Here is a 72,089-nt window from a genome sequence, read left to right on the forward strand (position 1 = left end):
TTTTGTTGTTTAAGAAATCAATTCTGCAATCTAGGATTTTAAAATTATGTTTAATTTCATCCGACTATATCTCGTATCAAATGTATTGGAACTTGCAACAGGTCAACTGGAACATGCTTATTGTAGAGTAATTGTTCCACATAATTAGGTATTTGCCATTTTTACTTCAATTCTTCAATTGATGATATTTTTTCTCCTTAATTGTTTGCATTAATCTGCTAAAACGGATGATTATTAGGTAATTTGCATGATTTGTGGAGTCATACTTTGATATTTGATTTTCAGTAAGTTTTTTTTTATGTTTGTTTTCTCTGTTAGGTGATTTTTGCCTAATTTTTGTGTACTAATCTGCAGAAATAGGATAATTCTTATACCAGTTCGATAGATTTCGAGGTATGTTGTTATGTCCTTCATTATGTTAGGTTTTATTGTTTGCATTACACCTCTCTCAAATTGATTTTCAAGCTATGTTGAATAGTGTGCAGTTTCTATTTTTCAGTTTGTCTTTTCTTTTTAATAGTCATGAATTGTTGTTGTTGCATTTCAACATTCTAAGATCTTTCCTTTTCAAATTTTAATTTTTAGAAGTTGCTCAGATTTTGCGTATTTGTATGATTTCATAAGCTATGAGACCGACTCATCTTAGTCATATAGAGCATCAGTTGAAATATGTTGGTGATTATACTTGCAATGTCTTTTTTTTCTTCTGCTTGTCAGGTATTGCCTTGCATAATGACGATATCATCTCATTCGAGGTCGATTCCATTCTTAGACAATGGAGAAACGACAAAGTTGTCGAATCATGAAAAGCTTAAAGTGTTGCAATGCATGCTCTTATTAAGCTACAATCAGGTGAGCTTGAGTAATTCCACCTCTGAGATGTTAGTGTAACCTGTTACAATAGCGGTTTAACCTTGTTACGATAACGGTTTGACAATGTTACTATAATTTTAATCTTATGAATGCGTTTCTCTATTGTCATAGTTTATGCTTAACTGGTTGGCTTTGGGTCAATATTCATAAAAGAGAAGACCTGCTTTTGAAATTTAAGCAACTCTCCAAGTGGTTGGTATATAAATCCTAAGTTTTGGTGTCATATGTTTTTGTATTGTTGAAGGTGCTGATCTAGTGAATCAGGTTTACTCATTTTGGTTTTACCTGAAAATTTTAGATAAGTTGTATATATTCGTTTTGCTTTGTGTTCATATTATTTTGATTATCATAATTTTGGCCTAATTTTTGTGTTATACTAATGGTGTACATGTGTTACAATAATTGTGCAGCTGTGTTACAGTGATAAAACCTTCTATTATGATAATGCTTTTAACTATTTTAAATTCTGAAACTATTTAAAGAATTTCTGAATAGATTATGATAATAAGATTAAAGTAACATGAGTACGCCATTAGAGTAACATGAGTGCGCCATTAGAGTAACATACGTATCTTGTGTACTGAGATGACGTTTAATGGTCTACCTCGCCTAGTTTATAACTATGTTACTCTAATAGTATTACTGTGTTACTTTAATGGTGTAGTTGTGTTATTATAACGGTATAAGTGTGTTCTTTGTGAATCTGCATAATTTGTGCTTCTCCAAGTCGGTTTTTAATTTTGTAACTATGTTATAGCAACGATGTCATAGAGACAGAGTAATGGCGTACTTGTGGTGTCATAGAGACAGGGAGTTTAATTTTAAGAGCTGATCTATTAAGCTCCTTAGGTAAAGTTGTGAAGTAATTGTTGGATATGGAAAATAATGTTAGTTAGGTGACGGCATACTGCATAGTAAATTATTGTTTTATATTAGTGTTTGTATTGATAATGCTAGTATTCAATTTGGACTAGTTTATCCTTGTGTGAGTCTTTTGTATTCATGATGCCAGTATTCATAATAAGACTAGTAATACTCTTTATCATTGCATACCACATTATCCTTGTGAATCTTTTCACGATGATAGCATTCTAAGTAGACATGAAAGGTATGTTTTAAAGGCACATAGCACCTCATTTACTCTTTCGTTGCCATATTTTAAAGGCTATTAGCTCAAATGGAAGAGCAGTGTGCAAATTATGCATAGAGGTATGGGTTCGAATCCCATATAGCCTACTTAATTTGTGAATTGACAACTTATCATGACACAAGCAATACAGTAGCAATAAGGATGCCATAATCAGACTGAGGCCTGCACTATTAAGGGCGAGTAGGTCATGATCAGGCGTAGGTGTGCAGCAACGATGTCAATGAATCAGTGTCATAGCAATACAACGAGCTAAAGTTTAGTGGCGGGCATTACTTGGTAACCTTAAAGTCAAGGCTTATCGAATTAGGCGCAACCAGACACGACACAAGAGGCTATTAGTAATACTAGTTTTGCAAAGTAACACCAATATTTTAACAGCCAACATGGGAGTTGAACCCACATCTTGTGCATTGCACAATGCTCTACCATTTGAGCTAATTGGCTTTCAGAGAGGTTAAAACATAAATACTTGTGACGTACATATTAATATACGAGTTTTGTTAAAACACTGGCCCCTATAAAAGTGAACAACTTAGATACCAAGTGTATCATTTACCCCATAATAAATTGCATATTAGAATAAGAACAGAAAAGATGTAATTACACAATTGAGCTAATAGACTTCCATCTTTATACACACACACAATTGACATTAGAATATATACAAATGATTTGATCTTATGTTAAGATCAACAGATCCTTTGTTAAGATCAACAAAGGTTTTCTATCTTGTACAAAAATATACAAGCATCATCAAAGAAATAACTAAGCTATCAAGGTATACAAAATAATGTTCCAATGCTTGTTAGATAAAACAAAGTGAACCACCATACACATCCTTCTGTTCCATTATCCACCAAAAATTTCGTTCCAAAGAATTTGAGATTTGAGAACATCTAATAAATGAACTCTCTAACTTCGGCATAGAAGTAAGATGTATTCTGAAGCTATCGAGTTTCATGAACGTGTAAAGTTGAGCAAGAACACAAAGTTCACTTCAGTATAATCTAAGAGGACACTGGTCGATTACGGATGAAAGAACGGTCACTCAATCTAATGTTACTGGATTATTTGTATTGCAGGATAATGTGGACTCTGGCTATTAGGTGTTACAATAACAGTAAATATGGTTTATAATAACAAATATTGCTTGTTACAATAACTGTAAATCTGTGTATTGTAACAAGGATTACCTGTTACAGTAACGGTAAATATATATTACAGTAACAATTAATCTGTGTTATAATAACAACTAATTAATACTTCGTATGTGTTACAATAAGAAACAAATAAGTGTTACATTGACAAATGTATGTGTTATAATAGCAAGTATACACTGACATACATGTTAAACTCTCTGAAGAAGGCAACATTTATTGCATAAATTTCAGGACACAGATGACAATTGTTCATGTTCAGTTTAAAATAATCTGTACTACAATAACACAGTTTACTCATTATAATAACACAGTTATACATCTATAGTAACATTGTTTTCGCCATTACTAGATCATAGTATTATTGTTAAAGGATAATACAATAATCAATCAAAGAGTTATACAGAAAAGTATTGAAACATCGAGTTACTAATAGTCAATTTAGGTTTTTTTGAGATAATTATACATCGATCACAATCAAATCTCGTCTTAAGAACATCAACCTAATATCATGAAAAAAATGTGGTAATCAAACTGTCAATTGTAGAAAAGAACTTCAAAGTTTGTGAACAAATTGTTGACGGCCAAACACATGGACAAATTTTATAATAATCAATAGAGATAAAATAATCAAATAAGCAATTGCAATAAATTCAAAACTAGCATTGAAATAAACAAACGTTTCAAAAGAGAAGACACATACTTTTACCACCACGGAGGAATTTGTGAACAAATTGTTGACAATCAATGGTACGATAAACCCCGGATTTGAACGAAAAATCGTAAGGTTTGTAATCATCAAAATCGAAATCAGAAGAGCATGAAGAATAACGATCGTAAATTTTCTCATCGATCTTCCCGATAAATTATTTTTTAGATAATTGGGGATATTACTGAGGGAGAGAGAGACTAGAAGAAAGAAAGAAAGGACGGGGTGGTTGAGAGTTTTTGTGTTAATTATTTAGAGGGTGACGTGGCTCGATCTGACGCGTCAATTGGTATTAGATCTAATGGTGTACAATGATAGGACAGACTCATTTAAAACCCTGGACTCACCGGATCCCTGCTGTATATATATATATATATATATATATAGAGAGAGAGAGAGAGAGAGAGAGAGAGAGAGAGTGGTTCTTCTAAGGTCCTTACATCCATTGAGTCCCTAAGTCCTTATAAGGGCCTTTGGATGGAAGGGATGGAGGGATGAGATTACATCTCATTCAAGGGTCACAAATGAACCTCCCTAATCTCCCTCCCTAATTGTGTATAACTCTACCTAATTGTGTATAACTCTACCACCATTCTAATCTCCCAACTCACTTCCTCATTCACTCATCCTCTCTCATTTCTCACATTCACTCTTTCTCTCTCATTCTCTCAAAAAAAAAAAACCAAAAACCTAAATAAATCAAAATCTAAACAAACCAAAAAAAAAAAAAGAACAACTTCATTCATCTTCTTCCCTCCAGCCGCACAACCGCCAGCCGCACCCCCTCCCCAGCCGCACTACCGCCACTCCTCCTCTGAACCGTCCCTCCGTCACCAACCGTTCCAGATCTACTTTTCTTTTTTTTTTTCAATTTTTTTTTCCTTATTTCAATTGTTGTTGGTTGTTGCGGCTGGTGGTGGTGTTTGTGGCGGTTGGTGTCAATGTTGTTGTGGTTGTTATTGTTGTAGCTCCGTTGTGGCGGTTGTTAGTGTTGTTGTTGGTGTCAAATTTTTTTTTTAAAAGATGCAGTGCATCACCTTTCTCCCTTCCCTGTTGTTTCGTCTTTTTTTTTTTTTTTTTTTTTTTTAAAATTTGTTTATGGAAATCCCTGTCTTATTATATGTTTGATTTAATCTCGTCTTAGTACTTATTTTTTCAAACTTCGTCTTGTAAATTCGTCTTGTTATTATGTTTAGTTATTTTTATTATTGTTATTATTGTTATTTGGTTTTTATTTTTTTTAGTTTAGTTATTTTTATTATTATTTGAGATTTGGTATTAATTTTGTGTGGTGGTGTTTTTTTTAGATCTATAGGTTTTTTTGTGTTTTTGTCATATTTACTTTATTTTGTAATTGTTATTTGGTTTTTAATTTTTGTTGGTTATTAATTTCTTTGTTGGTTATACACTTAAAACATTAAAGTTATACTATTTATGGCTAAAGTTATACACTTAAAACATTAGAGTTATACACACGATATTTAAATTTGGTTTTTTTTTATTGTTATTTGGTTTATTTTACATTTCGGGTTTGGTTGGGTTGTTGGTTTTTTGGTTTTATTATTGTTATTTGGTTTTTTATTTTTGTTATTATGAGTTTTTTTGGTTTTTGTTATTAATTTTAGATTTTAAAATATTTCATATTTATTGTTTGATTTTTTTACTATTTACGACTAAAGTTATACATTTTATGACTAAAGTTATACATTTTATGACCAAAGTTATACAAAAAAAGACTAAAGTTATACAAAAATTGGACTAAAGTTATACAAAAAATTGGACTAAAGTTATACAAAAAATTGGACTAAAGTAATACCAAAAATTGGACTAAAGTTATACAAAAATGAACCAGAGTTATACAACAATGTACCAGAGTTATTCAAAAAACGACCAGAGTTATACAAAAATTGGACTAAAGTTATACAAAAATGAACCAAAGTTATACAAAAATGAACCAAAGTTATTCAAAAAACGACCAGAGTTATACAAAAATGCACCAAAGTAATACAAAAATTGGACTAAAGTTATACAAAAAATTGGACTAAAGTTATACCAAAAATTGGACTAAAGTTATACAAAAATGAACCAGAGTTATACAACAATGTACCAGAGTTATTCAAAAAACGACCAGAGTTATACAAAAATTGGACTAAAGTTATACAAAAATGAACCAAAGTTATACAAAAATGAACCAAAGTTATTCAAAAAACGAGCAGAGTTATACAAAAATACACCAAAGTTATACAAAAATTGGACTAAAGTCATACAACAATGGACTAAAGTTATACAAAAAATTGGACTAAAGTTATACAAAAATGAACCAAAGTTATACAAAAATGGACCAGAGTTATACAAAAATGCACCAGAGTTATACCAAAAATGGTCCAATTTTTTGTATGACTCTGGTGCATTTTTGTATAACTGTGGTCCATTTTTGTATAACTTTGGTTCATTTTTGTATAACTTTAGTCCAATTTTTTGTATAACTTTAGTCCATTGTTGTATGACTTTAGTCCAATTTTTGTATAACTTTGGTGCATTTTTGTATAACTCTGGTCGTTTTTTGAATAACTTTGGTTCATTTTTGTATAACTTTGGTTCATTTTTGTATAACTTTAGTCCAATTTTTGTATAACTCTGGTCGTTTTTTGAATAACTCTGGTACATTGTTGTATAACTCTGGTTCATTTTTGTATAACTTTGGTTCATTTTTTGTATAACTTTAGTCCAATTTTTTGTATAACTTTAGTCCAATTTTTGTATAACTTTAGTCTTTTTTTTGTATAACTTTGGTCTATTTTTGTATAACTTTGGTTCATTTTTGTATAACTTTAGTCCATTATTGTCTTAGATGAAAAAAAGTATCTCACAAAAAAAAACGAGATTTACAACACGAAATCGAAAAAAAAAAAAAAAAATAAAAAAAAAAATGACGAAATAAACCGAGACGCAAAATCTGGAAAAAAAAAAAAAAAAAAAAAAACGAGTTTATATAATTACGGCGGTGGTGGAGGTGGCGGTGGATGTGGGCGGTGGGTGGTGTCGGTTGGGATAGTGGTGGGTGGTGGTGAATGAGGAAGAGAGAAATGAATGATTTATTTGGTTTTTTGATTTATTTGGATTTTTTGATTTATTTGGATTTTTTGGGTTTTTTTATTTATTTGGATTTTTTGGGTTTTTTTTATTTATTTGGATTTTTTGGGTTTTTTATTTATTTGGATTTTTTGGGTTTTTTTTTTAGAGAAGAGAAGAGTGAAATGTGTGAGATGAGAGAGAAATAGGTGGGTAGAAAACAAATATATAGAAAATTAGTGGTTAATTAGGGTGGATTAGTAAAGTGTGTTAATTTGCTTGTATAATGACTTTTGGTGGGTTCATCTCATCCCTCCATCTCCCTCCATCCAATGGCTCACAAAAGACCTTATGGACTCAAATATATAATGGACCTTAGTTGATCCTTCCTATATATATATATATATATATATATATATATATATATATATATATATATATATATATAGAGAGAGAGAGAGAGAGAGAGAGATTGAATCATGTGAGGCACCCTTCTTAGGGTGAGGCGGCTGGACACATTCTAAATCATTAGATTTAAAATTACAGACGCACAAGATGTTGACACGTGTCCCTTAATAATTCCTAAGTAACCGCACCTTTCCTCTCAAACAAAATCATTTACTCACCCTCACTTCCTCTCTCTTCATCTCGTCTTATCTAAGCTCCGTTTTCGCCATTATTCTTCCGAGCTCCGTCTTCGCCATTCACTCAAATTTCGACGCCATTTTCTCGTTGAGCTTTCGTCCGCCATTATCACTAAGCTTTTTTACCTCCATTAACATCCGGAAGTTAAGTAATTTCAATCACTCATTTCAATTCATCCTAATTTTATTCCCCATTCTTCACAAAAATTTCCGATCAACTTATTTACTTTGTTAAATTCTCTATCAACTAGTACAATTACTGATTTTCTTTCTTGTTTATGCAGGTTTCGATCAATTTGAGAGGAAATCTTTGTTCATTCCGTCTTTTTCGATTAATCTCGTCTTCGCCATTACCACTGACCTTTCATTCTGTATTTTTCATACTAACTTTCAATCGACTTAATTAATTCTTAAAATTCAACTAGTTTATTTACTTATTAATTTGTTTTTTTGCAGGTTTTAATCATTTATTGAGCTCAAGCGTGCACAATAGGAATGCATACAATTAATTGAAGATGATTTCTTCTCTTCTTCGTAAGATCCTTCCCCTTTCTTACCTATTTACTACACCGATTTCAATTTTTGATTGGTTAATCTGTTATGTTTTGGTGTAAATCTTATTAAATTACTTTAATTGCTGAGTTTTGATCTTGTTTTGATCTTTCTCTTTACTTTTAGCAGCTTATTGTAAAACTATATTCAAACTTTGTTTTCCTGTTTTTGTGAATCTTATATCTTATTTTGTGTAGCTGGGATGTGAATTTGTGAAACTAGAATCTGCTACTGTAAACCTTGGACTGAATCCTTGCTCTTGTATCTGATTGTGGCTAAATCTTATGTAGTTAGTTTAATTACCGAGTTTTGCTCTTGTTTTACTATTTTCCTTTACTCGACTTCATCGGTTTTCTGTGAGTTTTCTTTGCATTCCTACTCTGCTCGATTATGCTCACAGTTTATGTTTCATTGTTATTGTTCACGTTTAGTTTTGATCATTACGTTTTACCATCCTTAGATTGTTGGCTAGATGAATTACGAGGAAGTCAACTTATATTGTTTTAAGAGATTTTGATCATTATATTTTGCCATCCTTATCTTAGGCAGGAGCCTTTAAGACAATGTGGCAGTGTAGTGCTCGTTGTAATTGAGTTTTATACCATTTCTATATATGTTTGTGGTATTTTCTTGTGATTCAACCTCATCTTGGAAATTTAATTGGCGCTTGTCTTCAGGGGCTTGAGCTTATACCATCTGAGAACTTCACCTTTGTTTCGATAATGCAAGCAGTTTGGTCTGTTATGACTAAAAAATACAGTGAAGGGATATCCTGGTGATATAAGTTTAATGTGAAATGTCCATATAAGTTTCGATTTATTTGCTTTGCTTCCCTTAGGTTAAGCACCACGATTGATGAAGTCATTGTTTACCCCATTCCAGCAATTCTTTATCTTGTCAAGAATCTACTTCAGGTTTGTTTATGGCTTCGGGGATTAATGTACATGTATATTTACAAACAAGTAGTCAACTTGGACTGTTGTCGTTTACTTCTCATTTTACCCTTTTCCTTGAGCAGTATTATATCTTCGCATATGTGGTTGCTCCAGGCTATCAGATATTGAAAAACTTGAATATCATCAGCACGGGTGTTCTATATCGTATCATTCTTAAGAAACGGTGAGCCGTGGTTTGTGTTGAGTCATGCTATTAAGTTCTTTCTACTAATCAAGTCAAGAAAAAAATATGGAGTAATAATTTTTTTTGCTGTGCACGTAATTTAGTTCACATCAATGTGATCTGGAAGTGATAACATGACAAATCATAGTGCCTAATATGGTAATTCACTCCCGAACATATAATATCTTGCACATAGGCTTTTATCTTACAATACGAACATGGCATCAAGAGTGTATTTGATTCACAAAATGAATTATTCTATTACTTTATTTCCAGGTTGAGTGAAGTCCAGTGGGCAGCTTTTATTCTACTTTGTGCAGGGTGCACCACAGCGCAGCTTAAGTCAAAGTAAGAGTGGTTATATACTTATATGTCTCATTATATTTCTTAATTGGGTTTCTGTGTGATTTTATCTATATATACTGAGGGGCAGTTTAATTACTTTGGTATGGAGGTAAAAGAACCGTTATCCTATCATTTCATCTTTACCACAATAATTAGTTCATTTGTCTTGCATATCAGCAGTACACACTACTTTATTAATTCCGTTTCCATCTCCTGATCCCCTGCCTTTACAGCCTGTCGCCGGTTATATGGTCACCTATGTTGCTCCGACTTTTCATAGTTCCTCGTGTACCCATGTCCTTCACTCAACACTCTGACAAGGGTGCAACACTTGGACACCCATTTTTTAGCCAAAACGTGCATGTTTTTCATTAAAATACACTTGGACAAGCACCCATGTCAGATACTTCGAAATGTGTCCGAGTAACATAGATGGTCATTCTCCTGTCCTTCACCTTTTCCATTCCAGCATCACCCACGCTCTACCCAATAACTCAAAGGCAAAATATTCAGCTAAATCACAAAAAGAAGAGAGAATTTGAGGCGACAAATTAAAAAGCGGCCGGATAGACCACACAAAGTTAGTCGCTTAAGTTTCATATTTGAGACCTTCGCAAACCCTTACCACTCTACATTTGATTCACTGTGGCATGATAGTAGATGGGTCGTGTTGAGAAATAGTGACATATTGGTGAGGCCAGACACTGTGGGTCTTTGAGTCTTGTGATTTTAATATATGGTGGGTGGATTAGAAGGCGATCAAAGGATGTGAAGTATTTTGTGAGATGCGGTGTCTCTTTATTTTGCTGAAGTTAATTAGAATTAATAATGTCCTCGAAATATTCAATGGGAATTCAGAAATTATTTATTTATTTTATTTAGCTCTATTAGAAGGTCGTGAAGATGGTGACTGTGGGTAGACTGGGGTCCCATTCTATAATGCAATCTCAGCTGTATCAAAGTCATTGGGCAGGGCCATAGGGGTTCCTTCTTTTTGTTCTTTCTATTATCTCTGTTGTGGAGTTGGTTTTGGCCATGGATTCGATTCAATACTTACTGATAATGAAATTTTGCTTTGAATATGTAATTGATAGTTTTGGTCTTTGAGCATTGCTTCTAATAATCTGCACTTGGATTTACAGTAATGTTGATAAGCAAGGGTAATGTTGATAATCAAGGGTCAAGCTGCATTACAAAGGGTAGAAAAGTGTGTGATTTACTCTGGTGACAACATGTATGTCGAGACGCTTCACAAAACAAAAGAGCACTAATTTACTCACTTGGTGGTGTGTTGATGAATGAGTAGTAAATTTTAGCAGCATAGCTATTGTTTAAAATTATTATTTTAATTGTATTTTCAATTTTATTATTTGTACTTATTCATTTTGGATTGGGATGTGTACCTGAAGTTTATGTATATATAATTGGTTTATGTAGGTTGAATTTATGGTTTGACAATACGAAGAGATCGACTTGACGTTGAATCTGACAAAACAACCTCTAAGATTGATGAACAAGGTCCGAGATTCACAAAACAAAGTCCGAGATTCACCAAATAAGGAAAGAGCAAAAAACGTGATTTTAACCACTTATGATGACCAAGTTTCACAAAACAAGCTCTACGATTCATCGAACAAGGTCCGAGATTCACAAAACAAAGTCTCGATTCACCTAATAAAGAAAAGAGCAAAATAGATGATTTTAACCACTTATGATGATCAAGTTTCACAAAACAAGCCTTAAGATTCACTAAATAAGGTATGAGATTCACAAAATAAGGCTTGAGATTCACCAAATAAGGAAAAGAGCAAGAAACGTGATTTTAACCACTTATGATGACCAAGTTTCACAAAACAAGCTCTAAGATTCTTTGAACAAGGTCCGAGATTCACAAAACAAAGTCCGAGATTCACCTAATAAAGAAAAGAGCAAAATAGGTGATTTTAACCACTTATGATGATCAAGTTTCACAAAACAAACCTTAAGATTCACTTAATAAAGTATGAGATTCACAAAATAAGGTCTGAGATTCACCAAATAAGGAAAAGAGCAAAAAAGTGATTTTAACCACTTATGATGACCAAGTTTCACAAAATAAGCTCTAAGATTCATAGAACAAGGCTTGAGATTCACAAAACAAAGTCCGAGATTCACCTAATAAAGAAAAGGGCAAAATAGGTGATTTTTAACCACTTATGATGATCAAGTTTCACAAAACAAGTCTTGAGATTCACTGACTAAGGTATGAGATTCACAAAATAAGGAAAAGAGGAAAAAACGTGATTTTAACCACTTATGATGACCAAGTTTCACAAAACAAGTTCTAAGATTCACTGAACAAGGTCTGAGATTCACAAAACAAAGTCTGAGATTCACCTAATAAAGAAAAGAGCGAAATAGGTGATTTTAACCAATTATGATGATCAAGTTTCACAAAACAAGCCTTAAAGATTCATTTGAATAAGGTATGAGATTCACAAAATAGGTATGAGATTCACAAAAAAAAAAAAAAAAAAAAAAAAAAAATTCGGAAAAAAAAATTTCAAAAAAAAAAATTTGAAAAAAAAAATTTGAAAAAAAAAATTGAAAAAAAAAATTCGAAAAAAAAAATTTGAAAAAAAAAAACTTCGAAAAAAAAAATTGTGATATTGTATTGTATAGTGCGTGATATTGTTTTATGGACTCATGGACTCAAATATATAGGTGGACTCACCGGATCTTGCCTCGCCATAATGAGGAATTTGGTGAGACCGGCCGCCTCGCCATAATGAGGTGCCTCACCGGATCCGGCCTCTATATATATATATATATATATATATATATATATATATATATATATATATATATATATATATATAGAGTGAAGTTCAAATGAGTCCACCTAAATATTTGAGTCCCTAAGTCCTAATCTAAGCCATTGATCTTCTAAGATTGATGGTTGAGATTTGAACCTTCTAAGCAATTTCTAAATTGAATCTCTAATGTTTTAAAAGTAAAACTTTAATCTGTAAATGTAACTTTAATTCTTTACATTTGTAACTTTAATTTTTTAAAATCATTTTATATACATTTTATATATAAAATTTTAAATTTTTGTATTTTTGAATATAACTTTAATGTTCTACGACTGAAACTTTAATGCAAAAAAATGTAACTTTAATTTTTTTAGCCCATTTTTTAATATAAAAAATTTATTTTATGAAATAAAGTAATTGTGACTTGTGTTTACTTAATTTTTGTATTTTTGTATATAACTTTAATGTTCTACGACTGAAACTTTAATGCAAAAAAATGAAACTTTATTTTTTTTAGCCCATTTTTTAATAAAAATTTTTGATTTTATGAAATCATGTAACTAAGACTTGTATTTATTTAATTTAACTAATTTTTGACGGTAACTTTAATAGTATACGAGTGAAACTTTAATGTTTTAAAGTGAAACTTTAATGACTAATATTTATTTAATTTCATAAATTTATAATTGTAACTTTAATCTTATACGAGTGAAACTTTAATGCTAAAAATTGAAACTTTATTTTTTTTGGCCATTTGTAATTTTAATGGATTAACTTTAGTCCTTGTTCATGAAATGTTATTCTTTTAGGAATGAAACTTTAACCCTTGACACCACCGCGATCTGACACCACCGGAATCGGCCACCACCAGAATCAGCCACCACCGCAAATGAAGAAAAAACAGAGAAAAAAAATTACAAGATAAAACTAAATCTGAAAAAACCGACCACCACCCATAACCAACACCTACACCCACGATCACCACCACCACGGTCCATTACCCACCAAGTCTGAAATTTTAAAAAAAAAATGAGACAACAACTCCACCACGACCGCCAACACGGCCTCAAATGAAGAGAAATCGAAAAAAAAAAGTAAAACGAAATCTGAACTAATATAAAAAAAGACGACAACCTATCTTACGCCAACGGCCACAACAACCACAACCACCACCAACAACCCCGAAAAAAAAAGCATATCTGAAAAAAAAAAAAAAAAAAGACAACAACTCCACCACGACCCCATTAACCACCACCCACCACGACACCATTAACCAACACCTAGCAAATCTGAAAAAAAGAAAGAAAAAAAAGAAAGAAGAAACAAGAGGAGGCGGCTGGAACTTTCACAAACCCAACAAGCCCCCACACCAACAACAACAATCACTTCTTTTCTCAGATCTTAAAAAAAAAAAAAAAAAATTGATAGGCGGCAGAATGGGGAAGAAGAGGAGCAGTGGTGTCGGGTGGAGTCCGAGTGAGGCAGAAGAGGAGAGAGGTGAGGCGGCGGGATGAAAGGCAGAGAACGGTGGTGGCGGTGCCGGCAGGAGAAGAGGCAGAAAGCGGTGGTTCAAGTTTAGGGTTTAGAGAGAGATAGAGAGTGTTTAGAGAGGAAATGAAGAGAGGAAATGAAATGAGAGGTAGTGTTTGATTAGGGTTTGTTTGTTTTTATAGCTCATCTTTTTTTGTGTTTTAATCTTAGCCATTCATTTTTTTTGATCCAAAGGTCTAGAAGAGGACTCATGGACTCACCTAAGTAAGGTGGACTCATTTGATCTCAATTCTATATATATATATATATATATATATATAAACTGGGTTGGGAAGTTGTAGATATGACACGTGGCATATTCATCCTTAAATACGCCTATTAATGACAATTTAGTTATTAATTACATGCATTATTAATGTAACATCAACATCGATATCACAATAATTTAATAATGTTATTTATTAGATTAAATTAAATAATTTTTGAATTTGCGTTCAATGAGATTCATTTTATTTTATTTTGAAAATGGCACTTAATAAATGCTTACTATTTGTTCATTGTTGGTTTATGTTCAACAAATAATAAATTAGCAGTGGTTAACACACCCTTTGTTTACCATAAATAGGATTATACAACTAGTTGTATCATAAGCATTGTACAACCAAGGTATAAGAATTCGAGCTTATATGTATTCTTTCTGAGCTTATTCAAAGTTCATGTTTTTAATGTGTAAATGGATGAATTTAACACTTTCTAATAAAGCTCATATTCCTTAACATAAAGCTCGGATACTTTATCACAAATCTCAGATTCAACACCGTACAACATATACAACTGGTTGTATAGTCCATAAATTGTTTGTTTAGTGAACAAAGGCGATTATATTGGACATTCAGTTCAATATATGAACAAAGGTAGTTTAGTGTTCAACCACTACTACACATACCTTGCATTGGTGACGCTTTTTCAGGCGTTTTTCGACGCTTTAAAGCGTCAATTTTTTTTTTATCGACGCTTTATAAAAGCATCAATTTTTGGGCCGTCGGTATTTTTTGACGCTTTTTTTAGTCAATAATTATGACGCTTTTTAGCGTCTTCATGGACTATTGACGCTTTTAATTGTCAACAAATTTGACGCTTTTAAGCGTCTTCTGTGATTACTGACGGTTTTTATTGTCAACATATGTGACGCTTTTAAACGTCTTCATGGACTATTGACGGTTTTAATTGTCAACAAATTTGACGCTTTTAACCGTCGTCAGTGACCATTGATGGTTTTTTTTGTCAACAAATTTGACGCTTTTAAGCGTCTCCAGCGACTATTGATGCTTTTATGTGTCACTCGATGAGACAGAATTAGGCATCAACTATTTATATATTGACATTTTTTATTGTCACAATATAATTTCAGCTTATAGATTTTTAGATTTTAATTTCATGATAAAATCGTAGAGATTACTTAAATAGACCTATAAGTACGTAATGGTACTACTAGCTATTACTAAATCATGAAAAAACATAATGCAATATATATATATAGAATGATGTAGTGAGTACGTACGTACCCACGTACTTTTATAAATAATCATATGTTTGATACATATATCGTCTCCGTCGTCACAAATACTGCTAGCATTGACAATTAAACTAATATAAGCTAGTACGTACTTTATAGCACGATAAAATCAAAAATACCAAAAGGGGTCCGTATGATAGTAAAATCCAACATAAAATTATCCAAAAAAATCATAAATAATGCTAAGTAACTAGCTAGACAGGGACACTTGGTAGTTTGAACGTGGTAGGAGCTTCAATCATATAGGCGCAATGTCAAAGGGGCTTCAATCAACATATGAAGGCGCATCTTCACCATATGACAAATCTGAAACCTATAACGGGTATTTTAGTTGAAGGCGTATCTTCAAACCGCCACTGTCCAAGTACTACTAATAAATTCAATTTAAAGCATCAAAGCCAAGCAAATCCCGTTAAATACACAAGGAGAATCAACTATATTGATTAAGAAAGACAAATAAGAAGACCTATTTTAAATTATACCCAATTGAATATACAAAAGAACAAACCATGGAACCTTAAATTTTACTCCCTCCGCCAGTCATTTTTTTACCTTTTTTATTCTTTGTGGCGGGTATTTTAGTTGAAGGTAAAAAAATGATTTGAGACGAAGGGAAGGAGTAGTATTGTACCTGAAAGAAGTTGTCAATTGGTCGCGGGTTGTCAGTTGGCTGCTAACTTGTGTTGTGGTTTTATTTTGGAGGGAGGCTGCTAAACCTTGGCCAATGTAATTATGGCAAGAGACAGCGGATGTGTCAAACTGTAGAAATTCGTCATCACTGACATTAATTTCCGGCTGATCACTTGAAGAACTAGCGTCAGTGGTAATTACTTGACCCATGGCACTCCTGTACCGCTCAGAGCTGTCTGCAGAAACACAGAAGTTCAATCCGTAAGCAGATGCTCCATTTAGCTCTAATACTTAACTAGATGTGACAATAGTGTTGGGATTAGTTTCACAGTGACAGCTGCCTTGGATTGGGTACACTGTATAATAATTCTAGTAACCTACCATACATCTAAATAGTGAAAACCTTAGGTCTCATAATGTGGAAAAGACAGACTGACAAAAAAGAGTTAGTTATCGACGTGAACCAAATCGGTATTACATCACTGTAGGAGTAGGATGCGAGGATAGCGGTTTGAGAAACAGGACAAATTTTGAAATTAAATCACCTAAGGCGTTTTACAATTACTATAACCATTTCTACACAAAGCCCCTAAAACATGGTCGAAATGATAAAAGGCTTCGTCTAAAATAAGAGATGTAAAGTGTAAGAAATCGAAATGTCAAAATCCAACAGAGGGTGGCAGAATCCAGTGCACAGTAAAAAGGCAAGTGAATAATACCTTGATACCTACACCTAAGGCAAACAAATGATTGTGACGAAGGGAGGGAGTATACATAGCCTGAAATTGAACAAAGTTAATGAACATTAGTTGATGAAAATTCAATTAAAATTGCAAATCAAGAGCAAATTAAGCAATTAATAGACAAAACCCAGGTAAACCCACATCTAAATTAAACTGAAATTGAGACAAAGAGATCAATAAATCAAAATAAACCGTAGAAAAAATTAAGCATGCCTGTGTACTGGCCATGTATAGTATAGTGTCCTATTGTAGAAAAAATATTTACTAATGTCCTAGATATGAATTGTAGGATTTGTCTTTCTAACCTAACATCCAGTAGAGTACAAGTGAATAAAACGACTAATCATGAATATATAGACATTAAACAAGAATAACTACATTGATCAAAAACATAAAATATTCAACGGAGAGAATTATTTGATTTATTGTTACTTGATATCCCAAGGATCGGAAACTTTGAAATGAAACCAACAATTTAAGTTAGCAGCAATAGTACCACAACAGCAATAGTACTAAAGTAGCCTTGTCATTCAAACTGGAAAAAAGGAAAAAATTTATCACTGAACAAATTGTTAGACAAAAAATTATCACTAAACAAAATTAATAATAAATGCGGGACTGAATTAGGAGGAAGGCATTGTATCCTTCTCGAGCGTGATAAAAAATTATCACTAAACGCAGCTCAAGCAAAATCTAAAGCATTAGATTAGTATATAATAGACCTGGCAGCTTTTTGTCTACTTAGCGTGGACATGGAATGGACACTGAACAAGTGACATTTCAAAAGGCATTTCGCCACCTTCCGATAATTCGAACAACAAATGAGGTTAATTTGCTCAAACTCTTGGGTTCATACTATAAAAACAATAGTTATTTTGCATCTTATAACTTGCAGAACATAGAAAAACCCTGCAACAAGAAAATGGATACAACAAAATATTATAAGGTTCACGACCCCATATTTTTTAGTAACTATAAACAATCTTGAAGTACTGAAGCTGTAAAAAGTATACAACAGTTCAAAGATATCTGCATCCATAGAACACAATTACTCTTAAAAATAAAACTCTACGCCTTAGCATGTAAACAAATTTTGGACTGCAAGAATGAACTTAATTTGAGTTTCTTTCTAGGAACGTGAACCTCCCATGAGATCGAAGCAAACAACTCACATGGCTTTATGTGTTTGGCGGTAACCACCAAACAATCAATTATCAGAGAACAATTAGTCATATTCCAAAAACAATTACATAGTTAATATAGTACGTCTTCAAAAAAAAATATAGTATGTCTTCATTCTTATAATTTAAGAATCATTCAGAAGAAATAAATACCTTACGCCCTTACCTGCTTAATTCCAGGGCAGATGGATTACTATAAGGAAAATCAATCCTCGCAATTGAAGAAATAGAAGAATCCAACATCATTCAACCGTCTCATCAGAAATTTACCAAATTCAGGACGTTTATAAGACACTATCATTTGATAAAAGGAAGAGCAAATTTAACCGTCACATTCAGAAGGATGTTCAATGCAAAATGTTATAAAGCAATTAAGGGATTTGTAGTGACAGCTTTATTCCATCTGAGTCTATTAGTTCTTTTGTGTGTGTGTGTGTGTTAAGTATGTTAATTAAAAGTAAACTAATAACTGAAACCTGAAGACTGAAGAGTATATATTAACGTGTTTGTAAGCTTTTTTCTCTAAAAGAACCGTCTATACAGGAAATGGGAAAAAAGAACCGCCCATCCAGAATTTTTTTCTTCTGGGTTTCCCATGGAAAATATGGTATCTACATAAAGAAACAAATTTACGCTATTTTTACCTAAGGATTTGACCAAAATACTTCGAAAAATATTCGTTTGTGGTGACTCCGGACCCCAGAAAGAGGCCCTTGGTCCCTGCATTGGGTACAAATAACTAGTGGCTCTAGCTCAGAAAAGCTACACAATCACCTTAGTAATGTTATAGTGGACTACCAACTCAAGAATGTAGAGTAATATGCTATCAAAATATAGTCAATTCAACAAAATATGCTATCAGCTTAAGATATTTTAACTATTAACTCAAGAAAGAATACCAGTAGCTGAAGGAAATTGTACTATACTCTTTTATATACTATTTTCTTAAGAAAATTATAAATACTACAGTTTCGAGAGAAATCTTAATTGGTTTTAATTGTTCAATGGAATGATCCATTAACTCAACATGGGTCAACCATGACCGGTCTGCTTATTGCGTGATATTAAAATATAACGTATACGTATAAACTAAACTTTAATAGTTTGATACTAGGGAAAAAATAAACTGTTAGGGAGTACAATTCTAACAATATAATAACACATAAGATCAATGTTGGATTGAAATGTACCCGCAAGCTAGGTCCCTTGCTTGAATTCCTGTTAGCTTGAAAGTTAGAATGAGTCATGAAAAATGAAGGGTCGGTTAGTCAGGTCAAATGACTTGTCATTTTCCACAAGTAATGCCCAAACAAGCAGCTAAACTTGGTCTCAGATTAACAAATAATTCATTACTTTGGTCTAGAGTTAATAAAAGCAAATAGAAAGGCCTACGATGAAGTTCTAAAATAGATTAGTGTAGATTATATGCCCATTTCAGTACATGGAATTTCAAGCAAGCTTTATTTAATACTCGATAACTAAAATACAGTAGCAAATCACATGAACATGTTAAACAACATAACATTTGAGCAATCAAAATATAATGGATGGTTAATTACACTCCTGAGACATCCCAAGACCCAAGTGATTGGACTCAGATGCAAACATACACATACTGACCCGAGCTGAAAAACTTGGGTGGCAGGTCAATTCTATAATACTAACATAAAGTTGACCATTTCATTTATAATGAAAACATTATCATCATGTCTCATATGATTTCCACGCGATACAACTCGAGCAGCTGAATCGGTCACCATTATTATAAATTAGATAGCCAGTTAAAAACTAATAGCACAACAAAACAAATATAGTATGATTGTTTTATAGTCATGACCTTTAGTTGTTTTTTGTTCTTTTGACTGTAAATTTGATGTTTACATCGTTTGTATACCATGTACTCCCTCAAAAACTAATACAACAAGAGCTATTGATCAAAGAATACACCACCACCCAATTCCCACCATCTGCCCATCCTGCCTCACGTCAGTCCACAACCGTCACTATCAGCGTCCTGCCACTACCACTCATAACAACCCCCACCTCGCTACACCAACAACCACAACACCAACCATAAATATGGAATCGGAACATAATTAAAAAAGAAACTCAAATTAACAACTTTAATTTGAATCTTAAAACTTCAAACCAAAACCCTAAATTTCGTAATTGAACTTAAAATCAAACGAAAAATAAGAATCAGAATTAAACAAAGAACGATATCAAGTTCATATAGCACCGAACTATCTTAATATGTCCCGAAGAGCAATAACTTAATCATCTTTGTTGATGATCGGAATTATGAAGCACCCCCATAATCCGATTAAAGCAATTAAAATTACTATCAATAACATACAAGTAATTGAAAATGAATGATAAAACCGTACCTATGATATGTAATAAGCAGATTGTATCTTTGTGAGTTGAATAATTAGAATTGATTGGTAGATTGAACGAAATATTGATGATTGAATCGTCTTTGCTGATGATTGAACGGAAAATTGATGACTATTGAATGGGAATTTTGAAGGTTAGGGTTTTTTTAATTGAAGAAATGAGAGTAAGGAGTGGCGTTGATAGAAAGTGGACGATGGGTTAGCGAGGGATTTTGGATTAAATTTAGAAATTGCGCTATAATTTTTAGTATATCGAGCGGTTTCCCAAAAATATAGAATTGGAGGGTTATTTACGGTTGACGCTTTATAAAAGCATCAATACGAAAGTGTCATCAATGTAAGGGATTTGTAGTAGTGAACGTACCTTTAATTTCACATAAAAATCTGTCATTGAAAAAGAAAAAGAATAATAATGATTCGTAAACATTGTTGATTATTTGGTCAAAGCAAGTGCATGTGCATAGCATTATATAATGGAATTTTTTTCAAAACTAGGGCTTAAAACCAAAGTAATTAACAAAATGAGGCTTTGTTGAAAGTTATTACTCTAAATGGGTCCACGTCACACCCGAAGCTAGACTTGTATTGAAGTCGCTTTCCCGCTAAGCGACTACATTTTGGGTGACAAGGAATTACGGTTAATTTTAAGGGCCAACTATTTTAACCAAAGTCGCTTAGGGGCGCAGCGACTGAGGCCCAAGTCGCTTAGGGGCCCAGCGACTATAGCATTTTTTAAAACAAAAAAAAAATGAAAACTGACCTCGTCCAGAATCGAACTTGAGATCAACAACATTGATAGTAAACTTCTTACCACTAGACCAAGCGGCCATTTATGCTCTACTTAAGGCTCAACTTTAATTTATCTAAAGTTATAACTGCTGCATCTTGTTTCATATACTATATTTGTTAAGAAGCTTTAAGTGCATTAAATTTTTTCCAAAAATACTACAAGTCGCTCAGCAGGGGAGCGATTTTACCTCAAGTCGTCCTCCGCCTAAGCGACTATAATCCGGAACCTAGCTTCACCAAAACCGAACCTACGTGGACCCATTTTTAGTAATTACTTTCAAAGTTACCCCATTTCGTTAATTTATTTGTTATTAAACCTCATTTTGGAAAAAAACTCTATATAATGTAGCCATATTTTGATTGCCATGGTAAAATGTAAATTGGTATAACAGTTTTCCTTACTACTCCGTATATACTATTTCATAATAGCATGTGAAGAATAGTCAATTATCAAGTCGTCCAAAATTAGGTAATACTTCAACATACTCAATGGTAGATTGTTGTAGCTTTATCCACTATATACATTTTTTCCCGTAAATATGAAAGAGATAATTAGCTAGGTAAATAAAAGAAAGGGTATTTGTGTTCTTAGATGGACAGTCATTTATTGTGAACTCAAATGGCATATATTCCTCATTTATCTTAGTTATTTGCTTACCTTATAATAAATATTCCAAAAAAAAAAATTATAAAAGGTGGACAAATGATTGAGATATGAAAAAAAAAGAAGAAGAGAAGAAAACAATGATTTCCTCCTTATATATAAATTCCGTTTTCTAACGTGATCTTAGGGCACACTTTAATACGCTCATAAAGGAAAGATTTATATTATTCTCATAAAAAATGCAAGTATACGAGTATGTATATGTATCAACAGTGCGGCGTTTTTTTTTGCGGTGGTTTTGTAAGTATTTATTTTATGGCATTTTCTTTTCACGGTAAACATGAAATACATATCACGATCTATGTATTTATTAGGAGAAAACTTACAAAGATACAAACTAACAAGCTTGAAATTATTTTCTTTATTAGTATGTATAAAGAGTATCCATGTATAAAAATGAATAATCCCTTTCGGAGTTTCCATTGTTATATCCAGAGTATTTTCTAGCACTACATATAAATACTCTATCCAGACTATAGTAAAGGCTTATTATACATACAATAAATGTGGTAGTTTCATACTTTCACATAAATTCGTTAATGAGTCCTCTTGAAGATGTTAGTTATTAGAAATTATTCATAAAGATTATTACTCCGTATTATGGTGAGATACTGAGATGACAAGTTGTTTTACCCTTGGATGTATTATTTAGTAACAATAAATATACAAACTTGCTTGAAAAACATAGCAACCATTGAACCATGTTCATTATTGTGGTATGTGTATTGATAAATTAGGAAACTAGGGCAAGGAAGATGACTGCGTAATTGATTGATTCATTCATCAGGAATGCCATATATACATATATACAACTCCAACGCCAAAACTTTAGGTAACTACGCCAAAACTTTAGGTAACTAATTTCCTAGAAGATATGCACAACAAAATCTATTCCTAATCTATAGCTAAAGGAATAATAATCTTTGATTAATAATATTTACAAAATCCCTTCAATATCTTTTCACTCCTCCCAAGTTGGAGCACTTGGTAATTCAAGTCCCAACTTGCGTTGAAGATGACTAAAAGCTTCGCCTCCTAATGCTTTCATGAATAGGTCCGCAACTTGTTCTCTACTTCGAATGTGAAGCGTATTGATAGTCTTATTCACCAGGTATTGTCGGACAAAATGACAATCGATCTCAATATGTTTGGTTCGGTCGTGAAAGACTGGGTTCTTGGCGATGTGAAGAGCTGCTTGATTGTCACAAAATAAATCGATGGGTTGTGTATGAAAAACACCCAACGACCCCAAGAAAGATTTTATCCAAATTAACTCGCTTGTTACCTCTGCCATTGCACGGTATTCAGCTTCCGCCGTAGACTTTGCCACAATTACTTGCTTTTTAGCTCGCCAAGACACTGGTGATCCTCCTAAAGAAACAAAATATCCACTCAAAGATCTTCTCGTTAGCGGACAACTTGCTTAATCGGAATCACAAAAAGCCTTTAACTGTAAATTTGCATCACCATTGATAATAATCCCTTTGCTCGGATTCATTTTCAAAAACCGAACGACTCTCATCGGTCCATCCCAGTGTTCCTTTCTTGGCTCATGGACGAATTGTGAGAGGATGTGTACATCATAGACAATATTCGGTCGTGTAATTGTCAAGTAAACAAGCCTTCCCACGACCCTTCGATACTTTATCGCATCCTTCAAGAGCTCCCCCTTAGCCAAGGCTAGATTATGATGTTGCTGTATTGGCGTGTGAACCGGTTTAGCATGCGATATCCCTGCTTCCTCAATGATCCCTAAGGCATATTTCCTCTGATTGGGGAACAATCCTTTCGAACTTTGCGCAACCTCAATCCCTAAAAGTACTTAAGTCGGCCCAAATCCTTTATGCCAAATTGTTTATCAAGGCTGCGCTTGAACTTTGCACATGCCTCACTATCATTACTCACTACCACCATATCGTCAACATACACAAGGACTCCAATAAAAATCCCGTCTTTGTTACGTGTAAACAGTGAATAATCCGCCCATGATTGAACGAAACTATAATCTTTTAGAAATTCGGTTAACTTCGAAAACCAATTGCGTGAAGCTTGTTTTAGACCATACAAGGATTTTTGCAACTTACATACCTTGCTTCGGTCTTCCCTTTCGAACCCTTGTGGAATCCGCATGTAGACTTCTTCCTCTAGATCCTTGTGCAAAAAGGCGTTATTTACGTCTAATTGCTCAATCACCCATCTTTTAGCTGCTGCTACAGCTAATAAACATCGGACACTCGTCATTTTTGGCACCGGTGCATATGTCTCGTGATAGTCTATCCCTTCCACTTGAGTAAAACCTTGTGCTACGAGTCGCGCCTTGTATCTTTCGACTGACCCGTCTACTTTATACTTGATCTTATAAACCCATTTTCACCCAATTGGTTTCTTCCTATGTGGCAATGATACAATTTTCCAAGTTCCATTATTTTCAAGGGCATCGATTTCTTTACGCATAGCTTCTCTCCACTTCGAATTCTGTGCAGCCTCAAAGTAATGTTGCGGTTCTTGTGTCTCATCAATTGCAGCCAAGAATTCTTGGTGACCCTTAGAAAAACAATTAGTAACAACGTAATTGACTAAAGGATAGCGCGTACCTGGTCTTTTTTACGTTGATTGGACGAAATGATCGCTTTGTGATGCGGGGTTTATTATTCGAGTAGACTTGTAGCTGTAATCCTTACGCCAATAAGGTTCAAATTTTTGTCTTGCCCTCTGCCAAGAGCTTCTGTTTCGGTCTCCTCCACTTCCTCGCTGTTGTCACCACTGCTATGCTCTACATTGCCGGGTCTAGAATCATTGGCCAAGTCTTCACTTCCCCTGTTTTCGTGGCTCATATCAGGAGGTTCATCATCACCTACCTCATCGTACCATTCTTCTACTGTTTGCTTATTGTCATGAGATATTGTACTGTGTTCGTTCGAATTGGACTCTTCAAGAGTGTAAGGAAATTTATATTCGAAAAATTGGACATCCCTTGAAACAAACAACCTTTTCTCACTCAAATCGTATACCTTCCATCACTTTTTATTGTGTGGGTATCTGTTTTGGCAGGGATTTTACTAAATGAGAACGCCCTGCCAGGGGATTTAAGGAGGGGTGATCTAACTCAAATAACTCGCCTGACTAGTATTACTAAGTAAATAAACTAACGATAAATAAAGACACAAAGATTTTATACGTGGAAAAACCCTGGGAATAAAGGAAAAAACCACGGGCACCAAGCTAGGAGTGATTCTTACTATGATTTTAGATAGCCTGACAAAGTATTTATGTATCAGGTGTGATAGGCAAGTATTTTGCTTAAGAATACAAGAATGGAAGTGAGAATGAGAATGTCCCCAGTGTTTTTTATCTTCCCTTCAATTTATATTAGCTCCAAAGTCCTCCTTTTCTTCTGTTTTAGGATTTCCTTGTGCCCTATTTACCCGGAGGTAGTTGACAACATTTTAGCCTTTATCTTTGACTCTTCCCTCTATCTTTTCCTTCTGAATTAGTCTTCCTTGTTTGTAGTGATTATATTTAAACAACCTGGTTGTTGCCTGCTTAGCTTGTGCAACGTTTTTCTTGTGCCTGACGTGATCTCCTTTCAGGCTAGGGTTGGTTATCTCCTGTCTTGTATTTTCTCATGCTTGGTGCCTGTCCATATGCTGTTAGTACCTGGTTTCAGATACCCTTTGCTTGAATCTTGGTTTTGATCATTGCATGGCCTCTGTCAAGTCAGGCAGGATAATTCTGGGCCCAACAATTGCCCCTTATCTGCTTATTCCATTATTGGGTCTGGCCAGGAATAAGAAGATAAAAAATTTAGGCCAGGCAAAAAACTGTGTAGGAATCTCTTAACGGATTAGAAGTTGTGTTTGATTCAACTTCTTGTAACGGCTATATTGCCATAAATAGGGTAGATTCACAAAACCCTAGGAGAGTCATGATTAGCCTCAACCACTTGTTTTCCTAGCCGTTTTGATTTTTCGGTTATAAATACTTTGCCTTGCCCCATCTTGCTTTCATATTCCAATCTCAAAAATTTTCCTTTCTCTTTCTAGAATTCTTTCTTTGCAAAAAATCAATTTTCAGCAAGAAATAAAATATGGCTGGTGGTAGAAGAAAGACGGCTGCTTCCAAGGCTCCTGCTGAGGTTGAGAAGGTTCCTGCTGAAATTGAGAAGGTTCCATATGTCATCCTTGAGGATGAAGTGGTGGAGGTGGTTGCTGCCCCAGAGATTTTATCCATGTCATATAAAAGGGTTGAATATACTTCTGTTAAAGCTTTGGCAGCTTCTTTCCACGAAGCCAATCAGTTGAAGCCAACCTTTGAGCATTATTTGAAAGGTAGGGGCCTTATTCCTAGTGAGGCTGAGGTTTGGATCCCTGAGAGTGGTCCAGTCAGGGCTAATTGGGGTAGTCCAGGATGGTTCTGTATTTTTGAATGGGTATTCAGGGGTGGATGTCAGCTTCCTCTTTCTTCTCTTATGGCTGAGGTGATCAGGGCTATCAGGGTTCCTCCATTTCAACTCATGCCAATGGTTTGGAAGATTGTTCATTCAGTTGAGCAGTAGTGTTCTAAACATAAGTTGGTTATCACCCTGGACGACTTCAAGAATGTCTACCACTTGAAGAGTCATTCTACTGAACGGTTCAACCTTCGAGTCAGGTCAAAGATGGCTCACCTGATTACTAACTTTGATTCAGGAGATGATAAGGGATGGGCTCAAACCTATATGTTTATCAAGGCTGATTCAATTGCCCCTGACCTGGATTATCTCAATTATCCGGCTGTTGAAGGAGGTAACTTTCTTTTCTATTGCATTTTGATTTGACAGTGATATATTTTGGGAAATCTACTTACTTGCTTTTGTTTCTTATAGTAAATGAATGGGTGAATAATCCTGATGCTGAGGGGTCGGCTGACCGGATAGCAGCTTTTATGGCGTTGCCTGAAGAGGAGAGAGCATGGCCTGCCTGTCTGGGGTAAAAACCTATGCCTCGTTTCAAGAAGCCAAATTGAGTACTTATAAGCTAGTGAAAAGTGCTAAAGCGTCAGCGGCTTCTTCGTCAGGGAGTAAGTTTTGCTTTCTTTTGTTTTGTTGATTTCTGCTTTGGACATGTGTTTATATTGCTGATTTAGAGCCTCGTCGTGCAACCACCAGAGCTTCTGCTACGATTTCTAGTTTTGGTTTGTCCTTGCTGAAGGCAGGGGTTTCCCAAATCACAGGGGAGAAGTCTAAGAGCAGCGAGGCCACAGGGAGTGATAGTGCTGTACAGATTCAGGAGCCTGTGCAGGAAGTCCAGTTGGTGTCCCCTGAGAAGGTTGTGGATGAGGGTGGTCGTGCTGAGAAGAGGAAAAGAGTAGATGAATCATCAGGAGGGGTTTAAAAGGTTAGGGGGTTAGGGGGTTATGGCTCGGTTGGATGAGGTTCAGTTTGCTAAGGAACAAATCCAGGCCCAGGCTTTTATGGTTGACGATCCTTACTACCAGTATCAGGCAGAGGATTCTTCTGCCCGTGCCTTGGCTGTTATGTATCGTACCAGGGACTATGCTGCCAGCCTGATCACCATGCTTCAGGAGGTATTTGTTTGTCTAATTTTGTATGGGTGTTTGTGTGTGTTTATTTGTTTTTTGTTTTGTGGCTTAGATGGGTATGTTTTCTTTGCTAGAATGTCAATGATATGCTGAGGGGTGCCTGTCAACCTGGATTCGTCCACTGACCTAAAAATACCCTGGATTGGGAGGTCTGATTTTGAAGAAAGATCTGCAAAGTTTAAGGCTGAATTGGAGGTGTCAAAAGCTGAGAATCATTCGTTAAAGGAGGATAATGAGGCAGGGAAGGCTCGGTTGGTGGTGGAGTCTTCTAAGCTGAAATCTGCTCAGGATGCTCTGAAGGCTCTCCAGGCCAAGTTTGATACTGTTAGGAAGAGTTGAAGGCTGAGAAGCAGGCTATGCAGGAACAGTTGAAGGTGAATGAGGAATTGGCTGTGGAGAGGGATCTGGTACAGGCCAGGTATAAGGATGCTACACTTTGCTTCTTTGGCAGAGGTCATGTGGATGCCATGAAGGGGCCTGCTGAAGTCAGGCCTTTTTGGAATCCTGACCAGGAATTGGCTAATCTCAATACTACTTATCCTGAGCTTTGCAAGCTACATGCTGATGAGGAAGTGGACTCTCCACCATCCAAGGAAAAAAGTGGTGATGCTGAAGAGGAAGGGGGTGAGGACGAAGAGGAAGAGGAGGCTGCTGATGAGGGAATTAGTTCTGCTACAGCTTCCAAGGCAGGCTGATTTTATTTATTTTTGCTGTTTTTGTGATGTTTTAGTTTGTGTGATTTTGGCTTATCCATGGAGGGATGTTTCCAGGACAAACAGTTAGTTTTTGGTTTGTTTTTGGAGGTTTGTTTTGTCTTGCCCCAGGAGGGATGTTGTGGACAGCGGGGGGGCCCATGGGGGCGCTTGGGAGAGAAGAGAAACAAGCGTTTGCATTTTTGTTGGAGTCGCCACCAATTTTTATGGGAAATTAGAACCGTTCGAATACCTCGCGTCATGTCAAGACACAAAGTAGAGACGTGAACACTAAGCAATCGTTACCCTTAGCATTCTATGTCTAGAATGACTCTCGTGGATGCCAATGAACACGGATGTTCACAGAGATCTGGAGTAAAGGGTGAGGGTACGTATTAGGAAGCTCTTTTGATCGAACACCTAATCCCGCCCGCCTCGATATTGGCCTCTACTGATGATTAGGGACATCATTTATACTTGATATATCGTCGGTTATATGCATGCAATGCAACATCCAAGTTTTAATCCTAACATGTGAAGATTAGACTAAGTCGGTGAGCAATTAGTTTAACATACAATTGGGTCGAAGTAGGATTTAATGCTCAATTATGGGTGAAAGCATACAAATGATACAAGGAATAATAATAAATACAATAAGAAAAATACAAAAACGAAAATTACAATAATTACAACGGATTAGGCGATTTATGTCGAAAATACCTTTAAAACGGATAATTTGAGAAAAAGAATAAAAGAAGAAATAACGAACAAGACAGAAGGTGATAATACGATTAATAGCTAATTATACGTAAGCTAATTAGACTAGGTCAAGCAACAACGAAGTTCAGGGATAGAATTCAACCCGGAACAGGCGCAACAGAGCTGTGTCCCTTGGAATAGGCGCAGCAGTTGCTGCGTCTGTTCCTCACCTGAATTCTGGCTGTGAAGCCGGAATTGCGTGTTGCTAATACTCGTTGGTAAATTTAATGATTGATTAAATTATTCACACGGATGAAAGTGGTTAATAGGTTATTTACATGTGATTAATGGGTCATAAAACAATAAAACACAGATGAGACGGATACAAACGAATTAATTACATGAACGAATGATGGATTAGTGACATGGGTGAATGAAATAAACTAAACAAGATGAATTAACGACAAATTAATGACGAATATGACAATAGACAGATGAAAATTTACCAAAGGTCGAATTTCAGAAACTCAATATGAACAAATTGAATTTCTACAACCCGGATTGAATTTTATGACGAAAACCCGCAAATATTGATTACTTGGGATTTAAGTCGGGTTTAATGACGAATTAAACATGTTAATGAATAATGTACATGTGAGATTATTATGCTATTATAGAATTAAAGAACAAACGAAACAAAAGGAAACGAATTACAGAGGACGAAGGAAGAAGAAAGGAAGCAGGAACTGCGGCAGCCTCACAAAGAGGCGCAGCAGGTACTACGCTCCTTCAAAGAGGCGCAGCAGTTGCTGCGTCCTTTCTCGACGGTTTGTCTTCTGGAAATCCGTAAAGAGGGTTTTAAAGTACGGTTTTAGAAATCGGTTTTAATTGGTATTTTCGACATAAACCTTACAATTGATGATACAAAAAGTAAATAACAATAAATAAAAGAGAGATTTACACCCTCAGACTTACATGTTTGACGAAACGAGAAGGACTAAGATATCGATTAGTGATGCTCGACGCTAATGTAAAGAAAGTGCCCTCGTAAGAGGAAAACGATTAGATTAATTAAGTTGATTGATTGTGGAGTTGGTCAAATTGGTCGGTCATGCAAACGAGAAATTTGGTACTCGAAGGATCCGAGAGCTTACGTGGTTGAATGTTCAAGCACGTAGACGCCAAAAAGTAAGAACAAAGGTCTAGAATGCAAAGGGAGAAGAGAAGGGCGGACACTCGCGTGAGAAATATGAGGAGCGAAGGCTCCTATTTATACTAATCACGTGAAGGAATTAGGGTTTCGGAGAGTCTTTGGAAGTGAATCTCGGAAAGATATGAAAAAGATACGAAAATTACGCAGAAAAGGACCTGGGAAGAGGCGCAGCAGCCACTGCGTCTCTTGGAAGAGGTGCAGCACCTGCTGCGTCTATTCCCAAGTGGTTTCCTCCTGCGGAAGAAAGATTTCCGTGTTTAAGTTATGGTAGGACGGAATAATTTGGTTTTCCTTAATATCTTGTGTGAATATTACGGGAAATTGTTTACCAAAGGATAAAAGATTGTGAAATATTTATAAAATATGGAATAGAAATATCCGGAACATTCCAGAACATTCTGACTCGGGATTTAACGGTTATCAGAAAATGAAGACGGTTTTAGGCCCGGACTCCAAATGTACTCTAATTACTGTCAAAACGACCGTATCGGCACGTAGATGACAACTAAGAGGTAGACGTTAGTGTTTGAGCAATCACTTGACGATAAACTTACGAACTGTCACAAATCGTTCCGCGTAGCAAACATGCGGCCCAATCATCACCGGGTGGTTTGCGAGAGGTGCAGAAATGAGGTATCTACATATGTATCCTGGGTAAACATTTTGTTTAGGTATAAATATGTCATCTCTTTCCCTTGATTTCCTTGATTTTCCTTGACTGGCTTGATGTGTACCTGTAAATAATTCATTTGACGTTTTTCTGTTAGAATAATGCCTGTCAGGAGGGCTTATGGCCCTCATTCCATTTTTGGGAAATGATGGCTCTGTTGCCTGTCAGGAGGGCTTTTTCTGAGAGGAGGGTGGTTGTCAGTCAGGGGGGCTTATGGCCCTCAACCTGTCAGGAGGGCTTATTTGGACAAGTAGTCTGGTCTATTCCACCATCGTACTTGTTTTTATGTACTGAGCTCAGTTTAGTTTTTAGGTCAGGCAGGCAGGTGCCAAATTTATTGTAAAGCATTTCAGGAATGCTTTTCAGGTTGGGTGGAGTGGTCCTCAATCCTGAATATTTGTTTAAGACTAAGTGTAGCATATAACAAATGAAAAGAAGGGGTGAAACAAGTTTTCAGGATTTGATGTAAAACGATCTAAATAGGCAGACTAGGCAGAGCTAAAAATAACAGGCATGTTTTTCAGGCAAATTGGCAAATAGCAGGAAGGCATATTTTGTAGGGGATTTACTATAATGTTTTATTGAAACATATAAGGAGTTGATAGTTTTACCTGTTTCTGGTTTAAATATGAAATAATTTTAAGTGGGAAATGTTCTAGGATCTGAGGATAATTTCTCCTGCCAAGGTTTGCAGCCTGTAAGCTCTTTGTCCTACTATTGAATCAATTAAGTATGGTCCTTCCCATGTGGGAGCTAGCTTGCCTGCATTTTTCTCTCTGGTGTTAGGGAAGACTTTTCTTAGGACCAGGTCTCCTTCCTTGAATACTCTGATGTTGACATTCTTATTGTAGCTTTTGGCTACTGTTTGTTGGTAGGAGGCTATCCTGACCTTAGCTGCACCTCTTAGTTCTTCGGTTAGGATCAGGTTATCTTGCAATAGTGGTCTGTTGTCCTCTATGGTATTCAGGCTGCTTCTGGTGGTATGGTATATGAATTTCTACTGGGATTACTGCTTCACAACCATAGACCAGGGAATAGGGTGTCTGGCCTGTGGCTGTTTTGGGTGTAGTCATGTCAGCCCATAGGACTAAGGGGGGTTCTTTAGCCCATCTTCCTTTTCTTCTTTTCAAATTTTTCTTCGGGCAGCTAATTACTACTTTGTTGCTTGATTCTGCCTGACCGTTGGCTTTTGGGTAGCCTGGTGTGGATGTGACTAGGTTTATATTCCATTGTGCACAGAAATTTGATGTCCTCTTTCTCACAAATTGTGTACCGTTGTCACAGACTATTTCTGAAGGTATTCCATATCAACATATGATATTTCGTTTGATGAATGATATGACATCCTTCTCTTTGACTTACCTGTATGAATCTGCCTCTATCCATTTGGAAAAGTAATCAGTCATTGCCAGCAAGAAAACTTTTTGTCCCGGTGCTTGAGGTAATTTGCCTACTATATCCATGCCCCATTTCATGAATGGCCAGGGGGCTGAGATGGAATGTAGTAGCTCTGATGGTTGGTGAATATAAGGAGAGTGAATTTGGCAGGCTTCACATTTAGAGCTGTATGCAGTATGCTATGCAGTCAGCTCTCAGGGTTGGCCAAAATTAGCCTGTCCTGAGAACTTTGCTTGCCAGGCTTCTGCCACCTTTGTGATTTCCACAGTATCCAACATGTATATCTTCTATAACTTGTTTAGCTTCGTGTGGTTCCAGGCAACGTAGGTAAGGTCCAGCCTGTGACTTTTTAAACAATGTGTTATTGATAATGGTGTAGGTAGAGGCTTTGATTCTTAGGGTCCTCGCTTCATTTTTATCATTAGGGAGTATCCCTGTAAGAACCAATCATATTATGGTTTGGTCCAAGAAGTTGTGTCCTCATGGATGGGACAGGTTTGGTCAGACTTTTCTATGGTTGGTTTCAACAGGTGGATAATGGGTATCTTATCAAACACAGCAGGGCTGAAGTTTGACCCCAGGCTGGCTAGGGCATCAGCCTGGGTATTTAGGTCCCTTAGGATTTGGTCAATGTCAAAGGATTTAAATTTTTTGCAAAGGTTTTTGACGTATTCTAAATAAAGCACCATTTTTAAATCCTTTGTTGTATATATTCCTTTGACTTGATTGGAAATTAAGAGAGAGACAGTTTTTACCTTGAGGTTTGGCACACTGAGTTCTATACATACCTTAAGTCCAGCTATCAGGGCTTCATACTCAGCTTCATTGTTTGTGGCTTTGAATTCACAACTAATAGCCTGTGCAATTAGGTCTCCCTGTGGTGATTTCAATACTAGTCCTAGACCAGTTCATTTCATATTTGTTGCTCCATCTACATGTAGGGTCCATTCCTGGTCTAATTTATGGGTGTCAAGGTGATTGACCTCTTTTATGAGGTCTGGTTCTAGGGTAGGACTGAATTCAGCCACAAAGTCTGCTAATGCCTGAGACTTAATTGTTGTTCTTGGTTCAAAGGTTATGTCATAGGTGCTGATTTGCACCAACCATTTTGCCATTCTGCCTGATAAATCAAGCTTTCTCAGGACAGATTTGATAGGCATGTTAGTTCTTACAATGATTGAGTGGCTTTCAAAATAAGGTCGAAGTTTGGTGCAGGACATGACTAAAGCAAGTACATATTTTCAAGTAAGCCATACCTGATTTCTACATCTAGGAGACTCTTACTTACATAGTAGACTGGATGTTGTTGGCCGTCAATTTCCTTAGTCAGGACTCCACTTACTGCTGCCTCTGTGACAGATAGGTAAACTGTCAGGGGTTCTCCTTTGTCTGGTTTGGCCAGTAGTGGAGGTGTAGTCAGGTATGCTTTAAGATCTTGGAAGGCTGTCTCATATTCAGACAACCATTTGAATGACTTGTTTTTCCTGAGGAGGTCTTAGAATGACTTGCATCTTTCTGATAATCTGGATATGAATCTGTTCAGGGCTGCAACTCGTCCTGTCAGCTTTTGAATGTCTTTAACTGACTTGGGAGATTCTAATTCCAGTATAGCCTTTATTTGTTCTGGGTTGGCTTCTATTCCTCTTTTGGTCACCATGTATCCTAGAAATTTGCCTGAAGAGACTCCAAAATGACATTTAGAAGGATTGAGCTTCATGTTGAATTCTTCCAGGATCTTGAAAGCTGTTTCCAAATCCCTGACATGGTCTTCAGCCTTTTTTGACTTGACCACCATGTCATCAATATAAATGATAAGTGCATTTTCTATACATTTTAACCCCTTATATTAGTTTGATTTTACATATCATTTGGCACTTATCAAAGTGTTTTTAAGCTAATATTGTGTTTCTAGTGCAATTGTGTGTTCAAGTGTGTTTTGTAGGAAAATGAGCTAAATGACCTAAAGTACTATAAAATGTGCTAACACTAGAAGCAAGGCTAAGTATGAGAGCAAGATTGGACTAAGTGTTGGAAGTGCATGGATTTTGCATGAAGAAAGTGTTGGATCAAAATGAAAATGCAAGCAAAGTCAATGTGCAAGTCAAGGCCCAAGAATTCAAGTCCAAAATGTGGTGGAAAATTTGGATGCTAAAGAAGAGCTTAGGATGCCAAAATAATTAAGATGCCCTCCTAATGCTCTTAATCACAATCATAAACAAGGCATTAAAGCATCAACTTTGGATACCTTAAGCATTAAACCAAGAATTGAAGAGAAAATTAAGAGTGTGCTTAGGATGCCATTTTGGATTCCTCTACAAATTTTGCTCTCCTATTTCCTATATAAGGGGTGCTAATCACACACCTTTGGACCAACCATTCACATATATTTTTATTCCAAAATTCTCTCTAAATATTAGTAGTTTAGTTTAGTTTAGTTTAGTTTAGCTTGTATTAATTTGTTACAACATTTCTATTATCAAGGTCAAGATTTATTCCAAGTTATTTCCATTTGCAATTGTTCTTCTATTTTCATTCAAGGTAATTTTATCTTTATTTTAATTATGTTATTTATCATTTCAATTAGCATTAGTTTAGTTTATATTTTCACAATGTTAGAATAATTTACCTTTGTCTAAGGAATAAAGGAAGCCATGCATGATTAAGTAATTTGTAAATGTCAAAATAAGGATAAGTTAATATTGTATAAGTGTTTCTATCACATGTTTGCACCATAATATTTAATCTATGTTTAAAGGTCTTATTCATTGAATAAGTTTGTTCATTCGTTCTAAAAGTCGAGAGGCATGGAATTGAATTAGACTAAGCATGTGTAGTAGGACGACCTAGTCATGGACGAGAGTTTCTCTAGGACCCGGTCTATGGTTGACACTAATATCGTAAAATGGGTGTCTTTAAGCCTAAACATTTATCGTAAAATCAACTTCTTAACTTGTCATGAACAATTACATAATTAGCATGTATGACCCGATCTCCCTAGACATTTTATTTATTATTGTTTTATCACTTCAACCCAAACCAATTCAAACGTAATCGACCAAGGTAAAATTTAATCCATAACAATTAATTAATAACACCCGTCTCCTTTGGGTTCGACCCCTAAGTACTACATTAATTTGTTGCCTAGGGTATAAATATTATCTTTGCATAGGTGTGCGATAGCCTATCAATAAACTTCCATTGTATCCCCTATTTTGTCATTGAACATCATATTGACCAGGCGTTGGTATGTTGCCTCTGCATACTTCAGGCCAAAGGGCATTGCTGTGTAGCAGTATATGCCTATATCTGTGATGAATGCAGTGTGTTCCTGGTCAGATGGGTGCATCTTAATTTGGTTGAATCCACTTGAGGCGTCCATAAATGTCAGGAGTTCATGCCCTGCTGTAGCATCTACCATTGTATCTATGTGAGGGAGTGGAAATGGGTCTTTTGGGCAGGCTTTGTTAAGGTCTGTGTAGTCTACACAAACCCTCCATTTACCATTCTTTTTTTGTACTACTACCACATTGGCTAGCCAATCAGGGAACATGACTTCTCTTATCATCCCCATATCCAATAGTTTGTCCACTTCTTCATTAATAATAGCATTTCGTTCAGAGGCAAACTTTCTTCTTTTCTGTTGCACAGGCTTATAAGATTTGTCAATATTTAGTTTATGTGTAATGATATTTGCATCTATACCAGTCATATCAAAATGTGACCAGGCAAAACATGAAGATTTATTTTTAAGAAAGCTTAATAATTCTGGTCTGATGTTGTCAGGGACATCAGATCCTATCAGTACATGCCTGTCAGGATACTCAGGGTCTAAAATTACTTGATCTGTTTCCATTTTGGTTTATGCCACGTAAGTTGTCCTGACAGGGTATTGTAATTGCTAGGCGAGAGACTTACCTGCCTTGGAGGGTTTCAATGACTCAGTGTAACATTCCTGAGCAGATTTGTGTTCACCTTTTATGGTTGCTACTCCCCATTCTGTTGGTATCTTGATGCATTGGTGGTAAGTGGAGGGTATGACCCTCACATTGTGGATCCAAGGTCTTCCTAGGATGGCATTGTAGGATGAGAGGCAATCCAGGACTCCAAATATTTCGTATAAGGAGACTCCTTCCACATATGTGAGCAGGTGTATTTCTCCCAGTGTATTCCTTGTTTCACCACTGAATCCTACCAGAACATTAGACTTCTTTATGATTTGACTTTCATCAATCTTCATTGCTTTGAGAACATCAAGCATGATCAGGTTCACCGAGCTGCCTCCATCTACCAGGATTCTCATGACTCGTGCAGTTCCTATTTGCATGGTGATAATCAGGCTATCATGGTGCAGATTAGGAATACCCTGCATATCAGTGTCGTCAAAAGTAATTTGAGCTAAATTTCTAGGTTTAAAAGGATATTTCATTTTTGACTCCCTGGCAATTTTATTTGCAGCTGAACTGATCAGGCCACAAATCTCAGGTCCTCCGATGATAAATTTGACCTCGTAGATGGGTGGTGCTGGGGGTAGGTCACGTTGTTGCCTTTCTGGGTTCCTTGTTGTTCCATCATCTTCCCTGTTCTTTGTGGACATCAGGTCTTTCAGATATCCCTTCTTTAGCAGGTAGGCCACTTGCCTGCGAAATCCAAGGCATTATTCTATTGTATGCCCTATATCCATGTGGAATTCACACCATCTTGTAGTATCCTTCCTTGAGTTGGGGTTGTCTTACTTCTTTGGCCATTTGACAATGTCTCCCATATTGTCAAGTCTCTTGATTAGTCCTGCAATGTCAACAGAGAAGTTATATTCTTGGATAGGGGGATAAATATAGGAGCTACCTCGTTGTTCATGTGTGTAGTTGACTTCTGATCTGTCAGGTCTTGTGTAAGGGGATGGCCTGGAAATGCTCCCTCTGTGGTTGGAACTTTTTCTGTTGACTTTGTCATATCCTGAATTGTTGTCAGTGTTGTCTGCCTTATAGCCTTTATCTTCTTCCAGCCGAATATAGCCTATGGCTAACGCCTGGACATCTTCAAAGGTATGACAGGGTTTCATGGTCATTGCATCGTAGAAGTCACTATCCAAGGGTAGCCCTTGCCTGAGAGCTTCCACGGCTATTCCAACATCACATCTGGGGATTGACACCTTTTCCTTGTTAAATCTTGTCATGTAAGATCTAATTGATTCTTCAGGCTTTTGCTTGATCCTGTATAAGTCACTGGATCTCTTCTCTAGTTCCCTGCTGCTGGCAAACTGATGGTTGAAGGAGTTGACCAGGTCAGCAAAGGATTTGATGATTCCGTTTGGCAGGTTTATGTACCATTGCAGGGTTGTCCCAAACCCCTTTCACATGCAGACTTGTCGTAGTTCACTGGGAATAGATGTTGCCAACATCCTTTGCTTGTAATAGACTACATGATTTTGTTGATCTGTGGTCCCATCATAGATTCTCATTGAGGGAACCACAAATTTCTTTGGCAGGTCTATTCTTGCTATTTCATCCACAAAGGGTGAATCAGCATAACTTTCTGGATTTACTTCCTCAATTGGAGTAGGGACTCCAGTAATCTTCTCAAATCTTTCATGGAATTTTTGGATTTCCAGGAGCATAGCCATCATGATTGCTGTGTTGGTTTGATCTGGTGAGGTTTCTTCATTCTAGATTTCTTCTGAGTCTGTTTCTTTTCCTGCTTTCGACTTTGGTGGAGTAGGAGTGCCAAAGTTGGAGAAATCAATGTTCCTGATGATTGAAGAGAATGGCGTGCCAGGCTGAACTTTCAACTTTGATCCTGAAGCTTTTTCTCCTAGCCTTAGTGTAGATACCTCGTTTCTGCACCTCTCGCAAACCACCCGGTGATGATTGGGCCGCATGTTTGATTCGCGGAACGATTTGTGACAATTCGTAAGATTATCGTCAAGTGATTGCTCAAATATTAATGTCAACCTCTTAGTTGTCATCTACGTCCTGATACGGTCGTTTTGACAGTAATTAGAGTGCATTCGGAGTCCGGGTCAAAAACCGTCTCCATTTTCTGATAGCTGTTAAATCCCGAGTCAGAATGTTCTGGAATGTTCCGGATAATTCTATTCCATATTTCTCAAATTTTATCTTTTGGCAAATAATATCCCGTAATATTTACGTAAGATATCAAGGATAATCGAATCAATTCCGTCCTACCATAACTTAAACACGAAAATCTTTCTTAATCAGGAGGAAACCTCCTGGGAATAGACGCAGCAGGTGCTGCGCCTCTTCCAAGAGACGCAGTGGCTGCTGCGCCTCTTTCCAGGCCCTTCTTTGCATGATTTACGTATCTTTTTTATATCTTTCCGAGATTCACTTCCAAAGAGTCTCCGAAACCCTAAACCTCCGTGTGATTAGTATAAATAGGAGCTTTCGTTCCTCATATTTCTCACGCGAGTGTCCGCCCTTCTCTTCTCCCTTTACATTCTAGACTTCGTTCTTACTAATTGGCGCCTACGTGCTTGAACCTTCGACCACGTAAGCTCGGATCCTTCCGGGTACCAGCCTCTCCGTTGCATGACCGACCAATTTGACCAACTACACTCAATCAATCTAATTAATCAACTTGTTAAATCGTTTTCCTCTTTCGAGGGCATTCTTTCCTTGCATTCGCGTCGAGCATCACTAATCGATCTTCTTAGTTCATCTCGTTCCGTCAACATGTAAGTCTGAGGGTGTAATAATTCTCTTTTATTTATTTCATCGTATCCTCATTGTAAGATTCACGTCGAAAGTACCTCCTTAAAACCGATTTCTAAAACCGTCTTTAAAACCTTTTTTGCGGGTTTCCAGTAGACTGACAGTCGAGAAAAGACGCAGCAACTGCTGCGCCTCTTCGAAGGAGCGCAGCACCTGCTGCGCCTCTTCATGAGGCTGCCGCAGTTCCTGCTTCTTTTCTTCTTCCTCCGTCCTCTGTAATTCGTATCAAAATATTTCTTTTGTTTTGCTTCGTCTGTTAATTCGTTCATCATGATAGTATATTATTCACATGTAGGTTGTATATTATTCATTCACATGTTTTAATCATCATAAATCCGACTCAAATCCCTTATAATCAATATTTGCGGGTTTTTCGTCATTAAATTCAATTCGAGTTTCAGAAGTTCAATTTCATCATGTTGAGTTTCTGGGATTCATTGTTGATATATTTGCATCCTGTTTAGTTATTAATTCGTCATTCATCATGTCATGTTTAGTAATTAGTTCGTTTAGTTAGTTTAATCATTCATTAACATCGTCCCTTCATAATTAATTCATTTATTTCCATCTCATTCATGTTTTACTGTTTTTATGACACCATTATATGTAAATAATACATTAAATCACTTTCATCCGAGTCAATTGTCGTAATCAATCATTTAATTTAACAATTAACATTAACGGTTTGCAGTTCCGGCTTCACAGCCATAACTCACCCTTGGAACAGACGCGCAATCGCGCGCCTCTTCCAAAGGGCGCAAAGTGTTCTCGCTGCGCTGTTCAGGATGAGTTCGTCCCCGAACTCCTTTTACGCCTTGACGTAGTTTAATTAGTTTACGTATTAATTCACTAATATTCGTAATATCGCTAATTCCTGTTCGTTAATTTATTTCTTTTTATTCTTTTATTTCTTTTTATTAAATCATCCGTTTTAAAGGTATTTTCGACATAAATCGCCTATTCCATTGTAATCAATGTAATTTTCATTATTGTAATTTATCATTATTGTATTCCATTTATCATTTGTATGGTTCCACATGTAAATGAACATTAAATCCTACTTCGACCCAATTGTGTGTTAACTTAATTGTTCACCGACTTAGTCTAATTCTCACATGCTAGGATTAATCTAATGGATGTTGCATTGCATGCATATAGCCGACGGTATATCAAGTACGAATAACTTCCCTAATCATTAGTAGAGGCCGCTATCGAGGCGGGCGGGATTAGGTGTTCGATCAAAAGAGCTTCCTAATACGTACCCTCACCCCTTACTCCAGATCTCCGTGAGCACCCGTGTTCATTGGCATCCACGAGAGTCATTCTAGACATAGAATGCTAAGGGTAACGATTGCTTAGTGTTCATGTCACTACTTTGTGTCTTGACATGACACGAGGTATTCGAACGGTTCCAATTTCCCATAAAAATTGGTGGCGACTCCTTACAAAATGCAAACGCTTGTTTTCGAGCCCCCTTCACCAAGCGCCCCCGTGGGCGGCCCGCTGTCCACGTTTGGCGACTCACTGGGATATACACTTACGTGTAGCTAGGGTGAAACTCGAACAAGGTTAGGGAATAAGTTTGTACAAGACAATTGTCGGTTTTCATAACTCGGTCTTCCTAGACCGTTTAATTCGGCCTTCCTAGGCCCAACCCAACCCATTCGACCAATCGTCCCGTCTAAACGGTCCTAATTCTTATTTGGGCCTAAGGATGGATAGCGATTGACGTCATCCATACCATGATGCTTACTCTTGTTTGTATCAAGGGCCTTCACTACTTGAGGAAATGGACTAGGAATCGGCCTTACTCTTGTTTGGCACGAGCCTCTCCACAGACTTCGGGTTTGATGGTTCGGTATGGCAACCCACCCTTTAAACCAAAACCCTTCTAAATGCACTCAGCATCCCGTTATAATGCTTGTATAAGTATGTAAACCTTACGTGATCACCATTTCAAAACAAATCATGACAAATTTTCAAAAAAAAATCAAAACCCAATTTCAATCAAGAATTTCGAAAAAAGGGCCTTTAATTAGCGCAAAATCCGGTCAAAACTCCGTCCGTTTGTCGTGTCAAAATTCGGGCCACAAGCCCATTTCAAACCTCACCTCGAGTCCACTCCTACAACTACACTACAGTTGGCTAGGACACACATTTGCAAAGACCTTGTCTTTTTTTCAAAACTCACTCAACACAAGTGGCACACACCCACTTCACGAGTCAAAAAATTCTCCTCTTTTAGCAAGTGTGATAGAATGGTCGATCGTGTTTTGATTCGTCGTCGATCTCTTATCCAGTTTCCAAGATGCCTGGGTCAAGTGATGAAACAAACCTCCAGCAAATTCAAGAAAATAGTGATCGAATCCTAGCCGCGATAGCCCAAATGCAAATCACTCAAGAACAAACCTATGACCGCCTCGAACTTATCGAAGGCCGCATCTTTGATGTAGAGGGAAAGTTACCTTCTCCTGAAAAAGAAGTACTACAGTTTTCTGATGACGAGTCTAAAGATGAGAATCCTCTCCAAGGGACAACTACAGCTGAGAAAAGACTCCAATACCTAGAGGAGCAATTGATGTACCTTAAGGGGAATGACATTTACAGGGAGAACAATCGTAAGTATGAAGCCGTCAATTCCAAATTGCCCACTAACTTTAGCATGACGGATATCCCTAAGTTTAAAGGACAAGAGAATCCTTTGAACCACATCCGCGCCTTCAAGGACTACATGTCTATCAAAGGCATCAAACCCGAGATGTTCTTAAGGATCTTTCCTTCATCTCTTGACACCATCCCAAAGCAGTGGTTCTACACTTTAGATCACAAAAAGGTCGCTACTTGGGAGGACGCCGCCATCGAGTTCTCGAAACAATACGCGGATAATGCCGAGATCCAAGTCAACATGCGCACTCTAGAGGTTCTTACCCAAAATGACAAAGAAGGATTCACCGACTTCCTAAGTAGGTGGAGGAAGACTAGTACCCAACTAGTTGAACGCCCGGATGAGGCTACTCTTGTAGAAAAGTTCGTGGATAATCTCAAGCCCATATATGCCAACCATTTGAGATATCAAAACATCAAAACTTTCAAAGACTTAACTGTACTAGGGACACGAATTGAAGACGACATCCGTAAAGGACTCTTGTCCAAAACGGTAGGTCGAGGATACCAAGGGTCCACAAGTCGTTCATACGGCTCTACTAGCAAGACCGACAAAGTTAACCTTCTCGAGCCATCCAAGAAAACTAGCCCACCGAGGAAGTTCACAAACCTTGGAGATACATACTCCAACGCTCTAAAAAGACTAATGAAGCAAGGTAAACTCCAACCCATTGGGCCTACTCCCGAACCTGAAAGGAAGTCCAAATTCTGGGATGAAAGTTCCTACTGTGAATACCATAGGGGCAAGGGGCACGATACAGAAAAATGCTACAAGTTGAAACACGTGCTTTGGGACATGATTGAAGACGGTCGACTTCCAATCCCACCAGGAGGTAAACCCAACAACACTCAGAATCCTCTTGGAGTTCTAGTGATTACAAGTGACGAATCTACCTTAGATTGCTCACATCTCATTTCTCCCACCGAAAATGAAATTCATGCAATTGAGAAAGAAAGACTCTACTCTACCATCTCCCCTACCATTTCCGACTTCATCGCATGGGCAAGGAGTGTAGATAGACAAGTATGGGAACTAGAAAATATGGTAACAAGCTTACGCGATCCCAAGGCAACGCCTAAAGAACGCGTACCATTGACCTTCTCTCAAAACGCCACTATGCAAGAAATAGTCGCCGTGGTCGACAAGCTAGTCAATCAAATCATACAACTAGAAAGTGACATCAGGAGGATGAAGGAACTAGCTGCAATCAATGGGGTTTGGGCCGATGACGACGAGGACGAGTATCTCATCGAGAACTCTTTAGTCAAAAAAATAGTCCAAAATGGCGAAGACCAAGATGTGGATCACCTAACTCGCTCGGGTCGTCCATACCAAAGCACTACTCAAAACGGTCCAACCAATGTCATCACACCAAATGACAACGAAGATGACCCCACTGATCATTTGCTCAAGCAACTACAGAAAACCAAGGCTGATCTTTCAGTCTGGCAACTAGTGGCAAGCTCATTCCCGCATCGCCAAGCTTTACTGCAAGCTTTGGCCAAACTGAATGTAGCGCATAACTCTACTCCCGAGGATGTAGTCAACTTGGTCTTCCAAGAATCACCGAGGTTAAGTAATCCTTTTACTTTCTCAGATGAAGACTTGCCACCTTTTGGCGCTAGTCACAACCTTGCTCTATACATCACCGTCATTTGTCTAAAGAAGAATGTGCCAATGACTTTGGTAGATGATGGCTCCGCGGTCAACGTCATACCCCTCAAAACGGCATACAAACTAGGCATGAAAGAGTCGGATTGGACTCCCACCAATCAAGGTGTACGTGCATATGACGGTACACGACGAAAAGTGGTTGGACTTGCTAGCCTAACCATAGCCACGGGACCAATCGAGCGAAAGGTCAACTTCCAAATAGTGGACATCGAAGCTTCATTCAACATACTTCTGGGAAGGCCTTGGATTCATGCTTCCAAAGCAGTAACATCCACCCTTCACCAAAAGATCAAGATCCCACTCAATGGCAAAGTTTTGACGATCACTTCGTCGCCTATCAAGGCAATAATTGAGAAGCAATCAAACAATCAAGTCCTTACGGATCCCATATACGAACTTGGGGGCTTCCAAAGTGTAAATGTCATAGAAAGTGAGTTGGCACCCTTATACTATAATCCCTACTCTAACTTGGTGGTCAACCACATACTCAAAAATCAGGGATACTTCCCTGGAATGCCTTTGAACCCGATTCGGAAGAATACCTTCGCGCCATACAAGGAAGGCAACTCATCGAGAATACCACTTGGACTAGGGTACAAACCCACAGCTGAAGAAGTTCTCGAAATGCTCGCTCAAGTCCAAAATCGCAAGTATGTAGGAGTCCAAATGAAGCCATATCTCCCCACCTTAAATGGATACTTCGTTCAAGAAGGAAGCTCAGAACTCTTTCACGGGTTTCCCGAACCTTGGCATTACCTCGAGAGGAAGTTAGCCGGAATCGAGATCTTTCACGATTGCTATTTCATTCCTCCAGAAACGGTTCCTACCGTCAAAACCCGTCAAGCACCTTGCTTTGACGAACAAGCCGTTAGCCTATTATTTGGAGAGGACCGATTCATTAGGGCCGCGCAGGATGAGATCATTACTATGATACTTCAGGACGATCGCTTCAACCCCACCGCGTTGATCACAGAAATCGACACAAAACAGCAGAAAGGATGGAGAAAATCAATCAAATGGACCAACAATCAAGGAAGACTCTTCAAGCTCACTACTGGAGAAGGAGAGATGTTCAAAGGAGAACCAGAAGACGACGAGTTCGAGTCGGAGTCGGAGTCAGAGTCGGAGTCTAGAGAAGTCATTAGAGAGTCTACTCCTGTTGTCATCCCCACTCCCTTCGTTTCTCCTAGCCTAGCATCGAGTAGTCACAGTAGTTCGGGAAATGCCCCAATTACTGTTCCTTTACCGCCACTGACCATGGATCAGTTGGCTTCTTTGTTTCAACTTTACTCAAATTTTAATATGAATAAATCAGGTTCTGCTTACTCTTTGCGTTATCTTGAGTGCAATTCTGTTTATGATGATACTGAGGATGACCAAAACCCAGACTTGACCGAAATACCTCCCTACGTAGCCAAAGAAATATTACAGGAAAGGGAAGGGGGACCAGTAATTGAGGACACCGAACCTATCAATGTAGGAACTGAACTAGAACCCAAAGAACTTAGGATAGGGACTACCTTGAGCTCTACCGAACGGGCCGACCTCATAGACCTCCTAAATGAATTCAAAGACGTCTTCGCTTGGTCCTACAAAGACATGCCAGGGATCGACAGGGATATTGCCGAACATAGAATTCCGATTAAGCCAGGTTTCAAGCCTGTGAAGCAGAAGCTCCGACGAATGAGAACAGAGTGGGCTCTAAAGATTAAAGAAGAAGTGGATAAGCAATTCAAAGCCGGGTTCATCAAAGTTTCCGAGTATTCTGACTGGGTAGCTAACATAGTACCCGTACCCAAAAAGGATGGGAGAATCCGAGTTTGTGTTGACTTTAGGGATTTGAACAAAGCGAGTCCAAAAGATGACTTCCCTCTACCTCACATCGACATATTGGTGGACAATACTGCAGACCACGCATTACTATCCTTCATGGATGGGTATGCAGGTTATAACCAAATCAAGATGGCCATGGAAGATATGCATAAGACCGCGTTCGTCACCCAATGGGGAACCTATTGCTATACAGTAATGCCGTTCGGATTGATCAACGCCGGAGCTACATACCAACGTACCGCAACTACACTCTTACACGACATGATGCACAAAGAAGTTGAAGTATATGTAGATGATATGATAGTCAAGTCCAAGGAGAGAGAGGGACATATTGCGAACCTTCGCAAGTTCTTCGCAAGGCTACGGAAGTACAACATGAGACTCAATCCTCAGAAATGCACATTTGGGGTGACGTCTGGTAAACTCCTAGGATACGTCGTTAGCCAACGAGGTATAGAAATAGATCCTTCCAAAATCAAAGCTCTGATCGAAATGCCACAACCCCAAACAGAAAAAGAAGTCAGAGGATTCCTGGGAAAAGTTCAATATATAAGTCGATTCATATCGAAACTTACGATGATTTGCGAGCCTATCTTCAAGAAACTCAAGAAAACAGACCACACCATGTGGGATGATGATTGTCAAAAGGCGTTCGACCGAATCAAGGAGATATTGGCTAAACCACCAGTGCTCATGCCACCACAACAAGATCAACCTCTTGGTTTGTATCTCACGGTAACTGAAACCGCCATGGGCGCTATGCTAGCTCAAACCGTAGGAAGTGAAGAAAGAGCTATTTACTATCTAAGTAAGAAGTTCTTGGAATACGAGTGCAAATACTCACAACTCGAAAAGACATGCCTCGCTCTTGTGTGGGCAACAAAGAAGCTACGTCACTACATGCTTAGCTATTCCGTCAAGATATTCTCCAAAATGGATCCAGTCAAATACCTCTTCGAGAAACCCGTCCTCAACGGACGCCTGGCAAGATGGACCATGATGCTCTCGGAATTTGACCTCAAATATGTACCACTGAAAGTGATAAAGGGTCGCGCCGTCGCCGAATTCTTCGCAGAAAATCCCATCGACGACGCACAAACCATAGACACTTGGTCATTTCCCGACGAGGATATACTTCAAACAGATGTAGACTCCTGGGACCTATACTTTGATGGAGCATCAAACCTAAGAGGATTTGGAATAGGAGTGTTGCTCATTTCTCCTGAAGGTGAGCATACACCGATTGCTGTCAAACTCGACTTCGAGGTGACAAACAACGCCGCAGAGTATGAGGCTTGTCTAATTGGACTACAAGCGGCAGTAAGCTTGGGCATCAAAAACCTCCGAGTGCACGGGGATTCGTCACTAATCATCAACCAAGTTACGGGATCCTGGAAAATCCGAAGTGAAAGCCTAGCACCCTATCAGGCTAGGATAGACCAAGTCGCTCAATTCTTTGATCACGTAACCTACTTACACCTACCTCGAGAAGAAAATCAATTTGCAGACGCTCTTGCGAAACTTGCATCTTTGATAAACATGCCAGATTACATGATGGAAATGCCTTTGTGTATCGAACGACGGTCGGAGCCGGCTTATGTCCATCAAATTACCGATGAAGAAGAAATCGCACAGGAGCCCTGGTTCCAAGCAATCCTGAACTTCAAGCTTAATGGTACCTATCCACCAGATATGGACAAGAGGGGACAACGAGCTATACGCCTATTGTCTTCACAATACGTTCTCATGCAAGGAGAATTATACAAAAGAACACCTCTTGGTGTAATCCTACGTTGCCTTGATCATTCACAGGCACGAAAGGTGATGGAAGAAGTCCACGACGGAGAATGCGGTCCTCATATGAGTGGACCTATGATGGCAAAGAAAATCACACGTCTAGGGTACTATTGGACCACAATGGAATCCGATTGCATCAAATATGTAAGACATTGCCACAATTGCCAAATTTTCGGGAATGTACAACATGTCCCTCCTTCGTTGCTCTACACGATGACATCTCCTTGGCCATTCTCCGCATGGGGAATTGACATAATTGGGAAAATAACCCCAGCCGGAACAGGAGGTCACTGTTTCATCCTAGTAGCAATTGACTACTTCACCAAATGGGTAGAAGCGGCTTCCTACACCGCTCTTACGGCCAAAAATGTAGCCAAATTCATACAAAATAACATCATCTGTCGATATGGTTGCCCACATGAGGTCATCAGTGATAATGGGTCCCACTTCCAAGCCGAAACCGAACAATTGCTAGCCAAATACAAAATCAAGCATCACCACTCTTCGCCCTATAGGCCACAAACTAACGGCGCGGTAGAAGCGGCTAACAAGAATGTCGTCACAATCCTCAAGAAAATGACTGACAATTATAGAGATTGGCCAAGCAAAATACCCTTCGCTTTGTGGGGGTATCGAACATCCGTCAGGACGCCCACTGGGGCTACTCCTTTCTATTTGACTTACGGCATGGAAGCCGTACAACCAGTCGAGCTAGAAATACCATCCCTGCGCATCCTACTCGAAAGCCAAATTCCGGAGGCCGATTGGAAGAGGGATAGATACGAAGAACTCATCCTCCTGGATGAACGTAGGCTTCGTGCCTTACATAATGTCCAAACATATCAAGCACGTATCAAACGAGCTTTCAACAAAAGGGTTAGGCCAAGAAACATCAAAGAAGGAGATTTAGTTCTCAAATCGGTCAGAGCTCTTTTACCTGTCGACCCAAGGGGAAAATTCAAACCTAACTGGGCCGGACCATATCTAGTCAAATCAATACTCCCAGGGGGCGCGGTTAGAATCACAGACCTAGACGGGAATGAGTTCTCAAACCCCACAAATCTCGACCAACTGAAACGATACTATGCCTAGAATAGGGACAAAAACGCGCCTCGCGTAAACCTACGTGTCGCTCTTGTGGCACTAAATAAACGGCCCCTGGCCCATTTGAATGTCACTATGCTCGTGCATCTTGGCAAACTTGTCATCCTCATATCATCAAACAAACTAAATTCGCACCTCCCGAGTAAGCAAAGGCTCATGCTTATTTTCTATGTTCATTAAAAGCTCTTGCTTCGAACAATTATTCTTTTACATTTACTCGAACTACGCGCAAGGGTTTGATTTCGCTTTTTTAAAGTGAATACGTAGGCAATCCTTCACGGGATTCAACCCACCATTATATTTAAAATGTAAATAGAAGGACATTTGCATTGCATTTGAAATTCGACAAGAATAATTAAAGAAAATCACAAAGGTTTCATAACCACTTAACCTTTTATTTCATTCAATTTCTGATAATAATAATAATACGGCAAATAATAAAAATAGACTAGGCTAGGATTCTAAAAATCCCTCCTTTCTTATTACAACAATAATAATAATAATCAAATAATAAATAAGACTTGGGCTATTCCTCCATCTTTCCCTTGCCCTTGTCGTTCTTGTCATATTTCTTGTCACGACCTCGAGCCGGACGCTCTTGCACCACTTCGAACCTAATCACCAAAGGTCTTTCTCGAGGCCCGACTTTTCCATTCTTGCCAACCACCATCTCTGTGGGGAGTAGTCTTTGATTTCTTGAAGGATGAATGACTTGAAACCCGGTTTCTTCTTCTCCTTGATCGATGCTTCTCCTTCTCTTTCTCTCCTCGCGCACCTTGTAATCAACGGGCTCGCGCTTCCTCGATCTTCGCGCTCTTCCGAAGTTGAAGCCTTCCTCCACATCGATAAGAGTCCGACACCCACAAGGCATTGGAGGAGGAATTCAAGAACCACATGTTTCTTTGGGCCCACTTCATAGCCCACTCTCTTCTACTCTCCGTAGTAAGCGCCATAGCAACTGCGGGAACGGTGTCAAGCCTAGGGATCATCCGCTTCAACCCGACTTGCCTCATCAATCTCTCGGAAAGATGCACACCATAAACTCCAATCCAGGAATGCGCACGGATCTCGTAGGATCCAAAGAAGACACTCCAGTGATGGACTTGAGGTGCCACCACGTAACGACCCATCCGATCGGCGGGCCATCATCGGTCTTGACTTGTTCTTCCAATAATCGCAGACCGGGTAAAGTCCACCATGTACAGCCGTGTCCTCATCGAAATCATACGGGCATGATAGGAAAGTGCATGAACCGGGGGCTCGAGCAATCGGAGCCGTTCCATAAGCCAAACCTACCAAAAAAGAGGTATTAGACACCGAAAAAGAAAAAAAAAAAAAAAAAAAAAAAAAAAAAAAAAAAAAAAAAAAAAAGAAAGAAAGAAGGGTGTCTTTTACCTGTAGGATGACGGGACTCCCCAAAAATGGAAGATCGCGGTTGGATTTCCTATTGTCCAGACCCAAGATGATCTCCCCCAAACATAGACAAGCCGGGCTCTGCGTGACTCCATTTGCTCAATAAGGCCCAATAGACGAGGATCACCTCTCAAATCTTCATCAACATGTCCCTGAAAGACATAAACATGAAGCAAACAGAAGCCAAATGCTCTCCTCCTAGCAACATAAGAGACAGAGGGTCGGCCCGTTAATGAATCGGTCTATAAAATCTAGCATCCTCACGCCCTTCGGAGTAACAAGTCGATCTACCTCAAGTCTAGTAAGTCCAAGCAAATCTCTAAACTTGCTCTTATACCCCTGAGCAGTAGAAGGGATGGCAGGTAAATGTTCGGGGTCCCACCCGCCAATAGCAAGCAATTTCCTCCAGGAAAAGGACAAATATCACCTCCGGGAACGCAAAAACATGGTAATTTGGGTCCCAATAATCGTGGCAGCGTCCAAGAACGGTTTTACAACCTTAATGAGTTTCAAACTCAAAGCAAAGATCCAAGGTTATAAGCACCCATGTCATGTTTCTCAATGTTCGAAAACTCATTAGTCCATTCCTTCAAGCGAATCTCTAGGGCATTCATGATGATAATTTTCTCTTGAAAATTTATTGAGAGTTTTTATGTGTGAATCGACGAAGAAGAGACGGAAGAATTATATGATTTAAAGCTTCGTCGACGCTTCTATTTATACTAATTCTTTGTTTCCAAAATCCGTCGAACCGACTGCTTGGGAGCAGCGCGGCACTGCTTGCGCCTCTTCAAAGGGACGCAGCTCATGCTGCGCCTCTTCCCCAGCCTTATTTCTGTGATTTCCGCATTTGGATCTTTCCTAATTCTATGAGCGAATAATTTCCTATTCCTACGGGATTTTATTTTGGTAAATCCGTAATTTGCCATGCTTCAGGTTTCCTTAATCCACAAGCGCGCATTTCGAGGCGACATCGACATTTTCCGCCATTTTTCTCACACTTTTATATTTAATTTTCATTTTAATTCTTTTTTTTCATTTCAACATTTCTATTTTCTTAATTTCTATTTTTTTTTCTCCATTTTCTAACTTATAGATTTCTTTTTTTTTTTTTTTTTTTTTTTTCGGGGGTAACCCTCCCTACCGTCCGGTCATTTCCGGCAAAATTTTTGCATTTTCACATCTTTTCGAGTCTCATTTTGCACTAATTAAAGGCCTTATGTGTATATAAAAATGTATGTTTTACGTAATTTGCCTATGTAAATTTCGGCAGCATGACGGTGTAAACCGTTGTCTACCAAACTTGTTCAAAAGCTAACCTGCAGGTACAAATACCGCAACCCAGCAATAAAAGGCACTCAGGCCGTCATATATACAACAAAAGGCAAATATACAAGCAAACTGGGGGCTTCGCCCCAAACAAGTTCAAATGTGCAACTGGGGGCTTCGCCCCAAACAAGTCCAAAAAAGCGGGGCTTGCGCCCCAAACAAATCCAAAAATGTTCAAAATCAAAACCAAGCGGACTCATCATTGGGCACCCTCCAGCTCGGGCAACCCTCGCCATAAGAGCAGCGATCTCGGCATCCCGAAACTCGAGCTCCCTCGACAAACGAGCCGTCTCCTCCCGAGACTGGGTCAACTCTCGCTCCAGCTCTCGATCGGCCTGTGGACAACAAGAAATTGGCTCATGTCAATCAATTCAAACAAAACTGAAAACCCAAAAAAATCAAGGAAAAACAAATGAGGTTCATACCTGACGACCTCGACCGCCGACGAGTGCCTCGATGGCCGTAGCTCGTAGCCGGTTGGCCACCCTCCATAGTGCCACAAACCGAGATGGCGCGACCTGCATTTCAAAAGAATTTTCAGTAAACTGAACAAGTTCAATCAAATGTGTTCTTACACGAATACTGCGCAAAATAGAAACTCACCCTCCGAATCGATGATCGCCGATCATCTAGGCGGCGTCGTCGTCACAGCCACGTCAAAGTCACGCAGCTCGGAGATCGTCGTCCTCCCAGTGGCGTCAGTGTACTCGAGGGTCTCAGGGTACTCTGGGGGCTCGATGCCCGCCGCCTCAACCTCCTACGAAGACAAATGGCTCTCGTTAATCGATGATCTTTCGTCGCAATTCTCGAAAATCAAAATCCAACAAGAAACAAAAGATACTCACCACTACCGGCCAATACGCCAACCTCCCGTAAAGGAACGCCGAGTAATCCTCGTCAGGGAGAAGAAGGTCGTCGCCACTAGCACCAGCCAAGTCCGCCTCCCTCTCAGCCTCGGAAGGCTCCCTAAACATCGTCCTAGGAGGATCGACGGGAACCGTCAACGCGCCCCGAAAGCACTGACGAGCTAACCGCTCGCCCAGATACCACACAAGACCCATCGACGTCCACAACAGCAGCCGACTCGAGCTCCTAGGTCGAAGGACCTCAGCGACAAAAGGAGGCGCTCCAGCGTACTCCGCCCAAGGTCTGGGCACCCACTGCGATAATACGAAGGCAAAGGTCATTCCTATGATCAATTTAAAACAAAGTATGAGAAGAATAAGTGCATACAAATGGGATACTCACGCTGCTCGGCTGAATAGCGTTCACGTCTCGCCGGTAGACATTGTGAGAAGAGCGCTTGCTCTTCGTCCGGCACATGACCCAGTCCCTCACCACGGGGTAGGCCCTCTCCAGCGGCTCCGTTCTCTTGGGCGCGAGGCCCGGAAAGTAAGAGTACACCCACGCCTGCAAAGCATAAATAATCAATGACGATCTTTCGTGATTCAACGAAGAAAAGAATTTACTTTGGTCTAAAGGAAGGTTCATACCTCCAACAGTAGCCCAGGTCCGACGGCACCAGGAGAAGTCCCCTTCTCCATCAACTCCGGACGAACCATGGCCCTCATAAAGCGGATGAGGACCGCAAAACCAGCGATGACCGGCCCCAACGCCCTAGGGAACTCAAGTCGAAAGAAAGGGGAGAAGCTTCGTCGATGACCTCTCACCCTTGTCTCCGAGGTAAATCGAAGACAAGAACCACCAAAGCCAAAGACGAGCCCTCCGCTCGGTCACCAGACAGGAGGAGGAGGAGCAGTCTCCCTCCCATCGATCACCACCGATGCCGGGGTCTTCCCCGCAAAGTAATCTCGAACATAGGTACTGGGTACCAAACCCGGCACCGCAACAGCCTTCGGCGACAGGTTCCAGCCGATCAACCTCCTCGCCTCAGCCGAATCCGCCCTCATGCCAGTCTCCGGCCACACCATCTCCTCAGTCCCGCACGGCAAACCAGAAATCATGCCGTAGTCCTCCAAAGTGACTCCCACCTCACCAAAAGGCAGGTGAAACGTGGAAGTCGTATCCCAAAATCGATCCAAGAAAGCGCGAACCAGGCTAAGGTTGGCCCGCAACTTCCTCTTCACGATATCCCTCCAGACCTGAACCAGAGGACCGAATGCTCCACGCTCGATCATGGCTCTCTCCTCCGCCGACAACCGCTCGTAGTGCTCCATCGCCGTCGTATACCCCGAGAACGACCGGATGTTCCCAGCCTCCTATTATGATTCGAAACAAAGCTATCTTTAGTTTTGAGTAAATTTGAAAGTAAAATTTGGACAAAAAGAATGAAAGAGAATAGGTAATGAGTGGTGAATTCTTATTTACCAAGCTCTTCACCGTCCTGTAGGACAAATGACCCTCTGCAGCCCACACAAGGTGCCTACTCTCCCAAGTCTCAGCCCACGCAGGAGCTCCCCTCAGCTGACGACCCCCTCGTCCGAGGTGGGCCCGTCTCGGAATCTCCTCCTCATCAGCGGCCTCCTCCTCGGGAACCTCGTCTGCAACAGCCATCACCGCAGCGGTGAAGGCCTGCTCCAAAGCCTCCTCAACAGCAGCAGCGTCTACATCCATGGGAGTCCTCCCAGAAGTAGAAGCATCATCACCTGCAACACTAAAGTGAACTCAGGCCGCGTCACGTGACGACAAGCCTTTGTTAAGAAATTTTCGAGCCTCCAAGGCCCGGGAATTCCCCGTTTCTGGCCATCCTTGGCCATATTCTCGCCAACCCGATCACTCATGTGACAAACAGGGTCAAGTCAAGTCCGAGTCAAAGCCTAGTTTCGGTCTCAAGTCGAAAATTCGGCAGCATTTCGCTATAATGGCGGTTATGCCCTAGAAGAGTGTCCTGCAAAGGTGGTCACAAACCAAAATTCCAAAATGACAGAAAGTTTACCCATCATCCAAGGGTCCCAAATATCAAATTTCATCACAAATGGGCAATCCTAAGGCTATTTTCGAAGCCATTAGCGGTCTAGCTGTGAAACCGTCTCAAAATTCGCTCAAGGGCTCAAAACTCGATGAAAATTCAAAGCAAATACATGGTTATGTTCCTAACATTACCTATTATCCATTCCTAGCATCAATTTGGCAAGACAAATCCGTTTGGGGGAAAAGCCCCAAATTTTCGATCAAATGGGTCGAAAACCCTAATTATTGCGGCTCAAAATTCGACAAATATGGATGTTTAATGCAAGATTGAGACACATACCTCGATTAGTCATATTTAAAGCAAGCTTTTGAATCCAACCTTGACGGAAATGGTGAAGATTTGAGAGAGAAATTGAAGAAAATGAGTTTCGAATAATGAAACATAAACCTTTCTGATTTCGCGTTTTTACGCAGAATTGCCAAATAGGGGAACAGACGCAGCAGGTGCTGCGCCTCTTCCAAGAGACGCAGCTCTTGCTGCGCCTCTTCCTTTTGTTCCCTCCATACGAATTTTCAAAAGTTCGTTATGAGTTCGTTATTTGCGGGCCCATCTTTGGTGCGCCCCTTCTAAGCTATTTTACCATTTTGGTCCGTTTCGACGATTTTCTTTCGTCCCGGCCGCGTTTTATCCAGCGCGACAATATTTTGCAGTATTGTCCAAACCCATTTTATCCCGCGCAGCAGTATTTTGCAGTATTGCTCAATTTATTTTATCCGGCGTGATAGTATTTTGCGATCGCTCACTCGAAGTTTCTCCCATGACGATCAAGATGTTCCTAGTCGTCAATATAATCATCCCAACGAGAGTTTGCTTGAGGACAGAGACAAGCAGATTCCCCCAAAGTCATCGATATGGTCACCCAGTAAGAGTTCGCTTGAGACCAACGCAAGCAGATTCAGTCTCCAAATTTCGCCAGAGTTCGCTTGAGACCGACGCAAGCGGATTCCCCAGCAGTTTCTACCGACGTCCTGCTGCTTTCAATATTTCTTGTTTCCCCGCGAAGTTCGAATAGTCTCAGGTATGATCTCTTCTTATGGCTGGCGAGCTTCCTTACGTAGTCTAATGGACTTTAAACGACCCTCCCCGATAGTCGACAGACTCTAAAATGTTCCCGACGATAGGTCCTTGGCTCAGACCCCTTGAGCCGCCTCGCGTCGCCATAGTCGTCAGGTTGTAATCTTCGATTGACCTGATGGCTATACTTTGACTTTCGCCTTGTCCAAGCCTCAGTCAAAGTGGGGGCTCTGTAGATACCTCGTTTCTGCACCTCTCGCAAACCACCCGGTGATGATTGGGCCGCATGTTTGATTCGCGGAACGATTTGTGACAATTCGTAAGATTATCGTCAAGTGATTGCTCAAATATTAATGTCAACCTCTTAGTTGTCATCTACGTCCTGATACGGTCGTTTTGACAGTAATTAGAGTGCATTTGGAGTCCGGGTCAAAAACCGTCTCCATTTTTCGATATTTGTTAAATCCGAGTCGAATGTTGGAATGTTAGGATAATTCTATTCCATATTTCTCAAATTTTATCTTTTGGCAAATAATATCCCGTAATATTTACGTAAGATATCAAGGATAATCGAATCAATTCCGTCCTACCATAACTTAAACACGGAAATCTTTCTTAATCAGAAGGAAACCTCCTGGGAATAGACGCAACGGCAGTCTTTGCGCCTCTTCCAAGAGACGCGATGGCTTCTGCTGCGCCTCTTCCCAGTGCCCTTCTTTGCATGATTTACGTATCTTTTTTATATCTTTCCGAGATTCACTTCCAAAGAGTCTCCGAAACCCTAAACCTCCGTGTGATTAGTATAAATAGGAGCTTTCGTTCCTCATATTTCTCACGCGAGTGTCCGCCCTTCTCTTCTCCCTTTACATTCTAGACTTCGTTCTTACTAATTGGCGCCTACGTGCTTGAACCTTCGACCACGTAAGCTCGGATCCTTCCGGGTACCAGCCTCTCCGTTGCATGACCGACCAATTTGACCAACTACACTCAATCAATCTAATTAATCAACTTGTTAAATCGTTTTCCTCTTTCGAGGGCATTCTTTCCTTGCATTCGCGTCGAGCATCACTAATCGATCTTCTTAGTTCATCTCGTTCCGTCAACATGTAAGTCTGAGGGTGTAATAATTCTCTTTTATTTATTGTTATTTATTTCATCGTATCCTCATTGTAAGATTCACGTCGAAAGTACCTCCTTAAAACCGATTTCTAAAACCGTCTTTAAAACCTTTTTTGCGGGTTTCCAGTAGACTGACAGTCGAGAAAAGACACAGCAACTGATGCGCCTCTTCGAAGGAGCGCAGCACCTGCTGCGCCTCTTCATGAGGCTGCCGCAGTTCCTGCTTCTTTTCTTCTTCCTCCGTCCTCTGTAATTCGTATCAAAATATTTCTTTTGTTTTGCTTCGTCTGTTAATTCGTTCATCATGATAGTATATTATTCACATGTAGGTTGTATATTATTCATTCACATGTTTTAATCATCATAAATCCGACTCAAATCCCTTATAATCAATATTTGCGGGTTTTTCGTCATTAAATTCAATTCGAGTTTCAGAAGTTCAATTTCATCATGTTGAGTTTCTGGGATTCATTGTTGATATATTTGCATCCTGTTTAGTTATTAATTCGTCATTCATCATGTCATGTTTAGTAATTAGTTCGTTTAGTTAGTTTAATCATTCATTAACATCGTCCCTTCATAATTAATTCATTTATTTCCATCTCATTCATGTTTTACTGTTTTTATGACACCATTATATGTAAATAATACATTAAATCACTTTCATCCGAGTCAATTGTCGTAATCAATCATTTAATTTAACAATTAACATTAACGGTTTGCAGTTCCGGCTTCACAGCCAGAACTCACCCTTGGAACAGACGCGGCAACTGCTGCGCCTCTTCCAAAGGGCGCAGTGCCTGCTGCGCCTGTTCCAGGATGAGTTCTGTCCCTGAACTCCTTTTCTGCCTTGACGTAGTTTAATTAGTTTACGTATTAATTCACTAATATTCGTAATATCGCTAATTCCTGTTCGTTAATTTATTTCTTTTTATTCTTTTATTTCTTTTTATTAAATCATCCGTTTTAAAGGTATTTTCGACATAAATCGCCTATTCCATTGTAATCAATGTAATTTTCATTATTGTAATTTATCATTATTGTATTCCATTTATCATTTGTATGGTTCCACATGTAAATGAACATTAAATCCTACTTCGACCCAATTGTGTGTTAACTTAATTGTTCACCGACTTAGTCTAATTCTCACATGCTAGGATTAATCTAATGGATGTTGCATTGCATGCATATAGCCGACGGTATATCAAGTACGAATAACTTCCCTAATCATTAGTAGAGGCCGCTATCGAGGCGGGCGGGATTAGGTGTTCGATCAAAAGAGCTTCCTAATACGTACCCTCACCCCTTACTCCAGATCTCCGTGAGCACCCGTGTTCATTGGCATCCACGAGAGTCATTCTAGACATAGAATGCTAAGGGTAACGATTGCTTAGTGTTCATGTCACTACTTTGTGTCTTGACATGACACGAGGTATTCGAACGGTTCCAATTTCCCATAAAAATTGGTGGCGACTCCTTACAAAATGCAAACGCTTGTTTTCGAGCCCCCTTCACCAAGCGCCCCCGTGGGCGGCCCGCTGTCCACACTTAGTTTCAGGATAGATTCTGATTCTTTTAATTTTGCGACTTCTGCTTCAGCCTGGGCCATTTTCTGTTTCAGCTGTTCCATTTCCAACAATTGTTGTTGGCCGGCAGCCAGTTGTTGCTCAATGCTATCTCCTGCCATTTCTCAAGTTTTTGTGTTATTTGGTTATGGGTTTTAATTATTTTTGAGATAGATGCCCCACGGTGGGCGCCAATTGTTTTGGCAGAGATTTTACTAAATGAGAACGCCTGCCAGGGGATTTAAAGAGGGGTGATCTAACTCAAATAACTCGCCTGACTAGTATTACTAAGTAAATAAACCAACGATAAATAAAGCCACAAAGATTTTATACGTGGAAAAACCCTGGGAATAAGGGAAAAAACCACGGGCACCAAGCCAGGAGTGATTGTTACTATGATTTTAGATAGCCTGACAGAGTATTTATGTATCAGGCGTGACAGGCAAGTATTTTTCTTAAGAATACAAGAGTGGAAGTGAGAATGAGAATGTCCCCAGTGTTTTTATCTTCCCTTCAATTTATATTAGCTCCAAAGTCCTCATTTTCTTCCGTTTTAGGGTTTCCTAGTAAATAGGGCTTGTGCCCTATTTACCCGGAGGAAGTTGACAGCATTTTAGCCGTTATCTTTGACTCTTCCTTCTATCTTTTTCTTCTGAATTAGTCTTCCTTGTTTGTAGGGATTATATTTAAACAACCTGGTTGTTGCCTGCTTAGCTTGTGCAACGTTTTTCTTGTGCCTGACGTGATCTCCTTTCAAGCTAGGGTTGGTTATCGCCTGTCTTGTATTTTCTCCTGTTTGGTGCCTGTCCATATGCTGTTAGTGCCTGGTTTCAGGTACCCTTTGCTTGAATCTTGGTTTTAATCATTGCCTGGCCTTTGTCAGGTCAGGCAGGATAATTCTGGGCCCAACAGTATCCTAAAAACAAACATCGCTTTCCTCGTTCCCCAAACTTATCCCGGGTTCTATCCTTATTATGCACATAACAGAGACAACCAAACACTTTAATGTTATCGAACCGTGGTCTTTCTTCATACAACAATTCGTATGGTGTTTTGCCATCTAAAATTGGTGTAGGTGTTCTATTAATCAAGTATGATGCTGTTAACACACACTCGCCCCAAAAGGTAATGGGTAAATTGGCCTGAAAACGCAATGCTCGAGCCTTTTCAAGGATATGTCGGTGTTTTCTTTCGACCCACCCATTTTATTGTGGAGTGTCAGTGTTACTAGACCTGAAAATAATTCCGTTTTCCTCATAATAATATTTCATTTGTCCTGATAAAAATTTCGTTCAATTATCACTTTGGACAATTTTAAAACAAGTATTGTATTGATTTTTAACCATTTGACAAAAAACTCGTAGTATCTCCCCGACTTCACCTTTATGTTTCATCAGGTATACCCAAACATGCCTACTATGGTCATCAACAATCGTCAAAAAATAATGGGAACGTTATAGACTAGCCACGCTATAGCCACCCCAAATATCGCAATGTATCAAACCAAACAAAATACCACAACGTTTATTATTAAGCGAAAAAGGAATTCGGGTTTGTTTAGCCCTACAACACGCATCACAAACCTCACTAGAGTCCCAAAACAATTTATTGTCAACCAAACTTGAAAAATGAGATAAAATATTACTCGAGGGGTGCCCAACTCTTGCATGCCATAACTTGGTGTCCTTCGAAAAAACAACCTTGCCTGCTACAATTTTTGGCTCCTTCTTGAAGTAATAAACCCTGTCACGCGCATCACCCTGTCCAATCTCCGTCTTCATAGACCGGTCCTGCATAACACAGAAGTCAAGGTGAAACGTTATTACACAATCGTTTTCTCGAATTAATTGTTCTACTGAAATTAAATCGCATTGCAGTGTGGGCACATAAAGAACGTCTTTTAGCTCGAAATTGTCGTTCAAAATGACTTCTCCGTGGTCTGTGGCTTCCACTTTTCTTCCATCTGGTAATCCGACAATTGATTTTGCCACTGTTCAAACGTTTCTCAAGCATCCCCGTCTTCCCGTCATATGGTGAGAGCACCCACTGCCAATAAGCCATTTGATATTAATATTGTCACTCATACCTGTGACTTTATCACTACCTTCCGAGCTTGCTGCCAACATGATTCTTATGCGCTCTATTTCTTCTGCGTTGAAGGGTAAGTTGGATTGCGAGTTCGTCTCCTTTGCAGCGTTTGAGGTACTGGCTGCATTGGCCTGGAACGTCCCATGCTGTCCGCGGCCTCCAGTTCTTCCTCCTCCACGGCCAAAGCCTCCCCTGTTGCTGCTCGCTCCTCTGCGTCCCCTCCCCCTTCCACGCGCTTTCACAACTTCATAGCCATGCTTGTCGTAGCATGTTTCTTCTGTGTGGTAAAACTTGCCACAATGTGTGCATTGTGGATCTTCTTCTTCATTAATGGTATTCTGGCTTCCCATGGTAACTCTCCCTCTTCCTGCTCCATGTACATTTACGGTCATTGCTGCTTCATTTCTTTCTTCTTTTTCCTTCATCATGCTCTTGTGCCTTTCTTCCCTTAATACGAGTGAATATTCCCTCGTGAGAGAGGTGATGGTGTCTTCCATCAAGAGATTCGAACGGAGATTTCAATATAATTTCGAATCAAGTCCCATCAAGAATTGATGGACTTTTTCTTCCTCACGTTCTTTTGTTAATTCTGCGGCTGCTCCACATGTGCACGGTGGAACTCGAGAGTAGTTGGCAAGTTCGTCCCATATTTTCTTGAGACGAGTGTAGTATTCTACCACTGACTCCCTTCCTTGCTTGCACTCACTCAGTTCTCCTTTCAACTGATGAACTCGTGGGCCGTTTCCTGCCGCATAACGCTCACGCAACTCGTCCCAAATTTCTTTCACACTACCAGAAAACGTAATGCTTGCGTGCAACTTGTCCTCAATGGAGCTTCTTAACCATCCTCTTAGCACGGCATTACATTGCCTCCATGCCACCAATTCGATATTGTCTTCTCCTTCATCTCCTGATGGTTTTCTGACCTTCCCTTCGATGAATCCTAATTTGTTCTTGGCATCCAAGCCATTCTTGACAGCAGCAGCCCACAAATCGTAATTATCGCCATTGAATTTGGTTGTTGTGAGCGACATATTAGGACTATCGAAAGGGTGGAGATAAAGTGGTTATGACTCGTTTCTCATGTTCTTTATTCTTCTTGCTTGCACCGTCTGCCTTTGTCATTGTGTTTTGATTTTTTTTTGTTGTTTTTTTTTTTTTGATTTTTTGTGTGTTTAGATCTAAGAAATAAACCTGCTCATGATACCATGATAAATTATGAAACTAGGGCAAGGAAGATGACTGCGTAATTGATTGATTCATTCATCAGGAATGTCATATACATATATGCAACTCCAACGCCAAAACTTTAGGTAACTAATTTCGTAGAAGATATGCACAATAAAATCTATTCCTAATCTATAGCTAAAGGAATAATAATCTTTGACTAATAATATTTACAAAATCCCTTCATTATTTTTCATGTATGTATAGAACTTCCTACGAACTAATATTGAAAAAAAGCTAGATCATCGAAGTAGCTACAAATTTTGTTGTTGAATGCTAATATAATCCACCATGCACTATGAATCAATGATTGTTGAAGGATTATTATGCATAAGGTTATAATCTTGAAAATCCACGACGAGAAAAAAGAGAAAATAAGTAAATGACAGTGATTTTATATGACAGGTAAGATTAGATCTTGACCATTCATCTCTAATATAATCTAGTGGCTGAGATTTCAAAGCCCAAAACTCACAACTCACCATAAGAAACCAAACTCACAAGATATATATATATATATATATATATATATATATATATATATATATATATATATATATAGTGTAAAGATCAAGTGAGTCCACCTCTTACATTTGAGTCCATAAGTTCTCTTTAGAGCCATTGGATGAGGGAGATGGAGGGTTGTGATTGAAACAAAAAAAAAAGGAGATTAATAAGCTAATTTACCACTCTCTCTCTACTATACTAATTAATTAACAACATATCCTAATTAACCACTAATCTAACATATATACACTTTTCCACTCAACATTTCTCTCTCATCTCACACAATTTCAATACTCTCATCTCTCTAAACCCAAATAAATCAAAACCTACCAAAAACCAAATAAATCAAAACCTAACAAAAACCAAATAAATCAAAACCTCCCAAAATAAAAAAACCCACCAACACCATCCACAACCCACCACCCCACGGCCAGCCCCACCCGACACCGACACCACCTCACGACCGACCACAACTCTCGCCACCCCACGGCCAGCCCCAACCCGATACCACCACCAACCATAACACCCACCCGACACCAACACCCACCACCAACCATCACATCGACACCACCTGCCCGCCGCTCTTCCTCCTTTTCTCTATTTCAGATTCTGTTTTTTTTTTTAAATCTCGTTTTTTTTTTTTTTCAGATTTGGATTTATTAGTTAATTTATGTGCATTTTAAAATTTTAGATTTAGTGTTTTGAAAATAAATTGTGATTTTAATTATAGATCTAGTTTTCAAAATGAATTTATAGCTAGTTTTGTAGATCTATGGTTGTGTACTTGTGTGTGTGTTTTTTTTTTCTTCTCTTCCCTGCCGATTTCAACTTTGTTCTTTTTTTTTTTTTTTCTTAAAAAAATTTAGTAAAGTTGGTACTCTCTCAGATCTATCTATGTTGGTGTGTGTTTGTTTTTTTTTTCTTTTCTTCTCTTGCCTGCCGATTTCAACCTAGTTGTTTTTTTTTTTTCTCAAAACTGTCAGAACTAACAATTTTTTTTTTTTTGTACGTAGAGTTGTGTTGTTATTGTGATGGTGACATTTGATTTTTTTTTAATAAAACACAAAAAAAAAGTTAGATCTAGTTTTAAAAAGTCATACTAGATCTTATTTATATTTTTTCCTAGATCTTATTTATATTTTGTGAGATCTCATTTTTTAACTTTTTTCACTAAATTTTTTATAGTCTTGTAACTTTTTTTATTTTTTTTCGAGTAAAAGTTGTTGTGTTGGTGTTGTTGTGATGGTGGAGATTTGAGGTTTTTTTAAAAAAAAAAACAAATGAAAAAGTTAGATCTAATTTTAAAAAGTTTTTTCCATTAAATTACACTTTTTTCCATTAAAATTACACTTTTTTCTGTTAAAATTACACTTTTCTCCATTAAAATTACACTTTTTTCGTTAAAATTATACTTTTTTTCGCTAGAATTACACTTTTTTCGACTAAAATTACACTTTTTCTGCTAAAATTACACTTTTTGTTGTTGTTAGAATTACACCTTTTCTGTTAAAATTACACTTTCCTCCATTAAAATTACACTTTTTTCTGTTAAAATTATACTTTTTTTTGCTAGAATAACACTTTTTTCGGCTAAAATTACACTTTTAGTTGTTAGAATTACACTTTTTTTTGTTAAAATTACACTTTTTTTTTTGCTAGAATAACATTTTTTCCGGCTAAAATTACACTTTTTGTTGTTAAAATTACACTTTTTTCTGTTAAAATTGTACTTTTTTTTTGCTAGAATAACACTTTTTTCGGCTAAAATTACACTTTTTGTTGTTAGAATTACACTTTTTGTTGTTAGAATTACACTATTTTCTGTTAGAATTACACTTAGCTCTATTGGACTAATGTTACACTCTCATTGGACTTGGTCATATTCTCATATTCTCATTGGACTAATGTTACATTCTCAATGGACTAAAATTACATTCTCAAATTGGATTTGAAATTATACTTTTCTGGACTAAAATTACACTTTTCTGGACTAAAATTACATTCTCCTTGACTAAAAATAACAATCTCATTGGACTGAAATTACACTTACTTGGACTGAAATTACACTTTTTGTCATTAAAATAACACTTGTAAAATGCTAAATTACAATAACTTGTGATAAAATGACAAAAATTCAAAATATTATTCGTTAAAATCACTCGGAAAAGATTGAAGTTAAACTTGTAAAACGCTAAATTCTCGAAAATATTCCTTAAAATTACACTTTTTGCTGTTAGAATTACACTCGTAAAATCCTAAAATGTCGAAAACTTGTCTCGAAAAAAAAAACGAAAAAAATCGAAACAGGAAAAATGTTAACAAAATTTTCATAAACTTTGAAGTATAAGACAAAATATGGTGTTAATTGTGTATGATAATGAATTAGTGAATGTATTATTAAAACTAGAGAGAGAAGTGAATTAATTAGTGTTAAGTGTGTTTTTTGCTTTCAATCTCAACCTTCCACCATGCATGATCCAAGGGTTGTGGGAGGGACTTATGGACTCAAAAAAAAAGGGACTTAGAAAAACTTTGCGCTCTCTCTCTCTCTCTCTCTCTCTCTCTATATATATATATATATATATATATATATATATATATATATATATATATATATATATATATATATATATATATATATATATATATATATATATATATATATATATATATAGTGTAAAGATCAAGAGAGTCCACCTCTTACATTTGAGTCCATAAGTCCCCCTTATAGCCCTTGGATGAGGAAAATGAAAGGCTGAGATTTGGTGAAGAAAAAAGGAGATTAAGGGTAATTAAACCCACTCTCTCACTACCCTTCCTAATCTACATTAATCAAACATCTAATTCACTATAAAAGATTATTTTTCCACCCACTTTATCTCTCATCTCACAAAATAACATTCACCACATCTATCTAAAACCCAAAAAAATCAAAAAAGCCCAAAAACCATCATCCTCCCTCTTTTTTTTCCGGCCCATGCTCACCAACGACCACAACCACCCACAGCCACATCACCATCCACACTACCTTGCACCACCACCACCACCACCGACCTACTCACGCACCACCGACGCCCACCCACCACCACCGACACCCACCCACCACCACCGACACCACCTACAACCTATACAATCGTTTCCCTCAACAAACACCACCCACACCACCACCACGGTACACCACGACCGCCACCCACACCACCACTACTTCCTCCTGCCGCCACCGACACACCACGACCACACCCTTCCCCTACCACTCCATCACGCACTACCACCCCATGTATCCTTCCTCTTCCCTTTCTTCTCCTCCATTTTCGATTTCCAGATCTGCCAATTTTTTTTTTTTTTTTTAAATTAGTGGGTTGGGGTCTGGGGATGTTATTATTGTTGTGGCTTTGTTTTTTTTTTCCTTTTGTTTTTATTGTTGAAGACCGCGCCATGCCGACTCCATATCTCCACTTTTACTTTTTTTTAAAAAAAATTTTTCAAATCTCAATCTCTCCTTACCTAGATCTGTTTTTTTTTTAGAAAAAAAAAATTAAGATTTGATAGGTGGTGGTTGTTGACTCGTTTATGCTTTGTGTTTTTCATTTTCTTCAGATTTGTTGCTTAGTGTTTAACGAGGTGTTGGTGGTTGGTCTTTTAGATCTCGTTTTTTTTTTTTTGAAATATATATTTGTTTTTTTTTTCAGATTTGGGGTTAGTGTTGAAAGAGGTGTTGGTGGTTGGTCTTAAACGACCCTTTCATGTTTCATATTTCGTTGTAAAAACGTTTCGAATAAGATTAGATCTCTTTTTTTTTTTTGAAAAGATCTAAGTTTTTTTGTATATTTTTTTGTTTTTCAGTTTTGGTGGTGTTATTAGAAATTACATTTTTTCCATTAAAATTACACTTTTTTTATTAAAATTAAACTTTTTTTTGCTAGAATAACATTTTTTTCGGCTAAAATAACACTTTTTTCTGCTAGAATAACACTTTTTTCGACTAAAATTACATTTTTTCTGCTAAAATTACACTTTTTGTTGTTGTTAGAATTACATCTTTTTCTGTTAAAATCACACTTTTCTTCATTAAAATTACTGTTAAAATTATACTTTTTTTTGCTAGAATAATTTTTTTTTCGGCTAAAATTACACTTTTTGTTGTTAGAATTACACTTTTTTTTACTAGAATAACACTTTTTTCGGCTAAAATTACACTTTTTGTTGTTAGAATTACACTTTTTTCTGTTAAAGTTATACTTTTTTTTGCTAGAATAACACTTTTTTCGGCTAAAATTACACTTTTTGTTGTTAGAATTACACTTTTTGTTGTTAGAATTACACTTTTTTCTGTTAGAATTACACTTACCTCTATTGGACTAATGTTACACTCTCAATGGACTTGGTCATATTCTCATTGGACTAATGTTACATTCTCAATGGACTAAAATTACATTCTCAGTGGACTGAAATTACACTTTTCTGGACTAAAATTACACTTTTCTGGACTAAAATTACATTCTCTTTGACTAAAAATAACAATCTCATTGGACTGAAATTACACTTACTTGGACTAAAATAACACTTTCTGTCATTAAAATAACACTCGTAAAATGCTAAAATACAATAACTTGTGATAAAATTACAAAAATTCAAAATATTTTTCGTTAAAATCACTCGGAAAAGATTGAAGTTAAACTTGTAAAACGCTAAATTCTCGAAAATATTCCTTAGAATTACACTTTTTGCTGTTAGAATTACACTCGTAAAATCCTAAAATGTCGAAAACTTGTCTCGAAAAAAAAAAGGAAAAAACCGAACCAGGAAAAATGTTAACAAAATTTTCACAAACTTTGAAGTATAAGACAAAAGGTGGTGTTAATTGTGTATGATAATGAATTAGTGAAAGTATTACTAAAACTAGAGAGAGAAGTAAATTAATTAGTGTTAAGTGTGTTTCTTACTTTCAATCTCAATCTTCCACCATTCATGATCCAAGGGTTGTGGGAGGGACTTATGGACTCAAAATATATAAGGGACTTAGGAGAACTTTGCTCCATATATATATATATATATGAATGAGATCATGTGAGGATACACTATCTTTTTGAGGATTGAGGATTTCGTTACAATATCACAGGTTTTTCAATACAATATCACAAGTTATTCAATACAATATCACACACAAAAAAACACTTGTGCAAAAAAAAAAAAAAATTTCAAAAAAAAAAAAAAAATTTTGGCAAAGGTCAAATTTTTCGTGATATTGTATTGAAAAACATGTGATATTGTATTCACTAATCCTCAATCCTCAAATATTTAAGAGTTCTCACCGGATCCCGACTCTCTCTCTCTCTATATATATATATATATATATATATATATAAGGCCCTCATGTATAATGAGTCCCTAAGTCTTTATAGAAGCCTTTGGATGAAGGGAATGGAGGGATGGGATTAGATCTCAATGAAGGGCTACAAACTAATCTATCTAAACAAAACCCATATTTCTCTAATCTCCTCCTTAATCTCACTAAGCATTTCCTCTCATTATTACACAGCCTCTTCCTCTTTCATTCACTATCTTCTCCTTTTTCTCTCTTTCTCACTCCCATATTTCTCTAAAAAAAACCCACATTTTCTCTAAAAAAACCCCACATTTTTTCTAAAAAAAAAAGACCATTCTTCATCTCCTCTCTCGGCTGCCACCACCACCAACCTGCCAACCACACCACCAACACCCCATCACCACGACCAACCACCACAACCAGCCACGACACACCACCCCCCTGACATTTTTGTCCTCTTTTCCTCCACGACATCACCACCGACAACATCACCCTCTAATCCACCGCCAACAACAACAATGTCGACGTCTGCACTAAACCACCACCACCATGAAAACAAAAAAAAAAGATCTAAAAACTAGGACTGCACTGCCGCCGCACCCACAACCGCCACAACGCCGCCACTTCCTCCTTTCTTCGTCCTCCTCTTATCCTTTCTTTTCCCTCCTCTCTCAGATCTACCACGGCAGCCCCTCACGCCGCCACCACCATCTTCCCGTGGTCACCGACCATCCCAGAAACCACCACCACCCGTCCTTCTTTTGTCTTTGTACTGGTGTCTCGGGGGGGGGGGGGTCGGTTTTGTTATTTCAAATTTCATTTTTTTTAATTCAAATTTCATTGTTTTTAATTCAAATTTCATTGTTTTCATTGTTTTTTATTTCAGATTTCATTGTTATTATTGTTTTTCTTTTTTCTTTTGAAATAAAAAGGTGGAAGATTTCTTTTTTTTTTTGGTGGTGTTGGTAATTTGTGTCAGATCTCGTTTTTGTTTTTTATTTGTTTGGTTTATTTTTTTATTTTTTGTTTTTCAGATTTGCTTTTTTTATTGGTTGTTAGTATTGTTATTTAATTATTTTTTGGGCCGTTTTTTTTTTATTTGGTTGTTATTGTTATTTGTTTTGTATTGTTATTTGTTATTGATGGTTGTTAATTTTTTGTTGGTTATTGATGGTTGTTATTTTTTTTTTTTTTCAGATTTAATATTTGTTGATTAATTACGATTTTTCATATTTATTTGGTTTTTATAAAAGTTATACTATTTACGACTAAAGTTATACACTTAAAACATTAAAGTTATACTATTTACGACTAAAGTTATACACTTAAAACATTAAAGTTATACTATTTACGACTAAAGTTATACCCTTAAAACATAAAAGTTATACAATTGACGACTAAAGTTATACCCTTTAGACATTAAAGTTATACTATTTTTGTTATTTGGTTTTTTCTTTGATTTACGATTTTTTTTGTTATTATGGATTAATGTAGTATTGTTTAGTTTGTTTCTTCTTCTCATTTGTTTTTATTTTTCAGATTTAAAATTTAAACTTATATGTGCAACTTCAGTGGTCATTGTGTACAACTTCAATGCCCTTATGTACAACTTCAGTGATCATTGTTATTTGGTTTTTTTTTTGGACTAAAGTTATACATCTTGTCTATTAAAGTTATACACTGCGTGCATTAAAGTTATACGCACGATATATAAATTTGTCAAATTTAAATATTTAAATGTTTAGATCTGACGTTTTTTATTTCAATTATTGTTATTGTATTGTATTTCATTGTTATTTGGTTTTTTTCTTAGACGGGTTTTTTTTGTTAGATTGGCGGGTTTTTTTATTTTAGATCTAGTAGTGGCGAGATTTGGTTTTTATTTTTTCAGTTTTGTTGGTTTTTACTAAATTTATACAATTTTTGGACTAAAGTTATACAATTTTGGACTAAAGTTATACAATTTTGGACTAAAGTTATACATTTGGACAAAAGTTATAAGTTTGTTGGATTAAAGTTGGATTTTGGACTAAAGTTACACGCTTTTGGACTAAAGTTATACATATGAAGGACTAAAGTTATACAAATAAGGACTAGAGTTATACAAAAATTGACTAAAGTTATACAAATATGGACAAAAGTTATACAAAAATGGACTAAAGTTATACAAATATGGACTAAAGTTATACAAATATGGACTAAAGTCATACAAAAATGGGCTAAAGTTATACAAATAAAAACTAAAGTTATACAAAAATTCACTAGTAGAAAAAGTCTCATTGACATCGGTTATTTTACCCCATTTACATCGCTTTTGTGGCGATGTTTCTGGGGGCGACGTATTTAGTATTTTTACCTTAACATCGCTTTTAGAACCGATGTAAATAGTATACAATTAACATCGGTTATATGTGAAAACCGATGTTATTGTGTTTCAATTACATCGGTTTTGGTCTAAAACCGATGTAAATAGTATATTATTAACATCGGTTATAGGTGAAAAGCGATGTTTCAGTTACATCGGTTTTGGCCTGAAACTGATGTAATGTAAATGACAATCCTATACTACATGATTCTACATCGGTTTTGGTCTCAATTACATCAGTTTCTGAAACTGATATAGTATGAAACTAATGTAGTATATTTGAGGTTCGTAAATGATGATTTACTCATAACCTATTTGTGAACTTTTACACTATTAGGGGCCTGCAAAATGAATCAAATATACAAATAATAACCATGCATCTCATTCATTCCAACAATTCAAACACAACTATAAATTTATTATACCAAAAACAAATATCGTAACGTATACAATTCCGTCCATTCAAAGTAGTTTAAAACGTACACTACACGCTTCTACGACGCAAAATGTGTATTTTCTATTACAATTTCTAAAAATCTAAACCATACATACTCTAGACGTTCCTTCCACAATAAAGCGACCAAAGCTCTCGAACCCCGTTCATTTGTTCAATTGTCATTTGCGAACCTGAAACACACTACATACAAGAACAAGGATTAGAAAGAGGTAATACACACTTAGAAAAGACGAACAATATCTAATTATCTATACATAAAAATTCTATACGAACAATATCTATACATAAAAATTCAAACAGTTCGAGACAATAGTTCAAGATACCTATACTATGTCGTCCTCTGATGATGCGTAATGTACGGTAATATCATACATCCACTTCATAACATAATAACCGCACTCATAATTCTGCAGCTGTTGAGGGCACTACATTTATACAAAAGTAAGAGTAAGTAGGCACCCGACAAGGGCACTAAGAGTATGCAAGCAAAAGTTCCTATATTCATGGAGATATATAGAATAACATATAATTTATGATGCTTGCATATCAGCAGCAAGATCAGCATACATATGCATCAACATGCAGAAGCAGCATCAATAATCTAAGTCTATAAGTGAGTAACTAGGCGTAATTGGTTCAGTTTGCTACTTAACACCTCAATCATCATATATATTAAACAAGATCATCCACTTTGTGCACCAAATCGGCACCAAATCTACGTATTGGACAAATATTGCCATCATATGACTGTAAAGGCTCCTTACCAATCAATACAAACAAGAAAATGGCAGCAAAGGCAGCTCAAGGCACAGTTCATACCAAAGGCCGTTCAAGGCACAGCTATACTCGGCGTAATTGAATTTCTAAGGAAAACAGCTACATACCTCAATCATTTTTATTTGGAGTTAATTTTTTTTCTTTGACATATCACGCGTTCCACCCCTAAAAGAATACCTTTTTCAAGCCCTAGAATTGAATACATGAAAAGTAATCATATTATCGATCATTCATACATGAATAACAATAATTTTAATGTTGTTAGCTACTCGATTGAACTTGCCATGTTAAGCAACTTTTTATCTGCCATGTCTTCTTTGTCGCCTTATCCGAGTCAAAAATATATATGCAAGATTATCTCCAAGACAAAATAATGTGAAGGTAATAGCATACCACCCGGGTATCGTCTCGTCCATGAGAATGCCTCCCTCTCGCTCGACCATGTACTCATCTGTTCGTTCCAATCGCTTCCCCTGCATTTTAAATGTTCAAAGTTACACTTATATAATTTCATCCTTCCTCTGGTATTAATTATAAGTTGAGTAAGAAAATAAAAAGCTGACAGGTAGTGTAAAGGGGAAATGCCCACAAACAAGACTTTAGTGTTACAAGAGATTGACGTTGTAATTGATCCACTTAGCCCAAGTTGTTAGTCCTTTATAATACCCACCACACTGGTGATATTTGGTCAAATTAGTATCTAAACAATTAATATCTAAATAATTTGTTTATTTATAAATTATTTTTGGCCTGTAATGGTTACAAAAAATGTAAATGGTACAAAAAACTAAACACAGTTTGAGAGAACACAAATTCTCATTGAAGACATGACATATCCGTCACAAGCTGAAGACGGATACCATTTTACCTCACAATGTACCCACTTTTTCTCTCTCTGCAACACTATTCATGTGGTCCCCTTTCTCCACTAACCCATTTTGTTACCATTTTATCTCACAAAATATCCGTCACAAATGGTAACCCGTCACAAGGGAGACCAATTGGAGAGAGAATAGGTAGAGACACCTTTTATATGTCGTGTTTTGATGATGCGTAGTATAAAAATTACCGGCTATTGTAGGAAAACAATGAGTAACAAGACGGAAGCGAAAAATTGCTTGAGGTTGACAAACAATATGCACAACCTTCTCCAAAGAAACTGGGCACACACTATAGTCAATAAAAAAAATCTTCCTGACGAAAGGGCATACTGATAAGCTGCAATAATAGAGCTGAGTAGTAATAGGAATTCTAACTTGTAACTAAGGAAGTACTGCCATGGAAGTATGCTTGCTACTGGAATACAAAAGGAAGTACTATCATGGAAGCATGACTGAGGAAAATTAAGTTGGACAAAAAATAGTGGCAATCACCATGTTCACATAAACACAATCCAAAGTCCCATAAGTGATAACTAATTCTCCCAGTAAATCAGAATAACTCATATATAACCTTGATCAATATTCCTTCTCAGTAAATCACATATCTCTAATTGTGATTAAGATTTTTGAATGAAACGTAAACATTCAACTACTAACTACTACAGATTATAATAACCAACATAAACAAGAACATAACTTCAACTTATAAAATACTCTCTTTGTCCGAATCATTTGTTTACCTTTGATTAAAATAGTGCTCGCAAAGAATATAAAAGTTAAACAAATGTTCGGGACGGAGGGAGGGAGTAAATAATGAAAAAAAATAAAAGCATCAGAACTACCAAATATTGAGCATGAACAGAAGGAGTAATTAATAGCTTCAAATTAGTGTTACAAGGATCATTTATCCTTATGCTTAATTTCTAAGAGTCCACTCAATTTTTGATCCCTCTATAGTTATATCATGGGCTGATATTATCACCCTACTTTTTTTGGGTTTCCAGTCACACCTAGGCTCAGATGGCTTTGTTTTACTATAGATCAACCTCTTTTAAATCCAAAACCTAATGATTATGAAACAGGAAGAACTTACCTACTAGTCACGAGAAAGATGCTGAATATAGGAAGATCGGCAACATAACAAGTACTG

General features: G+C 37.7%; 1 long non-coding RNA gene across 1 annotated transcript; it reads right to left on the reverse strand.

Moving 5' to 3' along the window:
• Positions 1 to 15,440: 15,440 nt before the first annotated feature.
• Positions 15,441 to 20,753, reverse strand: LOC141599608 (uncharacterized). Its single transcript, XR_012523859.1, has 4 exons — positions 20,425 to 20,753; positions 16,833 to 16,892; positions 16,115 to 16,349; positions 15,441 to 15,796 (listed from the first exon to the last, which is right to left on the reverse strand). It is a non-coding gene; the product is annotated as an uncharacterized LOC141599608 (long non-coding RNA).
• Between the last annotated feature and the right edge of the window lie 51,336 nt (positions 20,754 to 72,089).

The sequence above is a fragment of the Silene latifolia genome, chromosome 9 (genome assembly GCF_048544455.1).
Source record: "Silene latifolia isolate original U9 population chromosome 9, ASM4854445v1, whole genome shotgun sequence".
NCBI lineage: Eukaryota > Viridiplantae > Streptophyta > Magnoliopsida > Caryophyllales > Caryophyllaceae > Silene > Silene latifolia.